General features: G+C 36.9%; 1 protein-coding gene and 2 long non-coding RNA genes across 4 annotated transcripts; 2 read left to right on the forward strand and 1 right to left on the reverse strand.

The window, feature by feature from the left end:
• Positions 1 to 1,073: 1,073 nt before the first annotated feature.
• LOC125267089 (sentrin-specific protease 1-like) lies at positions 1,074 to 14,153 on the forward strand. Of its 2 annotated transcripts, XM_048188392.1 has the most exons (14): positions 1,074 to 1,833; positions 10,948 to 11,019; positions 11,115 to 11,348; positions 11,467 to 11,573; positions 11,674 to 11,842; positions 11,925 to 12,553; positions 12,659 to 12,774; positions 12,861 to 12,983; positions 13,142 to 13,207; positions 13,305 to 13,393; positions 13,468 to 13,573; positions 13,655 to 13,760; positions 13,834 to 13,961; positions 14,046 to 14,153. In XM_048188392.1, the coding sequence occupies exons 6-14, from the start codon at positions 12,196 to 12,198 to the stop codon at positions 14,139 to 14,141; spliced, it is 1,188 nt and encodes a 395-aa protein (XP_048044349.1). In that variant the 5' UTR covers positions 1,074 to 1,833; positions 10,948 to 11,019; positions 11,115 to 11,348; positions 11,467 to 11,573; positions 11,674 to 11,842; positions 11,925 to 12,195; the 3' UTR covers positions 14,142 to 14,153. The 2 variants fall into 2 exon arrangements, with proteins under 2 accessions (XP_048044349.1, XP_048044350.1); XM_048188393.1 differs by having other exon boundaries at positions 10,948 to 11,348.
• A 4,071-nt stretch (positions 14,154 to 18,224) lies between these two features.
• On the reverse strand, positions 18,225 to 24,367 carry LOC125267093. Its single transcript, XR_007184608.1, has 2 exons — positions 24,172 to 24,367; positions 18,225 to 20,460 (listed from the first exon to the last, which is right to left on the reverse strand). It is a non-coding gene; the product is annotated as an uncharacterized LOC125267093 (long non-coding RNA).
• A 13,416-nt stretch (positions 24,368 to 37,783) lies between these two features.
• Positions 37,784 to 51,146, forward strand: LOC125267097. Its single transcript, XR_007184613.1, has 3 exons — positions 37,784 to 37,927; positions 46,000 to 46,029; positions 46,404 to 51,146. It is a non-coding gene; the product is annotated as an uncharacterized LOC125267097 (long non-coding RNA).
• Positions 51,147 to 72,089: the final 20,943 nt, after the last annotated feature.

Here is a 72,089-nt window from a genome sequence, read left to right on the forward strand (position 1 = left end):
AAACACAGTGGGTTATGTGTAAAGAAAAACCATACACACTTGAGAAAGAAAACATATGTAGCAGTATATTGGATCCATGCATTAGCTCTTAAAGTGACAGCAGATTAATATACCTGCTGCAGTCTGTCATTAATGATAATCAAACAACAAATGACAAAGGAAAATCACTCACTAATCTTGAATGAACAACTTAAGTAGCTTTAATAAGGATTAATCTATATTTAATGTGTACAGTAAGACTATGCAGTGTTATTTTACATTTGATTATTACATTTTTGTTGTAGGCTATTACTTATCTGTTTTATTAAAGGTGAATAGGTTCTGTTTTATTAAAGCTGTTTTAATATCATGAAATATGACTTTAATCATATTGTGTTAAATAACTGTGATTTCAATATTCACCAAGAATAATCATGATTATGATTTTTGCCATAATCAAGCAGCCCTACATTACATTAATCTTGATTTTGGACAAACTAACTATACAACATATAGTGAGAGTAAAACCTGTTGAATGAGTACAGAGAAGACTTTCAGAATATAGTCAGCTGTTATGAGAAAATCCATTTAGGTTCAAAGAGGATGTGAAAAAAGCCTTTCACCTGCCTTATCTAAAAGACAGGTGCAGAGTCAGTGGCTGCGTATGAAATCTTAAAAGTTCTCCTTTCAGAATATGCATTCCAAGGTAGGAAGGCATCAAGCCACGTCTGATTCCAATATTAGCTTCACTTCCTGTCTTCTGAGATACTGTCATGATTACCAGACTCAAGAGATGAGAACTCGGTTTCAGGTAGGGATGTACTAGCCGAGTAGTTGATTAAACTATACTGCTGCTGCTAGTCAACTTGGAAAACACAAGTTGTTTACTTTTTTGCACATTCAATGTTTTGCTTTATATTTTTACAAAGGCTACATTTAAATTACTGTCATGTTAATGTTATACATTGAAATCAATAGATTATTTTGAAAAGTGTATATCTGCAGCGGAAAACAAAATAATTTAATTTTACGTCAGATTCAGGGTCAGCAATTTTACTGTTTTTACTATTTTATACATTTACACTCTTTATTTAATTCAGAATGAAATCATTGTGATTGATGAATCTGAACACAGTTGATGTGTACATTTATTTAGAAATCGGATTTGATATTTTAAAATGCACTGTCTGTCCAAAATTACAGACTTTCCCACTGTTGGTGCATATTAACCATCATCCTGTCATTGCTTCTTTTATGTTTCAAAAAGTAGACTTTATATTTATCATTCCAGGTCCTGATTAGGAGACGCAGAGAACATGAAGCTAACTAGTTTTTTGACTAGTCGGCAGGGCCGGATTAACATAAGGGCTAGGTGGGGCTTAAGCCCCAGGGCCCGCGGGAAGAGGGGGCCCGTGATTGGCTGGAGGAAATGAGATTGACAAGTCAAAGGTGGTTGATTTGTGTGTAATAAAATAATAAGAAAAAATGATTGGAAAATGTGCCTGACTGATAAATCACCATCCAATCAAAATCACTTTACAATTCGCGCCATGACATCGGGAAACGCCTCTTTGCGTTATGCAGAAAATGGGAAATTGGCCTTTATTGCTTGTTCAGCCTCGCTGGTGTTCAAAATAATAAACAAAAGTGATAGTGGTGCGCAAAAAAGGAAAAATAAGCTTGAAAGGGAGAAAAGGGGTGCTAATCTTACAGCAAAAATTCCCAAACTAACTAACTACTTCGGTTCACATAAAACATCCAAGCCAGCGGAAGACCCCGCGTGAAGCGGCAGCTCACAATTATCTTCACCCACCGACACCGTCGCCGATCTGCGTGCTTTACACGCTGAAGAAGGTGAGATAGCAGCTGCAGCAAGTTATTATTCTTATAACGAGTTAAGCCCTATTCTGATGGTAATTGTTTCTCATGAAAAGTAAGGTGTTTTCAGCATTTACAGGGACGAGTCGAATGATTTTATTGCCGTTTGAATTCAGAATGTCAGTGTTTTTCTCTCTTCATCATCACCCGTGTAAATATCCCGAATTAACTTTCCTACTGTTTTTTGACGAACACCAATGTCGTGTGACTTGTCTCCACTATCTGCGTTTGAAGCACATTCTAACAGTTGCAGTTCTGGTGCCTCCATCCATACAACTCGACCTCGACACATTCACATCACATGTTAACACAGCGGTAGAGTTACTCATGGGACACTGCACTTATTCGCAATCACAAAAGTTCTTTATTTGCATGTGCTTTAAAGCCCTGCCAGTTAAACATGTCATTCGTGTGCTGTTCTGAGATGCGCTTTTTCTGACCCCATACACCCGAAGCGTGCACACACACTTAGCCTGTCAAACAGCACCTGACTACTGGACTTCATCTTTCGCGTCTGATTGCGCTATAATACTGTCAAATACACAAAAGGTTTAGATAAACACAGTTGGTTATGTCTGAAATGAGTTGAGAAAATCGGACGCGTGCAGGTCTTAAAGTGACAGCATCCTAATAGTTAGCATGTGGACCCTTGTCCTTAAAGGGATAGTTCACCCAAAAATTAAAATTCTGTCATCACATACTCCCTTTCAAGTTGTTTTAAACCTGAATGAGTTTCTTTCTTTTGAACACAAAAGAAAATATTTTGAAGAATGCTGGTCCCCATTAATTTTCATAGTAGGAAAAAAATATAATGTGGAAATCACTGGGGACCATCAACTGTTTGGTTACCCACATTCTTCAAAATAGTTTATTTTGTGTTAATTAGAGGAAAGAATTATTGTGTCAGCAATATATGCAATACAATTTTAAAATATGTTAAATATTTTATATGTTAAATATATTTTAAAATATGTTAAATAGCATGGAATATTTAGTGTGCTTGTGCTTATATAAAATGATTTGATAAAATGAAATTTGTAAAAATATAAAAATAATAACAATAAAAAAAAATTCTTGTGGTACAAGACACTGTGGCATGGCAATCAGATGAAAGGGGGCCCTTGGTGTTGCTATAGCCCCAGGGCCCAACGTGTTCTTAATCCGGGCCTGCTAGTCGGTTGAAAAAAATTCAGTTTAAACGGTTATGAAATTAGTAGTTGCGCACATCCCTAGTTTCAGGTAATTTATTGAACAGTATGTGCAGAAACAGACAAGGCAAAGCAATAATATAGCACATTTCATACACAATGGTAATTCAAAGTGCTTTACATAAAGAGGAAACAAATACATAAGAATAAAAATGGAATGCATAAGAAATAAAAATAACAGTAAAAACAGAGTTCTTTCAGCCAGACAGCAAGATTTAAAATGCATTAAAACAGTCAGAAATTAAAATATGATGCATAAAAGATTGATATAAAATGAATTAAAAAAAATAAAAACAAGAAAAAGAATTAAAAGAATAAAAAGATATAAATGAAAGTGCAATCACTTCAGACATAGCACAGTGCTCAATCCGTAAATACATAGCTAAATAGATGTGTTTTGAGTCTGGATTTGAATGGGACTACTGTTGGAGCACATCTGTTCTCTTCAGGAAGCTGGCTCCAGCTGCGGCTGCTTGCTTTGAATGAACCCTTGGTATTTCTAAGTGACTTGATCCTGATGATTTTAGTGATCTGTAAGGCTTATATTCTAAGAGCATATCTGCAGTGTATTTAGGTCCAAGGCCATTGAGTGATTTATAAACAAGTAACAGTACTTTAAAATCAATTCTAAATGTAACTGGAAGCCAGAGTAAGGACCTGAGGACTGGTGTGATATGTTCATATTTTCTGGCAGCAGCATTTGACAAAGTATTTTATCTATCCTAATGAAAACAATTAGTTTTGCTTACTATAAAAGCCAGAAGTGTTTAGAGGCCTCTTGGTGTACGTGACTGTAAGGGTCAGAAGCTTGGCCACTAAGCATATTTTGCTGGTAGTTTTCCACCAGACAACAGGAGGATGTGAAATGAATAAGATCATTGTTAAGGGTGTCAAGTGAAGGCTTCTTGCCTCCGGGGAGTGTTGATTGTCTTTGATACGATGTTTCATTTTGCCTATGAGAAAGGGTTGACCATCAACTGGCAGAATTCCACCACAAGAGATTGTGCATTCAGTACATGGAAATGACATACAGTGAGTCTCAAACACCATTGTTTTTTCCTTTTTATGTAAATTTGATTTGTGCAAAAGACCTCTGAAGAACAGGCAAATCTCAACATAACACCAACTATGACGCAACAGTTGGGATCATTAATATGTACGCCCCCAACTTTTGCATATGCAAGCCCATGTTCAAGGCATTAGACAAACAGTATTAACGTCTGGAGCTGTGCACAGTGAATCAACAGACTTTACGCAGGTAAGCAAGCAAGGACAATAGCGAAAAATGGCAGATGGGGCAATAATAACTGACATGATCCATGATATCATGATATTTTTAGTGATATTTGTAAATTGTCTTTCTAAATGTTTCGTTAGCATGTTGCTAATGTACTGTTAAATGTGGTTAAAGTTACCATTGTTTCTTACTGTATTCACAGAGATCAGAGTCATGTCATTTTTTTCATTATTAAACACCTGCAGTCTGTATAATTCATAAACAACTTCATTTTTTATAAGTATTCATATCAGACACACATAATGGGCCTAAGTAACTATAAAGTTTACTCTATTATTCTTCCAGTTCACCAGCCACTTACTTGCATATATTTCAGGAGAAACTGATTAATTCCCTTGCTGTAAATCTGACTATTGGGACTCTGCGAACTGTGGGGCAAACTAAGATGGCGGCGCACATTCTCGCATTATAGATCAAGATAAAGATAATTTATAAATGTTTTTAAACAACAAAACACACTCACCCATATTTGAGAATCGGAATATCAGATAGTTGATGACATGGTAAGCAAGTTTGTGAATATTTTAAATAAAAAAGGAAAACAAAATAATGGCGATCCATCTGTCATACATTGTTATTGAGGCTGCGTTCAGGGTACATGACACGCAAGACGTGTCGCCATGGATACAATAAGGGCAAGCATTCTAAAATAATGGTCACCTTAAAAAAACTCACTCTGGGGGGTCAGTTAGAATATTTTAAGCTCACGATTGAAAGGGTTAACTGTAGGAAGTTTTGGCACATCCAATTTTTAATTTCCTCAATGCATTGACACAGGGAGTCAATGGGGCTGTAATTGTTAGGTGATAGGGCAAGGTAAATGGGTGTCATCTGCATAGCTCTGATATGCAATTTGGTTAATTTTCATTATTTGGCTCAGTGGCAGCATATATAGGTTGAACAGGAGCGGTGCAATTATTGAGCCTTGAGGGACACCGCATGTCATGGATGTCCACTTAGACGTATGGTTACCGTATGACCTGAACCATTTAAGGACCATCCCAGAAAGCCCGACCCTGTTTTCCAGCCTGTCAAGAATTATCTTGCGATTGACTGTGTCAAATGCAGCACTGAGGTCGAGTAGTATTAGCAGTGATAGTTTACCTGTATCGGTGTTTAGGCGAATATCAATTATCATTTTTATGAGCACTGTTTCTGTGTCCATTCAAGCTTAAGAATTTGTTCAGGTGAATGAAAACTACTTTTTCAACTTTTCCTTGCCTATGAAAGTAAGATTTGAGATTGGTCTGTAGTTGCTCAAAATGGTGTTATCCAGATCTTTTTCATCAGGGAACAACTAACAACTGCAGTTTTCAGGGAGTGTGGAAAGTTCCCAGAACAAAATGAGGCATTTGCCACTCCTAGGAGATTTGCTTTTAAACAGTTAAACACATTTTTGAAAAAAGATGTGGGAAGTGTGTCAAGGGTGCAGGTTGATGTTTTAAGGTGCTGTACAGTTTCTTCCAAAATTTTACCATCAGTTGCTTCGAAATCAGACATAATTGCTACTTTCTGAGATTGATCTGTTTTACCCCAGTGCAGCTCAAGGATGTGCTGATTGCATTTCTGATATTATTGATTTTCTCAGAGAAGAAGAAAGCAAACTCACAGCATTTGCTGTCTGAGAGCATTTCACCGGGAATCTGACTTGGAGGGTTTGTTAGTCTCTCTGCAGTAGCAAAAAGAGTGTGGTTGTTGTTTAAGTTGCTGTTTATAATATTTTAGAAAAAGGTCTGTCTAGCTTTGTCTTGTTCCACAATGAAAGCATAAAGGTTATTTTTATAGATGTTATAATGGATTTCAAGTTTTGTGTTTTGCCATGTGCTCGGCTTTTCTGCATTGTCTTTTCATATTTTGCACTGCTGTTGAGTTTCTCCAAGGTGCTTTTTGTCTGCCACTCTTCTTCCTGACTTTCACAGGAGCAATGTCATCAATAACATTCTTGACTTTTGAGTTAAAAGAATCATGGAGAAAATCTAGATATGCTTGGTGTTAAAGATATAGCCTTCATAAACAGCACACTAGTGTTCTCATTTAAGTATTTAAGTATAGCTTTTTGACTGAGATAGATCTAGCTTCAACAGTAGGAGAGATCAATATATCAAAGAAAATATAGAAATGATCAGATAGCGTTACATCCTTAATAACAATGAATGAAATGTTTAGACCCTTACTGATAAATCTAGAGTGTGTCCACGATTGTGTGTGGGTCCATGTACATGCTGAGTCAGATCACAAGTGTTCAAAACAGTTATGATTTCTTTTGCCATATTGAATTCTGCATTATCTATGTGGATATTAATTAAAGTCCCCAGTAATGGCAAAACAGTCAAACTCTGAGGAAATTGTTGATAACAGTTCTGTAAAGTCCTCAACAAAGGATGGAGAGTATTTTGGAGGCCTATAATGACAAGTAGAATGCGTGAGCTTCTTTTAACACAATGCCCATATATTTGAAAGACAAGTGTAACGGAGATATTTTTCTCTGAGGGACTTTTATTTTGATGGGTTGCTCTGTCTCCGGTATGTCAGTGGGAGATGCAAAGACGTCTGGGAAGAAGAAGAGAAAAAACGTGATGATCAGACACGCCATGTTCGCTGTGTGAGGAGATGTCTATTTTTCCGCCTGTGGTTTAACATAAGACAGTGATATACATTCAGTTTAAGTTTTGTGCACACTGACTTTACCGTGCAAAGCTGGAGACGTCGTTGTAGCATAAGTTTGGTTGAGTGCGTCATCGGGTGGAGAGCGGTGTTGGAGACTGGCTGAGAGCACGAGAGAGAGTTGCTGGAGCCGCGAGTTTCATCAAAAACACTTGTTTGTTTTGCATCATTCGACTGGGCATTTTGAGAGTTCTGCTTGCTGCGTCCCAATTCACATACTATCCGTCCTAAATAGTATTAGAAATAAGAATTAGTATGTCCCAAATCCTATGTTGAAATGAGTATTCCAAAGATACCCGGATGGTTTCCTTTTTACGGTTAGAATTCGAAGTGCAGATCCGTGCACACTTCTAACCGCTAATATTGCCCATAACACATTGCGCTGTGATTTGATTAGAACTACAAAGACGAATAAAAAGTGTTAAAAACTACAAACATGACGGATGTGCGAGACCGACGGTTAAGATAAAGGAGCTTGAATGATTAATAATCAGTATCTAACCTGACGAAAAGATATTAAATGTTATCCACATTATATTTCATCTGCAACAGCATTGTGAACTTTTATAAATATGCGTTCGGTCATTAACTTTTAAATGCATCAGATGCATCATTAAATGCAAAGATGAGGCAAGTTCTCTGCATGAAAGACCAGATCAATGTACGACTACATTTCTCTCAGAAACGGTAGGAAATTAAATTTAATTCAATGTGGAGGATTTTAACTGACAAGATGATTGACAGGACAGTTTAAATGGTTACAGGTTGCGTAACAGAACATCCGTTAAAGATGCAGTTATGATGAGGAAGTTTGTCCCAAAGCTTGCATACTTTTCTGCAACACACTCAGAAGTGTGTACTTTTTCTTTACAAAAACAGTACACACTTTTAAGACGTAGTATAAGTAGGCGAATTGGGACGCAGCAGCTGTTTTTTTTTTTCTGAGTCATCCGTGAACTGTTTTGGAACGAGAGATTGATTTCTTCCTGCGAGTAACTTGAGTGTGATTGTTAAGGCTGATTTCTACTTAAGCGTCGGACCTGCGCCGTAGGCTATGCGTCTGTTTTCATTTATAGAGTGCCTCAGGGATGATGCATTATTGTAGGCAAAACCGGGAAGCGAATTAGCATTTTTGGACTAACGGTTCCAACGCCGTAAAGTCTATGGGTTTTTTGAATGGGTTTTTGCTAAATCGCCTGAAATAAGGTCTGTGGTAAACAAAGCCTCTAAATACTTTCACGTTTTGATTTATGATATAAAATACACCAGTTATAACCCACTTGTGATTTTTTTTTTAAACTTTTACTGTGTCAAAATCGGCGGTTGCTAACAAATTAATAAAAGGGACTACTTCCTTTGGCGGGGACTTTAGACGTCATCATTAAAAACGGGACATTTGGACTAGGGATGCACCGATCCGATATTCAGATCGGTATCGGCTCCGATACTGCCATTTTTGCCGGATCGGGTATCGGCCGGAGTGGACCGATCCAAATCCGATACTGTGCGTGTACTATTCTGTTATTGTTCCACAAAAGGCAAAAAAAAACATTAAAAAGCACCATAAAGTTTCAGTGCACTATATTCCAAGTGTTCTGAAGCCATTTCGTAGTTTAATTTGAGGTACAGATAAATATTTAAGTCGTTAAATGAAAGTTCACGTAAATGCCCCCCTCCGCTGTGGCAGTCAGTCATTCTCCATTCAGCATTCAGACTGCGTGTCGCGTTCGGTTACAGTCAACACAATGAAACACTCTCCAAGATGAATCAGTGTTTCTATTATTATACTTCATCAAAATAACGGTAATACAATACCCATCAATTATCTTCTCTTTGTGCTTTGAACTTTTCAATGCGGAGCGCTGTGATAATGCTTCAAGCGCATCATTCTGCACACGGGATGCGCATAAGCGCTTTGTGCCGCTCTGTATGGGAGCCGGTGTTGCAGTCGATTCTCCCTGCGTTCCATTCGGAAGGGCTCATCCCTATGCCCTAATCCCTTCAAAGGGTTTACCCTCCGGAGTGAGAGCTTCGAAGGGATGAAGGGTGTAGGGGTCAAAAAAACTCTTTTTTTTGGAACGCACTTCTGCGTCATTTTAACGACACAATCAAGGAGGAGCAGATTGTGCAAGCTGCGCCCTTTATTTAACGTTAGTTTATTTATTTATTTTAGGTTTATCGCATGTAGGCTATATTGTATATATGTAGCTATTTTAAACATTTGAATGGACTGATAAAGGGAGCTGTAAAGTTTTTTTGTTGAAGTACAATGTCGTTTTGACCATAATAATGTACCAAATCTAACTCGTATAAATATTACAGTAGTACATAAAAATATTATACATACCTTTATAGTTAAAATCGAGCTCCAAGCCTCCTGTACCCATTCTGTGACGTCAAACTTCCCTGTGCAAAAGATCATGGGGGCCCGAAGTGTCCATCAGTTGTTCCCTTCGAAATCCTTCATTCCGAAGGGCCCTTTGAAGTGGCCAGTTTTGAGCACTTCGGTTTGGAACGACCCTTCAATATGGCGGCCATGATTATTTTCACTCCGAAGTGCCCTTTGGAGGGCGATATATCCCGTTTGGAACGCACCGTATGTTCCCTTTGGAATGTGTGTTCCCCCTGCTGAGTGCGCATGCGCCATGAAACACCGCTGGATGGACGGAAAGCGAAGGAGGACAAAAATATTGGCGCTACGTTTAAATGTCTTGCACTGTAGCATAATAAAATGATTCAGTCCAGTTTTATTTCTGTGAATTAAATTAATCTTGGACTTGTTCATAGTTTATGTATTATGCCTGAATATATAAAGTTGAATTGTGCCAACACAAATTAGCTTATGTCCAAACTTTATGCCTCATATTACTGCATTTTTATTTTTATTTTAATTTCCAAAGTAGCCTACACATGATAAAATTTGAGTTCCTCAAATTATTGTCACAAGGGAAACAGATACTATGTTATATTTTGTTCCTTATATAAAATAAAAATGAATAAATATATATGGATACAATTATATGTTGTCATTATTGCCTTCTTTAATATTTTTCACATGCAAGATGCAAGGGTGCAATATAACATTCTTAACAAAATTAATGTGTAATTTCAAAGGGCACTAATGAAATAAATCTATCAATCAGTCAATTAGGTTAATAAAGGGTGTTATAAATTGGGAAGATAACAATGGCACATTGTCACCAGAATTTCTATTCTTACTGACACCTTTCAACAATGGATCCGAAAATGTTTGAAGAGATAATGAGTTATAAAACTCAGGGCTCATACCCATTGGTATAAAAAAGAGGCGAAATATATAATTCGCAGACGTTGCTCCAAGTTCCAAGTTGATGGTAAGAAATTTAACACACTTTCAAACACACATTTCATTCAAAATTATTATTTAGACTGTGGAGATAACTTTACATAACTCCAGACAGGAGTGAGTTATAGTGATACACCAAGAAAAAGAACTATATGAACTAGTCAGTGAATTATTATGATTGACTTACCAGCAACTACAACATTAAAAATAACCTGTTGTCCAATTTCAGTTTAAATTTCACTGGGCCTTCAGAACATTCTTGCAGGTTATTTAGATTCTACTAATAAAGCTATTTCAATAGATGGCAAACTTTACCACATCTCCACAAGAAATGGTATGGTTTTGAGAAGAAAAGTGGTTGTTGGACAAAAGGAGGCCAACCAAGTATTCTTAGAGTTTCATGCCAGCTCCTACGGAGCCCACTGTGGAACGGAAAAAACAAAGCTTGCCATTTCAGCTAGGTTCTACTGGCCTGGAATGGGAGTGGACATTGACAAATGGATAAACATTAAATCATTCTTCTTGAACATTGCTGTGAAACATTCAAATGGATTGTTTTTGAATGTATTACTCATGTGATTATTTCTGAACATCAGGTTTTGCAGTGTGCCCAGTGTCAATATAGCAGACTGTCCATCAAGCAGGAGCCCAAGTACATCCCAATATGTGTATGTATGCTTGTCCACAAATGTGCATGAGTTTTGAGATGGGTAATTCATGAGTTCACAGAATTGTATGTATTTGTTGTGCTATTTTAATTAAGGTGGACAAGCCTCTGGAATTACTGGGCATGGATTTAGTGGGAAAAGTCTCGAGGACCAACCAGGGAAATGAGTACATTTGTGTCCTCGTTGACTATTACACCAAATGGTCCGAGGCCTATGCAATTCCTAATAAATCTGCAGCAGTTGTCTCGCGCTGCATTATTAACTTTTTCTACAGGTTTGGGGCACCAAAGAGGATACTCACTGACCAAGGCACTGAGTTTGTGAACCAGGTTTGTAGTTTGAATTAATCAAATACAGTATGCATGAGACTTAATGTGAGCAAAGGATTTGTTGGATTCTGCAACATTTGATTCTTTGTAGATTCATTTTAATGTGTTTTGCAAACAGATCAATGAGGAACTCTGTGCATTCCTCAATGTGGAGAGAAGCCTCTGTGCACCGTACCATCCACAGACGAATGGGCTTGTGGAGAAACTTAATGTAACCATTCAGAGGTGAACCATTTATAGGCTGCTTTTGGGAGTGCAATATTCAAAGAAATATTGGTGTTTGTAATGGGTTACTCATAACTTTCAACATTGATTATGACTCTAGAGCCTTGTGCAAGCTTGTGGATACAAGACCTGAAAAATGGGATGAGTACCTAGATGCAGTAATGTTTGGTCTTAGAACCAAGACGCAACTGACTACTAGGTACTCCCCATTTTTCTTAATGTTTGGCATGGAGGCCCGATATCCTTGTGAGGTTCCAGAGACGTATGAGGTATGCTATCCTTTACATTGTTTCATATAAATATCATGTATCATTTAAGTTAATAATTTTAATCTTCAATGTTTCTGAAAAGGTCAACAGCACTGTGGAATCTGTGTTAGCAGAGGACACTATATCAAATGCCATTTCTCTGAAGGAGAAAATGGACAGCATTGTAAAAAAAAATGTAAAAACGAAACAGGACAGGACACAGAGGGTGGCAAATCAGGCTCCATTTTTTGTAGGCCAGAAGGTCCTGCGAAAAAACATAAGGGCCCAGCAGAGGAAAGGGGGCAAGCTTGAACGCAGCTGGTTGGGACCTTATGAAATTGTCCACTTACAAGAGAAAAGTGCAGATTTAAGGGATGAAATGGGGAATTTTTTTTCCCAAAATCAACACTGACCATCTCAAACAATTCAAAGAAGACACACCCCGGATACCCCATAGAATAACTCAAGAACCACAATGTAAAAGACCACATAAAGAAACTGGACCATGCCCTTCTGTCACACCTGTTGATCTCACCATCACTACGTCACATGAAAAGCCCCCACCATCACCTCCATCCTCACCAATTGACTTGTCTATTGGACCAAAGCATTCACCAGCTACCAGATCCTCTCCCCTCTCTTCAATGAAAATGCCTCCTTACTCTCCTGTGTCCCACACCACTACAATGGTGACAGAAGTACCGACTCATACCACAGATGCAGCGCATAGCTGTAAGTGTTGATGTAAAGTCAGATCTTATAACAGATTAATATTGGTCTGAATCCATATATTTGTGTGGCAATTAGTGCAATGCTGTTTTTGGTCATCCTCTGTAGATATCAAAAGTGCCTGGGATGGAAACGACAGTTATGTACTGCTGTCCAGAGTGGGACCCTACAAATTATTTTTCAAAGATCTGCAGATTGGCCCTGGGAAGGAGTTGGAGAGTGAGGTACTCATTTCATTGATTTTTGAAAAATAAGACTTTCAACAGCTTTATTAATAATCTGTATTTATAATGCTGTTATATTTGTCAAGGTTATAAATGCATACCTGTCACTGAAGGTGAGGCAGCACAATATCACCTCTCCGGGCAAAGCATACCACATGGACACATTTGCCATGACAGACATGTGGAAGGGAAAACATGAGAAGCTCAAGGTGTCCTGCAAATTTTAATGCTGTTATTTTGTATTTTATTACTTGTGCCTATTTTGTTCTGGCTGTATGTAAATTTGTGTTGTTGGTACATACTCAAGGTTTTCATTAGCAAGGTATAGATCATAACTTTTATATATAAATTTGTTTTTCTTCCCCAGTTGGACCCAGCAAACTATGAGCTAATAGTGGGCGTTGTAAATGAGCGCAACCACTGGTTCCTGGTTGTAAGTATTTGTGGTAGGCCTATAGAACATTTAACATTGCCTTAATGTTGATTTGCTCTAAAATCGTGTTGTCTGGATATTTTTCCACACAACCTAGGCCATTTACCCATCCCAACAAAAAAACATTCTACTTGACTCACTTGGAGAGTCATGCATCAAGAAGAAAAAGTGTTTGGAGGCAACAAGGTATTTTTCATGCAACACAATCAGATAGTGTTATTGTGAAACATGTATGCTTGAAAGAAAACTCTTGTTTGTAGAGCCCTGATGATGGCAAAAGGTGTCTCAGTTTCACACTGGGTTTGTGAAAGCCTGCCTCACCCACTTCAGAGGGACACTATTTCATGTGGCGTGTTTGCTTTGAAGGTGTGATAGCATTATATAAAAATATTAAATGTCCATTGAAATGGTACAATACTTTAAAGTTAATTTGTCTTATTACTTCAGTTTGCAGAACACATTCTGCAAAATTCTACAATAAACTTCTCCAGTGAGCCACAAGACATAACACGGTTCAGAATGGAGATTGCTTTAACACTGCTACACCAATCTGGTATGGCTTTAAACTTATGAATACCATTGATGTGCTTTTTGTGTGCACCTTCACTAGTGTTGTACCTCCATAGATGACCTAAGTGAACTGTGCCACTTTTGTGGAGAGGCAGAAACATTTGAAGACTCTGAAGAAGAGGCAGAAACATTAAAAGACACTGGAGGAGAGACTGAAACATTTGAAGACTCTGAAGTTCTTTGGGTAAGAGCATTTTTGGTTTGTAGTGCAAGTCAAGTAATATGAATGGACCATTGCTTTAAAACTGTTTGTTTCTTATGTTGACAGATTGCTTGTGACTACTGCGGGCGGTGGTTCCACTTAAAATGTGTGGGCAATCCATCTACAGAGAAAGAATACAAATGTGTTTCTTGCAATAAATGACTCAGTTATGAAGCCTTTGTTTTTGGAGGGTTTTTTTTCTCAATTTTCACTTTGGGTAAACTCTTTTCTTTTATAAAATTTGCCATTTAAAATCACCTGTGAACTCCTTGTGGTTCAAATAGGCCTGCAATGGAGGCTTCTGTACTAACAAAGCCTTAATAAACATGGCATTAAAATCTGTAGTGCATTTTAAATTGGAAAAGGAATAAAGATTTGAAGAAAAAAAAAAAAAAAAAAAAAAACTTAAAAAAAATTACCACCTTCGAGGGGAAAAATAGTTTTTGAACCTTTTGGGTTCCCATGCTTGTGAAAAGGGGAACACAGATTCTGAAGGGAACAATCAAATTTGCAATGCTAAATGGTAATATGAGGCATAAAGTTTGGACATAAGCTAATTTGTGTTGGCACAATTCAACTTTATAAATTCAGGCATAATACATAAACTATGAACAAGTCCAAGATTAATTTAATTCACAGAAATAAAACTGGACTGAATCATTTTATTATGCTACAGTGCAAGACATTTAAACGTAGCGCCAATATTTTTGTCCTCCGCTTTCCGTCCATCCAGCGGTGTTTCAAAGCGCATGCGCAGTCAGCAGGGGGAACACACATTCCAAAGGGAACAGAATCGACTGCAACACCGTTCATATTATAATACTTTTGCGCAATGAACGATTGTTAATAGCATTTTTTTTTTCGTTCTGTCGTATCTTTCATATGTTGCTGCATCATTTATTTTTTATATTTTAATGTTAAGACATTTATAGCTTCGCATTTTCATATTTATTCACAAACTTATAGGATAAACAAACAGGCCTAAGCTATGCATTTATTTATATCATGAAAAGAAGTTAAAGACTGCGTCACTTCTCAGTTTTCATCTTGAACACTTTTTGAGGATCGTGAGTGAACGCGATCATCTCTTCCTCTTTACTACTTTACAGAAGGAAATAAATATGAATGAAAATCAAAGAATATGTTGAAAGTTGCAGTAGCTTACCGAAATCTTTATCACGTCAGTTCAATCAGTGTTGTAAACAATGTCACGTATACCTCAGAAAAGCCATTAGTTGACCATATAGACAGCAGCAAGAAAAATAAAACAAACTATTTTAAACAAAACGAATTAGAAACTTAATTATGCAAGCATAAGTATTATAATATATAATAAAATGGACAAACTGGGTGTGTAATCAAACGCATCGTTTTCATTTTATTCTGGAGACTGAACTCGCGCTCTGCTGCCACACTGGAGCGCACTCACCACCAACTGGACAGGGGTGGGAATTACAGTTACAAGCAACATCAGCCTCAGTAATCAGTCAAAATGACGGACAGGCTGCAGATTTTTTCCGTCACTTCTATAAAAATTCCATCAATGACGGAAAATTTTCGGTTAACGCGACCTTTGAGATTATATATTATATACACGCCACACTACGGGGCCGTTCACACAGAACGCGTTTTTCTATTCTAATGCGCTACTTTCCCATTGTTTTTCTATGTAAACGCGCTTGACGGACGTGCATGACCGTTACGCTCGCGTCTCGCGTCTTTTGCAGCGCCTCACACATGAGCGCCGCGTTTTTAAGACGCCGTGTCAAGTTAAAAGTATTTCAACTTTTACACGCAGCGCAGCTCATCAATGTCAGTTCCAAAACAGTGGACCAATCAGAAGAACTTGGAGGTGGGGCAAGCGTTGCGAGTTGGCATGACAACTGTTTTACTGTTGCATCACGTCTCAAAGGCGCGTCTCGAGACTCTCGCGTTCTATGCTGCGCTTTTTTTAAAACCACTCCTGAGCGCTGCGTCTCGCGTTTTTAGACGCAAAGACGAGTTCTGTGTGAACGGCCCCTACCGCCGGTGACACTCCACGACCGCGGTGGCGCGGTTGTCATGCCGACCGTCACAGCCCTATGTGAGGCATACAGTTTATTAGGTCATTTAGCACTTTTCTTATTACTTGAAGATCGGATCGGATCGGTATCGGCCGATACTGAATCCCAGGTATCGGAATCGGTATCGGAAGCGAAAAAGGCTCGGTACATCCCATTTTGGACAGCATTTCTCATGAAAAAGTGGATAAGTATTCATACACATCGCATATCATAATCAGTGAGCATGTTTGTAAATAAAGTTGTTTTTTAAATACAGTTCGAGGAAGCTTGGTGGTGACGACGTTGATCCGCGACCATGGTGTGCTGTAGTCCGTTTATAGCCTACTGTTAGCCTTTTATATCTGACGACTTTATTTAGGCTTCAAAATCTATAAATGGTGTGTTCACTTGTAAAGATTATCTTGATAGACAAAACGTGTAAGTGTCATAACCCTTTGTTAAACACAGAGCTTATTTTCTGTGATTTTCCAAAAGTCTATGGGAAAAATGCATAGGCTTTCAATCGAGGGAACCCGTGCGCCGCTAACTTCCGGGTTGGCCTACAAAAACGCGTCATCCCTGGGGCACTCTATACTTCTGCGTCGTTGTCCGTATCGACGTGCATGCAGACCACTAGTAGGCAGTGTCCGCGGTCATGTTGAGGATCAAGGCAAAAGCCGAAGAAGAAGCAGATCGTCATGTACGTTGTCAGAGAAGCTTACAAACAGAAACGGCAGAGAAGTGGCAAATAGGTAACTACTTTTGTTGCAGTTTGACTGTATGTGTCCAAATGAGTGTTTTTTCATTCATATGGAAGTTGAAAGTGCTCACTCTTCTCCTATTGCCCAGCGCCAGTTTTTTGACCTGAGGGAGGGGTTCTAGCAGACCAATCAGAGCGCTTGCGCAGAGCTGTCCGCATAGAATTGACGCGTTGTTACATTATTGAAGAGGTGCATGTCAGGCTACGTCGTATGCTATGCACAGCCTACGCCGTAGCTACAGCGTACACTCGACGCAGAAGTATAAATCAGCCTTTAGTGTGCGAGAATGTGTTTTTGAACTGCACTAATTTTCTACGAAGTGATTTCTACTCTACACAGTATTTTTACACTTTTCTGTAGACTGAATCTACAAGTCACCCACCCGGTCTTACAGAGAGAGAGACATTGATTTCTACCTGCGAATTACTTAAGTGCACTTGTTAGTGCACAAGTGTTTCTGAACTTAAATACAGTTTTCCTACGGAGTGATTTATTTTATTTTATTTTTTTCCCTTTTGAGTATTTTTGCACTTTTGGAGAAACTGAAATTGTTACGATCAAGTTTTACTTATGAAATCCCCAAGAAGCACTATAAGCCAGATGCTGTTTAGTGAGTCGCGTGCGCCCCGTGACTGAGCGCCATGTTGTTCCAGAGAGTTCGAGTTTTTTTGGGGCTGTGCTGAAACTTTTCTCTTTTTTGTTTATTACCCTGCCATCCTTACAACATCTCCCTGTTTTATCTCACTGGTCTCATTGTTGCAAGTCATCTCATCTCAAGTCGCCACATTACAGTCATTGTCGCTACAAACTGGTACAAGAGTTCTTTACACACACTCACACACACAAACACTTTATGGATATTGATTGAACCGAACTGAGAGTATCAATTTGAACCGTGTCTGTGAGAACTGAATCAAAAGGAAATTGAATCATTAACTGATTCATAACAGTCGTTTGAGTGAAGTCACAAGTGTTTTCTATGTGAAATGAGTTGAGTGAAAAGAGTTATGAGTTAAGTGAAACGAGTTATTTGAAGTGAGTCATCAAGTTAAACTACAAGAGTTTGTGCCCTATCAAACCTATTATCAAACTTTGATAATCAGTTTGGAAACTGGTTTTGAAAATAATTTTGTGAAATTTATATTTGAAGTGTTTTACAGAAACTGTTTGAGATTGTTAACCTTTTGGAACGTTTACCACTATTGAAAAGAAATTCCAGGAAACTTGTTTTTTTGTTTTTTTTTTCATTTTATTATTTTATTCTATTGAGACAAAACACAAAGACAAAAATACAGGTTCCTAAGGAAAGGAGGAATAAATTAATTCTTGTTAAAAGTAATACAGTTGAAGATTGTTTTTTTTTTTTTTTTTTTTTTTTTGTACTAACCTTGGAGTAGGGGCATCTCACTTAGACTGTTAGGTTTAGGAGGGTGGGAATGTGATTGTTTTTTTTTTGTTTGTTTGTTTGTTTGTTTTTTTTACTAACCTTGGAGTAGGGGCATCTCACTTAGACTGTTAGGATTAGGAGGGTGGGAACGTGAATTTGAGTTGTCACTTTATATCACATATCTATACTTCAGGAAGCCACCGGGTTGACACTTACTGACCTGAAGCCCACACTATCTATTCCTGTATTATATATTACAATAGTCTAAGATAAAACATATTCACACATTGTGCATAATCGAGACTCAAAGCACCAGACCAAGATCCTTTCACTCTTAAGTCATCCATGGTAACGTTTTCATTTCCATTACAGAGTGAGACTTAGTTTCATTACACAAGTAATCACCAAATGACATTTGCTTGCATTGATAGACATTTTTAAATAGAGCAGCTACACCTCCACCTCTCCTAACAGCTCTGCAGACACTCATAAAAGTACAGTTAGGGGGGGCTGTTTTATTGAGGACTGTTGAGCTGCAGCTGTCTTCTAGCCACATTTCATTTAGAAGCATAAAATCTAGGTTGTTTGTCATTATTAATTCATTGACTAGAAGTGATTTATTTTTAAGTGAGTGGATGTTTAAAAGTGCTAACAGTCTTACTTCCTGTCTCCACAGTAATCTTAGTTTGTGTAATAGGCAGCAGATTTGATGGGTTTGCCAAATGGCTTGAGAAGGCCTTAGGCTTTCTATCACATAATAAAACAGAAATAGAGAAAGCAACAAGCACATTGTGTTACCAGAACCCAGAAACAGGTGAAACGTATCAAATCAGGTGACAGGTGAAACATGTATAAATTTACGTTCAATGTAATATGCAGATGAATAACTTGGAATGTCCTACTAGGTCCCAAGCAGATCACTGGAGAACATACACAGTAGATAAAGTTTGCAGGTAAGGGGGTCTGAGACCTTGATGTGGCTAGAACTAAGACTGAGCGAATGTGTGTGCCTTTTGAAGGGGAACTGACTGGTGTGGTGATGAGGACCAGGAGTAGGTGATTAGTAACCATGGCAACATGACATTTACAGGAGAAAGTACAGGAGGGAGTTAAGGAATGGATTTCAGATATAGCAGATTCCACTATCTCAGTGACCTTCACGCTCTTCTCGTTGCTGTTCATGTGGGAAAAGAGTGTAGATGTCTGGTCCAACAGCAACACCATGGGACCTCACTTTGGGACTCCGCAATGCTGCAGGACTCCTCACAGCAGGGCCTCAATACATCAAGCCATTTTGTAACTTTCCACCTGGGAGAGGTCTCTGCCGACATCTTCTCCACCATGGAACCATGGAACCATCAAGACTTTCCTCTGAGACTTCATCTGGATGCTCATCCAACGGCTAAGGCATTGCAAGTATTGCACATATAACTAACTAAACAGAGGTTTAGTCCAAACTGTAGGCCCCTTGCTACCAGGGTGCTTTAAATTAAGAAACTGATGGTGTTTTTTTTTCAGGTGGTTAACAGACAATTACAATTCCATGGCCTCATTCCCCTGTTTCTATTTCGGTTTCATTTGTTTGCTTTCACCATTTTACCCATGTATGTGATTGTGTGTATGCGTTTGTTTAGACTAGTTATATGTTCGTGATTTAGTTAAATAAAACTTTTGTGAACATTCACATTTGTATTGATTCTGTGATCACTGCTTGCAAAACAGTTTCTTTAACAATGCGATCACAGCTACTTTACCTTTTACTGAGTAGTACTGTACCTAGTAAGAAAGAGTTATTTTTCTGAGAGTTGGTAGCCACCTTGGGAGGAGCAGTAGCGTTCTCTGACACTTTGTAAGAAGCAGGAGAAGTGTATGAGGCCCAAACACACAAAACGGCAGTTGCATCACAGGAAACACAGCTGACGGTGGAAGTACCTCTGTGACCACTGGACGCAGAAGTGCTGGGACCAGCGGACTTGGGACCAATGGATTTGAGAGCTCTGGGATCACTGGACTGGGGAGCTCTGGAACTGCCGGTAATATTTTTAGAGATGAACGGACTGACTTCATGGGAAGATCCGCCACCTTGGTTGCCAGCACCAAACGTCTCCCTCTCTGTGCTGGGGTCAATTTGGTGTCCAGACTGGAGGATGAAGAGGATTCTGGAATGAGCTCTGGGGCTGGAGAACTCTCTGGAGACTCAGGGGCAGGCGTGAGGTGGAGTAAGATACACTTAGCAGGAGGGCATAGAGGATATACTGATCCAGTGTGCAGATGTTTGTCTTCCTGGGTACCTGTGAAAACAAGGAAAAGAGCCATTAATGCCACATTATTAAAATACAAGACTTCTACTGCATACTCCTCTATCAGGTGGCCATTTTGGGAGAGGGAGAATAACAGTCATAACTGTTCCTGCAAGGTTCTTGTTGTATGAGTTCTGGCATTCTGTCAGGATTTACTCGAGACGAAAAGTGTTGTAAATCAGTTTCAGGAAATGTATTTTTAATAAATGGGAAATAGACGCTCTGCGCCTCATTACACTCCAGTTGAAAACAATTGGAAAAATATGCTTGCCTCGGGAAAAAAGCTTTGGTGGACACATGACCTAAGACTGAGTGAGTGTGTAGCTGATTAGTGTGATGACTGTGCCAGGTGCAGGTGAATATAACCTTCCAAAAACCTAATGTAAAATTATTTTGGATTCACTAGATCTTGTGCTGCTCTTGCAATGTATACGGTAAAACCCAGTATACACTAAATGAATAGAAAGACAAAACTTTTACCATCTCCATTTTAAATAACAAGGAATAGGCATGATGTAAATAACTCTGACTTCCGTGAGTTTGCTCTGAACTGCAAGGCCCAGACTAACATAAAATGGTACCCACACAAAATAAGTATTTTAATGTCAATTCTAAGTTATTGATCATAAATTACAATATCAAGGGTCATGTAAATATTTCTTTTGATTGCTAAATCAACAAGCAGCAAGTGCATGTCTGGACATGTATGACTGAGAAAGCAAATGTAATCAGTAGGACTAGGTAGGTAACAAGTCATTGCATTTTAGAGTTTTAGCCATAGAAGAAACTATAAAGATTTCTCTATAGTTCATTCCCATTTAGCCAGCTGTTGAAAACGTAGAGTTTTATGATCTATTCTATGGGATACATGCTTGGGAAGGTAAAATCATTTTAGTTCATCATCTACTCAGGCAAAATCATGTGCTTGGAAATGTTATGTTAGTTTACACACATACAAGAATATACTCATGTTGGTGTTTCCTTTTCTTATACACTGTTTTTACCTGTTGTTTTATAAGGCAAAATAATGCATTTGGATTCCATGTATACTGTTGAAAAAACTTATACAACCAATTGATATACATTGTGAACAAGATCTGGAGGAATGAATTAGCAAAAGTTTATTTATGATTTGCATTGAATGACACAATGATCACTTGTAATCAGTTTATTATGTTATGTATTTTTGTGAAGATTTAAAATAAAACACAACAGAATCTTCAAACAGGTTAAAACAGACATTCTTTGCACGGCCCCTTTTCTGATCTGACTAGGTCCTCTTCAGTGAACTTTCTGTCTGTCTGCCAGGTACAGTATATAAATAGAGCTTGAATATATCTACATCTGTTATAATGGTGAAGTTACACATAATTATATTAATTTGAAACACTTTCTTTGGAAGTGTAAGTGAGTGTAAGTCACCTTTATTCATCTCTGTGGGTGGAAAAATTTAAATGTTGTAGCAGCAAAACAATTCACAAAACAACAAGGTCAAAAATGTTTTGCATGCATGCCTGGAAAATGTACACTAGGTCAGAAGTATCCATATACATCCATATACATGTAATATCCTCTTCTAAATAATGAGTTTGGCTATTTCAGCCATAAAAAAATACAAGTAATAATAAAGTAATGAAAAAAATGCAAATCTAAATACTACAGTATACAATAACATTCCAGAGAATTTTGGGCTTTCAACATTGAAGCAACTGTTCTGGCTTTTCTGTTTCAGCATGAAGGGTTCACATAGCCTACTGTCCATTCTTCTGGCTTCTTTTGGCTATCATAACAATAATTGCTTTTACTTAAACAATGGAAGAGACACACATACTCAAAAAATTGTGCATTTCTACCCAGATTACCAACAAACTCATCATCTGCAGGGAAAAACTGCCACTTAATTATACTAAAATAATGATGGATGTAAACTTTATAAAGACATCATTGAGGATTTTGAAGATATTTCACTTGGCCTTCATTACATCTGTTTTGAGTTTCTATTTCACGAGTATTTCACACTTACAAATAAGTCAGGTAAATAAACTGGTAAACGTATTTGGCGTGCTGTCCGAGGAGAGGGCTCCGAGCTCGGTAATCGGCCCGAACACAGAGTACCCCCCCCCCTCCCCTGCACTGAAACTGTAATTTTGAACTTCAATCTGTTGGTAGCCATTGAAATCCACTGTAAGGAGAAAAATCCTGGAATGTTTTCCTCAAAAACCTTCATTTCTTTTCGACTGACGAAAGAAAGACATGAACATCTTGGATGACAGGGGGGTGAGTAAATTTATCAGGAAAAGTGTATTTAAAAGTGGACTAATCCTTTAAACACTTGTTAAAAATATATATATTTAATCGCAAAGAGATGTTTGAATGTGGCAAAAAGGTGTTTGAATACAACATAGATAATCATTGCTAAAAGCAATTATGCGGTAGGCCTACGTATCCTACGATCCATGACTCATTATTCAAATTATTCCGTTAAACTGTAAACAATCAGCAAAAGCTTTGCTTTTGCTTTGATCTTTACATAATGTTGACGTTTGGAGTTACTTTGATGAAAACGATCTTACAAAATGAAATTACTTTTGAGCAAATTAATTAATGAAACCGAGTTATCATAATATCACCACCACAATGAGAAAGCACATGAAATCCAAACACCCATCGAATGAGGAAAGACAGCTGTCCATCACGCATTCACGTCAGGTAAACGCAGCTGTCGACTAACGTGAGTGAGCCGAGAAGATGAATTGTTTTATCTTTTAGCAAAATTATCTCGATACATGCTTCCTTAAAGTTTCGTCGAGGGAGACTTATTTACAAACAGAAAACATATTGTTTATACATATTGTTTAATGCTTTGAACTAAAAGAAAACATTAACATGTAAGATTGTTCTGTATATTGCCTAATCTTGATGAATCATAAAAAAAAAAACTATTTCTCGTTAAACTTCATTTAAATATTCGAATATTAGTTTTTTTATGAGTCCAAATATTTGAATACAATATTTTGGCAAAATGCCCATCCCTTCCTTGGACATGCACCACTGACATTTTATTCCTGAAATTCTAGTTGTATGTTACTTTTTCCATTTTTGAGCTTTTACAAAATGTATTTTCATGACATTTACTGGCTTAAAATATTGCTAAAACATTTAATAAATAAAACACATTAAAATGTTTCCTGTGTCAACATTCCCCATATACTTAAAGGCATTAATAACAAATGGCCACTGTGTGTTAAACTAACTCTATCTTTATTCGTGGGCATTAATGATAAAAAGTTTGTATTCAATACATGGTATGTTTCTATAAAGAAATTGAAAAAAAGGAGAAATATTCACTAGGTTAAAAACTGTGATATATATCACTTTCCACAGTCATATTATATATATATATATATATATATATATATATATATATATATATATATTAGGTAGCCTACAATTACTTTCCACAGTCATATTATATATATATATATATATATATATATATATATATATATATATATATATATATATATTAGGTAGCCTACAATTAGATAAATGCTCAACATTTACTGCCAGTTAGTAGTCAAAAAAATGTTCCGTAATTAAATAAATACTAATTGGCTTTGAGTAATTAATTACTTTTGTCATTCCATGCAAAAGTTGGATGTTATTGAAAAAATTTAATATACTATGCTTCAAGCTCCTTACCACATTCAAAGCCATTTCCTTGATGTTTCAAAACTTGCTTGGCATCCTATTTGCACGTTCCTGCAAATGTTGCCAAATGTCAACTGTGACGACTGCCCTGTTGTGCCCTGCAGCTTAGACTTGTCCGAGCCAAACAGTCTACAGAAACATGCACTATATATACATATATATATATATATATATATATACACTTGCTCTCTTGGCCATATCTCTTGTAGGACACATTATATTTGCCTCTGTAATACAAGTGGCTCAAAAAAAATTTGGAGGGTGGGGTCAATCCTTGTTCAATTATTTTGATTAATCCTATAGAAAAATATACATTTAAAAATCAACCGCTATTCTGAATTTTGTCAATGTCTATGATGGTAACAACCCTGCATGAAACAACTTTTTGAGACAAAAAGTGGGTAAAAAAAATATGCAAGACATTTTCAATGCATGGTATTGACAAGATGTTTGTAAGGGACAGTAGTGTGAATGACCTGTACATAGGTGAACTGTACATTCAGGCCTGAATTTCAATGCCCTCAGAGTGTGTTCACAGTCCACTGTAATGAACTCTGTGTATGAAAGTACTGTCAGTAACGTGGCAAAACTTATTGGAGAAGAATGCAGTCAGGCAGCTTGGCTTCATAGACTCTTAACATTTAAAAGGCATTAAGATGAGAGGTTGACAACTTCACACCTGCTGTGTTTTTACTGTTTTGAAATAGCTCTCATTGTGTAAATAGTCTGAGTTCAGCAGCTCATCAAGGCTTCTCTACAGCAATAATTGATAGCTACAAACAAGCCAACAACTATCAAGCTTCTCATCACTCACAGCCTTAAATACCTTCAGGAGATATAGTGTTTAGCCCAGACATTAACAGCTAAAGCAGAACATGATTTACAAATAGCAGTTTTAAGTTCTAAAAAAACATTTTACAAATTTTATTTTAAAAAAGCATATTAAATGTTTTAACATTTTAAATATTAAAACTCATGGAACCGCCTTCATTTAGAGTAGATAAATAAATAATTTTGCTTTATTATCATTTCTAACTTTTTAAATCAAAGTTAACATTTTAAATTATCATTCACCAATTGAATAATTCAGCTGCATAAGGTTTCAGTAGAAAGAACAATCTTTTCGAACTACATTTTCTTTAAGTCTTAAATGTTTGATTATTTTGTTTATCATGTTTGAAGGAAAAGTGTTTAATACCTTTTTATCAAGACATCCAGAGTTTGTTTTTATTGGTCGTGTTCCATATAAGGTCCTCAATTATGATACTTGGGTACAGTGACCCCAATTGAATGACTCCTGTCCTGACATATGAAAAGTGTCTGAACTGGACACCCACCTTTCCCTATCTAGTTTCCGCTGTCAAAGCTACATTTATTTCTGACCATGCCAACTGCTAGCCATAAGGAGTTTGAACAAACAGCTGCAAGCTTAACTCAGCACCAGCTGATTACCTAGAATAATTTAGTTAACTGCAGTTCTGAGCTTTGTATATTTGTATATTAAATAATTTCAAATAAATTATCAATAGCAACACATTATGACATAATTAGCTCTGAGGCCCTTCACAAAGTCAATTTCTTGATAACCAACCTAAAGGTACCATATAGTTTAATTTAATGGTAGCATATTTTTTGTAAGTATTGAATTAATCAGAATCATTTGTTGCAGAATTGCTTAAAAGTAAAACTCTCTAGTGGAGGAGTTCAAAGATTGCTCTTTTAATACTTTCTATGGTGGTCTGATGCAGTGTAAATGAGATTAATTTATAATGACTCATGGATCATTTGATATTTTATATAACAAGGGTGTATGAATTCCTAACAAGAGTCAGTCTATATTTTAGACTGTTATTCTATATTTTCTAAATATTCTATATTTTGAATGTCATTTTTATTTCATCACTTTAACGAAAATGTTAAAGAAATTAAAATGCAGACTCCAAGTGGAAACAAAACATAGTCATCCTGTTGACTGATACTATAGACCACATTTTAGAATAATAGTGAAGACAAAAAAGAAGTAGTTTTAATATGCAGTGTTTTAAAATCACAAAACTAGATTATTTAAAGTAATGGGTCCATTATGGATGCTTCTCCTTCACTCTTGTACAGTTAAGCCTTTAACGGAGTGTAATGTTTTAGAAACTTTCAGTCGAGTGCATCAGAACCTTTGGCTGGAACTGTAAAAAGAAATGATCAAATATAACTTCTGTTAGTTAGAAAAATTAGTGTGCTCCCTCTTGTGGTCAACAAGTGTAACTGAGGAAGAGAACAATGAATTACTCGCTAGCTACTGGCAAGACAGACAAAGTTGTCTTCTGCCAAGGGGAGTAATGGGAGCTCAAATAGCCACATACTCGATCCAGTTATTGCAGGAGGTTGTTTGTCTCATTGGTCACATTACTACACTAAACTGTAATACTTTAAATCCTATAATAATTATTATACAATACAACCAGCCTAAGGACTGGCACATGACATATTATTACAGTATGTTGATTAGTCTAATCTGACCAGCCATGAGAAATGTAACGTTAGAAGCAGCAACCACATGCCGTTTGCAGCTGAACTACAGGTTAATATTCACTAGAATAATTGCGTTGAGGAGCTTCAATAACCCATGAAGGGATAAAAAGTTTAATTTTAACACATCGTACCTGATTCATTTGTAACAACTTCCAGACCGCTAAACTTCTGCGCTAAGCTTAGCTCTCTGTTAATAATAAGTTTCATTAATGTTTTCTTTAGAAAAAGGATAGAATATTTCTAAGTAGAATATTTCGGTGTTTCTGTGTAAGGAATGTCACCATCTTGTGGTCAGTGGAGGGACTGCATATTAGAACTGATTGTTTTCACCAACATAGAATAATAGACTGCTCCCAAAATACGGAGCCCCTAAAGGGACCTTTGCAAAACTAAAAAAATGACGGAGTTTCGCGTGCTCACAAGATACTTTCGCATGCGCACGAGATACTTTCGTGTGCTCACGAGAAACTTTCGCGTGCGCACGAGAAATGTATTGCGTGCGCACGAGATACTTTCGTGCGCACGCGTTACAATTTCCGGTTTGTGTATACTACAACCTACTTCATTTGTGCGTCACTGCCTATGAAGAATGCCAGAATATGGATGCACATAAACTAATAAAGATCATGAAAATTAAAGAGAAAATGAGAGTGGATGCACATGAACTAATACAGCTGTATTTGCTCAAAATCTGGCTTTCTTAGACCAGATCGTCTAGGATGAATCCAGCTAATTATTCGTTTTAATTAAACACGTGCCTTCCTTATATCTAAAGTGCTTTATGTCAATGGCTCTGCTCGCAATAAGCGCTGTTAGAACTGAATGGAGAAAATAAGCATGTCTCTGCCACCTGTAGGATGCGTTAAATCCGACAAAGTGGTTTAATAAAGGGCCGTTTCATCTTGTGAAATATGAAATTTTAGTACGCCTACATTTTACAGTTCCAGTACTTTTACATGGGAAAATATAAATATGGCCTACTGCCCTAACGAAATACAAAGTTTCATCATTTTTACTGTACCAATGTTTTTTTTCATGAACCATTAAACGTGGCATTATGACACTGCACACTGAGCCCATTTCCCAGCGCGATTCTTGGATGCCACAAATGGACATAAGTCCTTGAAAAATGATGCACTTCCCTAACGAAAGCCACATTTTGAGCACTTTTTACTGTATCAGCCTTATTTATTTATTTTTTTAACTTGGCAAAAAGAACAATGCACACAACTATTCATATCCTGGCCGTCACAGAGAATGCTTTAAAGCAGACAGACATAAGACCGCGATATAAACTGCCCTACGAAAGCCACATTTCAGCAAATAGATCATTATTAATTTATGCACATCCATACTCGCATTTTCTGCATAATTTGAGCAAATAGATCTTTATTAATTCATACTCGCATTTTCTTTATAATTTTGAGCAAATAGATCTTTATTAATTCATCCATACTCGCATTTTCTTTATAATTTTGAGCAAATAGATCTTTATTAGTTTATGCATATCCATACTCGCATTTTCTGCATATTTTTGAGCAAATAGATCGTTAATAATTCATGCGCGTCCATACCATCTTCTTCTTTATAATTTTGAGCAAATAGATCTTTATTTAGCCTATTCATGCATACTCGCATTTTCTGCATAATTTTGAGCAAATAGATCGTTATTAATTTATGCACATCCATAGTCGCATTTTCTTCATAATTTTGAGCAAATAGATCATTATTAATTCATTCATAGGCTATACTCGCATTTTCAATTTTGAGCAAATATATTTTTATTAATGTATGCATATCCATTCTAGCATTTTCTGCATAATTTTGAGCAAATAGATCTTTAATAATTCATGCGCATCCATACTATCTTCTTCTTTATAATTTTGAGCAAAAAGATCATTATTAAAGAAGAAAATAGTATGGACACGCATTAATTATTAAAGATCCATCAAAAATATGTAGAAAATGCGAGTAGCCTATATGGATGTGCATAAATTAATAACGATCTATTTGCTGAAATGTGGCTTTCGTAGGGCAGTTTATATCACGGCCTTAAGTCTGTCTGCTTTAAAGCATTCTCTGTGACGGCCGGGATATGAATAGTTGTGTGCATTGTTCTTTTTGCCAAGTTAAAAATAAATAAATAAATAAGGCTGATACAGTAAAAAGTGCTCAAAATGTGGCTTTCGTTAGGGAAGTGCGTCATTTTTCAAGGACTTATGTCCATTTGTGGCATCCAAGAATCGCGCTGGGAAATGGGCTCAGTGTGCACTGTCATAATGCCACGTTTAATGGTTCATGAAAAAAACATTGGTACAGTAAAAATGATGAACCTTTATATTTCGTTAGGGCAGTAGGCCATATTTATATTTTCCCATGTAAAAGTACTGGAACTGTAAAATGTAGGCGTACTAAAATTTCATATTTCACAAGATCAAACGGCCCTTTATTAAACCACTTTGTCGGATTTAACGCATCCTTACAGGTGGCAGAGACATGCTTATTTTCTCTATTCAATTCTAACAGCGCTTATTGCGAGCAGAGCCATTGGCATAAAGCACTTTAGATATAAGGAAGGCACGTGTTTAATTAAAACGTATAATTAGCTGGATTCATCCTAGACGATCTGGTCTAAGAAAGCCAGATTTTGAGCAAATACAGCTGTATTAGTTCATTTGCATCCACTCTCATTTTCTCTTTAATTTTCATGATCTTTATTAGTTTATGTGCGTCCATACTCTGGCATTCTTCATAGGCAGTGACGTACGGAGCCCCTAAAGGGACATGGTGGTAGAAAAAAAAAATGGGAAGGAAGGAAATTTTACGTGGTGGTGGAAAAAAATTGGGGATGGGAGGAATTTTTTTTTTTTCCAAATCTTTTGCGTTCCCTCGCAAAGATTGTGTTCCCTCGCAAAGATTGTGTTTTAGATTTGTGTGTAATAACTCGTGGGCTAAACGTTGTTAAAACACAAATGCAGCTACTTCCAATCATAGTAACCTAGACAACAAGCTACAACAACCCAATTTTCCTCAAATGTGTTTTACAGTATTTCACAATTGCTAAAACACTAAATCCCATTCTCTGAACCCACTGCTCAGTGGCCTAAACCCATTTGTTGAATCAGTCACTTTGTAGGCAAAACCTTAAACAAGTTCAGGTAGTTAAGACACTGTTTGCAAATCTCATCCACTCTTTTTGCAAAACTCTAAACACATTCTTACTCACTAAAACACATTTTGCACTGTGTTGCAAAATGGTAAATACATGTGGCAAAAGTTAAACACAACTACAACACAGTTGTCATCCTTTAAACACAATGACTCAAAATTATTCACACTTATTTCTAATGATGTGATCAAATCAACTGTAAAATATAGGTCAGTTCAGAGTGCACAGGTGACACAGGTGCTGAATGATGATACCAACAATAGATGGAAACAATCTGAAAAGGAGAGGAGGAAGAGTATGTGTAAGAGGATGATGAGGAGAAAGAGCAAGGAGTGTGGAGACAAGGCTGTCAAGGCTGGATCCGGCACAGGTTTTTCCCTTTGCCTGGCAAGAGACGACATTGCTTGTGATGTGGAAAATGTCCTCAACAATATTCAACAATATTCAATAATATTCAACAATATTATTGATCTGACAGTACTGACATTATAGGATGAGAACTGAACTGAGCTAGCCTAGATGATGACATCACTGTTTTCTGCAGAACTGCTTTATAGAGGAAAATAATTACAGTAATTTACATAATAATTGATGGTCTTTACAATGTAAGTGAATCAACACTGAACTGACTTCAGCTGAACAATGACACTATTTTCTTTTAGAGTTGTACAGCCAAAATGAAACCTCTTTGCATTACTGATCATCATGTACCTGTTATCACTGTAAAGCTGCTTTGACTATACTATACTATACTAGACTAGACTAGACTAGTATCTGTGTAGTATAAATTGCAATTGAAATAAAGGTGACTTGACTTGATTTAGGCTGGACCCAACATGAAGACGTGATGCTGAAGCAGAATGAATCTCTCACTGATTCTGAACTTTGTTTTTTTTGTGTGTGTGTGTGTGTGTGTGTGTACTGTATCATGCTTTTTATTTAGAGTTTTCTTTGACCTTTTAGTCATTTGCATTTAGACTGCTGTATGTTTGCATTATGTAAGTACTGTATATACAGACATTCAATACTATATAATATTGAATATAATACTGTATTTACAGTATACTTTAAATTCACATTACTTGTGATTTCTGTACATTTTATGTAATGGCAAAATGTGTTTACTGTGTTACAATATACTTTTTCTTCTGTAACCTCATGTTCTGGATGTTGTGTTTTCCATTTTTTAATGTAGTGTCTAATGAATGATCTGTATGTGTTTATATTTTGCTTACAGTTTTTGCCTGTTGCTTGAACACTATAGACCCATGCTTAGACTAAAGTAACACAACTTGAAGCTTTTGTTACCATACCTCAAACACATGTACCCATACCTTAAACAAAAGCGCAGATTTGCACTCTTGTTGCAATTCTGCAACACACTTACTCCTTAATGCAACACACTTGGTCCTGCATACTACACACTACTTCATACATAAGACACTTTGTTCAAAAATGAAATCTCAGGGTACCATTGGGAAAACACATCTATTCAAAATATAACACACATTGTTTAATTGAAAAGACGTTGACACACACCTCAAAACATTTACTTACAAAACTGATCACCAATCAGCCAGCTACAAAAAGGCCTCAGTTAAGCCATTTTGAGAACTTTGCAAGCATGGAGAGCAAGAGGTGGAGGCAGAGGAAGAGGAAGAGGAAGACAAAGAGAGAGGAGTAGGACATGGTCAAAGAGGCTATGCACGGAACAATATTTCAGATGATATTAGAGCAACGGTGGTGGCTCATGTGGCCAGACCCAAACAGACGGCAGGATCTATAATCCCACCCATGCACAATTGGCCTGTTTTTCTGTTTTTACAGTAGTGTATTTTGTTTTATTTTTGTATTATTTTTGTGTTACTGCATTTACTGTACTGTAAAGTATAGTACTGTGATGTGCAGTATTGAGTTGATGTCATTTGTAAACTTTCAGTACTTTCATTATTGGTTGTTGTGAAAACCTTTGTGGGAAAAAAAAAGAAAAAAAGTGTTGCATTGAGCTTCACAGAATGCTAACTGATGAACTGAATAAAAACAGTGAAAATTAAAGACTGCAGTGTTTTATATAAAGTAGACTAGTGTGTTGCTGCTGATCTGAAAGTGTATTCATATGATGCAAGTGTGTATCATTTTGTCATCAGAGTGACATTTTGACAAAGGATTGTTAGGTTTTGATAGCAGGGTTTAGGTTTTGATAGTAGAGTTTCAATTTGACACAGATGTGAATGGTATATTTCCCAGTGTTGTGTCATGTTTACTTGAGTGTAGAGTTTTGGCACAATGAGCGAAATTTTGCAAAATGTGTTCAAGCAACAGGCAAAAACTGTAATGTGTGTATGATCTGAAAGCTTTGTTTGATTTTGCCATAAGAGTCAGAAGTTTTGTGAAATTAGTTTGAAGATTGGATTTGTGTTTAATGTTTTGAGAAAATGAGTGATGGTTTCAAGAAATGTGTTTTAGCAATTGTGAAATACTGTATAATAAATTGGTCTCTATGAGCAGGCGGCGCAGATACACGCCTGAAGGGACTGTCTGAAAAGTGCAAAACCCAACACTTAGTTTGATAAAAAAAAAAAAAAAAAAATGCATAACGTTTATGATTATTAATTATTAAATAAAATAATATAATAATAACTTCACTGTTATTAGTAAAAATATTAAATAAATTGTAATGCCACCAAATCCAGTAAGCAATTATCATGCAAAAGCTGATGTTAGTATGTAAGCTGTGTACCAACATCATTTGTGTAAAGAAGGCCTTGTGCTACTTGCCAAACTAAGTGTTGTAGTACCTATAACCAGCAGGAGAGCAGTGATGTATGAACTGAATTTGGTGACAGTACAGTGTGTTACAGTGAAGTTATTGAGTAATTTTCGTAATATAAAATGAGCAAAAGGGTTCCGTGCTCCTGTTAATGATTTGATAGTATTTTAAAATAATTGCCTTTTCTGTTTTTTCCCTCATTATTGTTCTTAAGATATGAAGGTGATGGGTCTGCCCCAACGATGGACTGAAGAATTTTCAATGCTCTTATCCTGTTTTATTGTACTTTTATTTTTCTTCTTATGATCAATAAAAAGGTGGTTTACAAATTCTGAGTTGAAAGTCATTTTCTTCACAGTACAAATATTTTCTCATGTAATTTAAATTATATTAAGTCAGGTACAGGTTTACTAAAACATAACTTTCTTTTGCAAATGAGCACATTAAAGCACATTAAAGTCACCTACAGGAATAAAAAAGAAATATAAATGGGGCCCAGTTCTCACCCACTGTGGTCCCACAAAACCCTATAGAGGGGCCATTTGTGGGTCCAGTGTTATCACCCTTTTGGGACCCATAAAGGTTCTGTATGTGGCCCCATTTATTAGAACCCATATGTGACCCATGTGGGCCCCTATAATGAACACACAAATGAGCCCCACTTAGAGCCCACAATGGACCCATCATGTGCCCCTATGGGCTAACACACATATATATATATATATATATATATATATATATAGGCTATAAAACATGAAATACTAAAAATTGAATAAATGTAACCAGTTGTTAGGGTTAAGCTGTTACCCATAATTGTACAAAAACAACTATAAAAAACAAAATTTTTACAATTCTAAATAAAGCCGCCCAAATGTGGCCCATGTGGGACCCTCAAATTAACAATGTGGGCAACCTAACTGGGCCCCAAAATGTATTGAAAATGGGGCCCACATTCAGCCCATCAATGTGCCCACTCTGAACCCATGCCCAGATGATGCCCATATAGCCCATATAAAACCCACGTGGGGCCCACATGGACATGTTGGCTGGGTAATAGAAGGGGTTCAGTTGATTCTTAATTCACAAAAACATGTACTTTATAGGCAGATTTGTGGTGTGTAATAAAAGATTCTTTGGGCCTGACCAACTACTATCTTTTATAAACTCTGACCTTTCCCTTCATTATTCATGAGCATCTCATAATGTTTTACAGTTTTTTTCTGATGGCTTAAGCACATTTTTTGTAACTATTGGCTATTTTTGCAAAACTCTACACACAAATAAGAAAACCCTTCACCAAATCAGCAAAACATTGTAGTTCTCTTGCAAAAGCTTATAAACCTTGCTTAACTCTTCAAACCTTCGTAAAAATGGTATTTTCGTATCAAACAGTTAACACAAGCCATCACATTAATAAGCACACAATGCGCCAACTACACACTGATGGTATGAATAAAAAAAACATCTGGCTTTTGCTTTCTCTGTGCACAAGGTAGGCTATGTCAGTTTGAGGTCATACTTGTGTCATAGTTCTGTAAACATACAGGGATGCAAACTTCAAGTACTGGTGTTTATTTACACACATCAAAACAAACAAAACAAAGTGTTTTTTTTTCCCAAGTCAAAAAAAAAAAAAAAAAATCTGTCTACATTGTGTCGTCTCTCTGGGTCCGGCCACAAAATTTCATCTACATCACATGCAATGTCCTAGTCCAAGGCACTGGGGAAAATATCTTCAAGAATTGAGAGTATAGGGGAAGGTTGAGTACAGTGAAGAGTGGGTGATCTGTAAACCAGTTGCAGATCAAAGCAGCCCTATGGAAACTAACATTGTCCCATATGATGACATATCTGGTCTGCTCTGGTCTCTGAGCATTAGTGAACATGTCATGTAAGGTGTCCAGGAATGTAATAATGTGTACAGTGTTATATGGGCCTAGGGTTGCATGATGGTGAACAACACCATTTTGACTTAGCTGCACACATAGTTATGTTACCACCACGTTGCCCTGGGACATTGATTATGGCACGGTGTCCAATAATGTTCCTGCCACGTCTCCTTGTTTTAGTGAGGTTAAAACCTGCCTCATCCACAAAAAGCTGCTCATGACCCATGGCATCTGCCTCTAGCTCCATCACTCTCTGGTCAAGACAAAACAAATGCAGCACAGTAGGCCCATGCACAGTACTACAGTATGCATGTCCAGATTCAGTACCACTGATACTATTACCTGCACATAGTCATATCGCAGTTGTTTTACACGTTCACTGTTTCTTTCAAAAGGGACTCTGTATATTTGTTTCATTCGGATTCTGTTGCAGGCAAGTACACAACATAATACAGAAATGCTCACATTGTGTATGTTATGGAAGGTGTTGTCATCCTCAATTATGCGCTGCTGAATTTCTCGTAGCCTTATGGAATTATTTGCAATCACCATATTGACTATATGGGTCTCTGCAGTTCTGCAGTGAACATTCTTCCTCTGACCCCAGCATCTGGATGTCTAGCAATTCTGTAAAGTAACAATTTCAGTATTTTTACATGTATATTGTTGTGTTTCTCATTAGAGTATGGCAGTGCTACAAAACTATACTCCACACGGACAGCTTACCTGTGGCTTTTTTATAGTGCTTAGGCTGATTGCAAAGTGAACTAATAATCTAAAACAGTTTTCACATGTGACAGTGTGCCAGACAGTTGGCAAAATAGTGTAAATAATAGCCATACATGTGTATAGTTTTGCTAGGAGTGTGTTGATCATTTGGAAATTGAGTGTAAAGCAGTGAGTTGTGCTTGCAGTTCCACAAAAAGAGTGCTGTGCAGTGGATTGTACCTACAGTTTTGCAAAGTGTGTGTTACAAAATTGCAAACTGAGTGCAAAGCAGTGTTTGTGCTTTTAGTTTTGCAAACTCAGTGAGTGGTTTTGCTATAAGAATTAATAGTTTTAGAAATTGTACTATAAGAATCACGGATAGGGTTTAAGCATTCAGAAAAAACTGTATTAGTGATCACTGAGGTGTTTTTCTGCTACTGTCTTTTAGGGCTTCTCCAACAAAGCCATTGTTAAAACTGCCATTGCACAAATTAAGTGATGTTTTAACAAATAAACACAATGAAGTTTTGATTGGCTAATAGCATGCTGGGAAATATTGATCAGTTTCTTAAAAGTAATAGATTGCTGCCAAGGCTATTATATTAATTACAGTTTTTTACGATTGCTTACACACTAAAATTAAACTTTTCCCACAATTAGCAAAACCTTACACTCAAGGAGCAAAACACAAAGCTAGATCTGCACAACTATAAGCACATTCTCAGCCTCACACTTTTTGCAAAACACTACACACATTGTTTTGCACAACACTAAACACACTTCTCTACATTAGACACAGAAATCTAACATAATGTCACTTCTTTGCCATTTCAAGACACTGCTTTCCAAAATACCACACCTATAAACCAATTGCTCAAACACAGCCGTCAGGTGTGAAGACACTTGGGTGCTTAACTGTAAACTCAACAATCAGGTGCTATAGTACTATAAAAAGGCAAAATGTGAGTTTATGAGTCTTCAACAAAATGAAAGGCAATGTTGCAGTAAGAGGGAGAGGGAGAAACATAATTTTGAATCATTTTGAATGTCCCGGGCCAACGCGGTGGTAACATCCCAATGTATGTTGCAATCACACAGAATGTGGTCCTCCACCTGCATGCCAACTTAGGCTCTTACAACACGGCCCACATATTCACATTTTAGACAGACTGCACAAAATCGTCACAGCAGAAGACCAAATGGATGCAGAGCAGATGAGATACATTGTCATATGGGACAATGTATATTTCCACCTATCTGCCCTGGTCAAAAAACTGGTTTCATTAGCATCCACAATTTTCACTCCAATACATCCCACCATACGGTCCCTTCCTTAAACCCATTGAGGAGTTTTTTGTTTGTTTGTTTGTTTGTTGTTTTTTTTTGGCATGGAAGGTTTACAATCTCCAGCCCTGTGTCAGGATGTGCCTCATTCCAGCCATGGAGAAGGCCTGACCGAACTGATGCAGGATCTGTGCAAGGATGGATTCACCTTTCAAGAAGATTCTTCCCTCGCTTTGATGTATTGAATGGTTTTACAATGTGGTGAGAAATAAATATTTTCATCAATGTGCAGTACTGATCTTGTGTTTATATATATATATATATATATATATATATATATATATATATATATATACTGTATATATTCATGTGCTTTACTCTAACAATATCTCTGAAAAAATCAAACCCAGACTATATAATTAGAAAAGTATAAAAGTTACAAGAGTTTAAGATTGAGCACAGCAGTGTGTAAATGAATCAAACAGAATCAGAATGTATGAACCATGTGTGTTCCTTACGGTGTCAAAGTTGGGTTTTGTTAAATTAATGTAAAGTTTTGAATGAAGTGTTTCATTTTGCAAATGATCTGAAGTGTTGTGCTACTTTGGTGTAGGGTTGTGTTAATTGTGTGTAGTGTTTTGACAAACCGGGCCCTGTTTTCAAAATTGTGCTTAAGCAATCGTAAAAAACTGTAATTCATTTATTTTGGTTGCTGATGTTAACACAACAAAAGATTGCATTTCTGTGCATCTTAAAGTCCATACTGTTCGGTATTTGACCTCATTATGCCCTTTTGTAAGTGTAAATATGATTTTAAAAAATGCGTAAATTGTGTAAATCTCCATCTCAGTTCTTGTTTGGCTTGGTCAGAAGACTAGCCTACCTATAAATTGTACTTAAATAATAATAATAATAATAATAATAATAATAATAATAAAGCAAATCGCACGTTATTTCATCCAATATAAAACAATTAATTCGCGCATTCACCATAGACTGTAAAAAAAAAAAAAAAAAAAAACCCAATATAAAACAATAAACTCTAATATGCAGTCCCTCTACTGACCACAAGATGGTGACATTCCTTACAGAAACACCGAATGCTCTACTTAACAATTTTCTACTTAGAAGTATTCTAACCTTTTTCTAAAGAAAACATTAATGAAACTTATTAACAAATAAACATGTAAATGTAATTATAAGGGTGTCGTATATTTGCTCTACACTACTCAAATCCAAATCGATATTGATGATGTTAACTTGAACATTTGGGACAACTCCATCTGGAGAAAGTCTGTTCTTCCACTGGGGGACGCAATAACGAATGGCAGTGTTTAACTCAAGGAGAGCTAAGCTTAGCGCAGAAGTTTAGCGGTTTGGAAGTTGTTACATATGAATCAGGTACGATGGGTTAAAATTGTCCTTTTCATTTCATGGGTTATTGAAGTTCCTCAACGTAATTATTCTAGTGAATATTAACCTGTAGTTCAGCTGCAGAAGGCGTGTGGTTGCTGCTTCTAACGTTACATTTCTCATGGCTGGTCAGATTGGACTAATCAACATACTGTAATAATATGTCATGTACCAGTCCTTAGGCTGGTTGTATTGTATAATAATTATTATAATTATTATAGGATTTAAAGTATTACAGTTTAGTGTAGTAATGTGACCAATGAGACAAACAACCTCCTGATAATTGGATCGAGTATGTAGCTATTTGAGCTCCCATTACTCCCCTTGTCTGTCTATCCAGTAGTAGAAATGGTTGCTAGCAAGTATTCAGCCAAATGTTCCCTTCCTCAGTTACACTTGTTGACCACAAGAGGGAGCACGCTAATTTTTCTAACTAACAGAAGTTATATTTGATCATTCCTTTTTACAGTTCCAGCCAAAGGTTCTGATACACTCGACTGAATGTTTCTAAAAAATTACACTTATTCACACTTAGTGTAAATAGACACTTAAAGGCTTAATTGTACAAGAGTGAAGGAGAAGCATCCATAATGGACCCATTACTTTAAAGAATCTAGTTTTGTGATTTTAAAACACTGCATGTTAAAACTTCTTTTTTGTCTTCACTATTATTCTAAAATGTGATCTATTGTATAAGTCAACAGGATGACTATTTTTTGTTTCCACTTGGAGTCTACCTTTAATTTTCTTTAACATTTTCATGTTAAAGTTACAAAATAAAAATGACATTCAAAATATAGAATATTTAGAAAAAATATAAAACTATGAACTTTATTCCTGGACTTTTCATCTGCCTTTGATACAATTCAAGTTGATATTCTTGTGTCGAAACGAATACAGCTATATGTAAACCCCCTGTATGATTAAATGGTATATTTCTTTTCTCACCAATAGAAAGCAAAGTGTCAAAGTAAAAAAGTAACTATCAACAGCAGTAAGAACAAGCATTGCTGTACCCCAAGGTTGTGTTAGTTCTGCAATACTTTTCACTTTATACACTGATGACTATCATTCAAGTATGTCTAATCAATATATTTTAAAGTACTCTGATGATACTGTGTTAGTATCTCTATTAAATAATTCAGAGAGTCCAGAACAGCACCTTCAGGGGGTTGATAAATTAGTTGAGTGGTGAAAAGATTGTTCTTTCTCCTGAAAACTTATGCAGCTGAATTATTCAGTTGGTGGATGATAACATAAAATATTAACTTTGATTTAAAAAGTTAGAAATGATAATAAAGCAAAATTATTTATATTTATCAACTCTAAGTGAGGGCCAGGGTTCCCATGGGTCCTTGAAATCCTTGAAAGTTTGTGAATCCTGAAAAAAATGTCAAGGCCCTGGGAAGTTTTTGAAAATTAACAAACATAGATACAGGTCCTTGAAAGTGCTTGAATTTATTTTGTGCAAGAAGTTTTCTGGAAAAAATTGCTTATTATTCCCTCCGGTCCGCTAATGTGTTATTTCGCCAACACTTCGTGGCCTGCTAGCTTGCTTGATTTACGTTATTTACGTTATTTATGCCTTACATTAAGTGCTTCCCGTGTGAGGTACTTTGTACATTACCATGACATTCCGGCATGCAGGAAACTACTACGATGGTACCTTATTGTTTCACAGATGTAAACCCATGAGGCAAGAAAAAATTATGGTGCGTTCAAGTCACGTCGGAAAGATCGTATTTACAAACTGAATGCACATAAACACCACCACAATGTCATATACGAGAAAAAAAATGCAGTTTTTTGCAAAGTTGTGTTTGACACATGAAAACTGTAACATATTTGTATCTTACAAGGTAACAAGATGTAACCTTGATCTCGATTGAAATGTGTCCCCACAATTAAGTCCCTGAATTTGAGGGTATATTGGACCTGGATAGTCCTTGAATGGTCCTTGAATTTGAAGTTAAACAAGGTGTGGGAACCCTGGAGGGCGGTTCTATGAGTTTTAATATATAAAATATTAAAACATTTAATGTACTTTTTTTTTATTAAATTTGTAAAACATATATATATATATATATATATATATATATATATATATATATATATATATATATAATTACTTGAAACACAATATATGCTATTTGTAAATCATGTTCTGCTTTAGCTGTTAATGTCTGGGCTAAACACTATATCTCCTGAATGTATTTAAGGCTGTGAGTGATGAGAAGCTTGATAGTTGTTGGTTTGTAGCTATCAATTATTTCTGTAGAGAAGCCTTGATGAGCTGCTGAACTATTTACACAATGAGAGCTATTCCAAAACAGTAAAAACACAGCAGGTGTGAAGTTGTCAACCTCTCATCTTAATGCCTTTTAAATGTTAAGAGTCTATGAAGCCAAGCTGCCTGACTGCATTCTTCTCCAATAAGTTTTGCCACATTACTGACAGTACTTTCATACACAGAGTTCATTACAGCGGACTGTGAACACACTCTGAGGGCATTGAAATTCAGGCCTGAATGTTCTACAGTACATACACATCTATACAGGTCATTCACACTACTGTCCCTTACAAACATCTTGTCACTACCATACATTGAAAATGTCTTGTATATTTCTTTACCCACTTTTTGCCGCAAAGAAAAAAATTTACTACATATTTTTTTAAATTTAGTTTCAGGCAGGGTTGTTACCATCATAGACATTGACAACATTCAGAAGAGCGGTTGATTTTTAAATGTAGCCTAAACTGTACTTGGCTACATGTCAAGATCCAACTTTTGCATTGAATGAAAAATGTAATTAATTACTCAAAGCCAATTTATATTGCATTCATGAGGAAAAATTTTTTTTTTAAATAATAATATTTTTTTGACTGTACTAATTAAATATTAAGCATTTATCTAACTGTACTTACTGGGGTGGACTTTCATTAATATGTCATGTACCAGTTCTTAGACTGGTTGTATACATTGTATAGGAATTATTAAAGTATTTAAAGTATTGCAGTTTAGTCTAGTAATGTTTCCATTGAGCCAAACAACCTCCTGATATTTGGATCGAGAATATTGCTATTTGAGCTCCCATTGCACCCCTTAGCAGATGAAAAGTCTTCCCATTACAAATGGCTGCTAGCGAGTAACATTTGCCATCCAATAATGTTCCCTTCCTCAGTTAGAGGACCACACGATGTACCACGCTAAGATGTCTAAATAAAGAAAGGTTATATTTGATTACTTTTTATAAGTTCAGCCAAAAGTTCTGAGACACTTGACATAATATATGTTACTAATAATCTCTAATAATACTAATAAAGACTCTTTGATCTAAAGATTTATACTTAAATGCTTGAAATGTACACTTATTACAAATATAAAATTAATTTTAAGAATTTAAGGATTAATTAAATAATTAATTGGACAAGAGTGAAGGAAAAGCATCCATGACAGACCCATTACTTTAAAGAGTGTAGTTTTGTGATTCTCAATACACTGCCTAATATCCATGCTTCTATTTATTTTGTCTTCATTATTATTCTAAAATGTGGTCTATCACAGTATAAGTCAACAAGATGACTGTTTTTAGTTTCCCCTTGGAGTCTACATTTAATTTTCAAGTTAAAGTGATAAATATGATTACAATAAAAATATAGAATATTTAGAAAAAAATATAGAATAACAGTCTAAAATATAGAGTTACATTTGTTAGGAATTCATACACCCTTGTTATATAAAATATCAATTGATCCATGAGTCATTATAAGTTAATCTCATTTACACTGCATCAGACCACTCAAGAAAGTAGCCTAATCTTTGAGCTCCTCCACTAGAGAGGTTTACTCCTATGCAATTCTGCAACAAATTAATCTGATTAATTCAATACTTAAAAAAAAAAAAAAAAACTACCATTAAATTAAACTATATGGTACCTTTAGGTTGGTTATCAATAAATTGAATTTGCAAAAGGGTTCCCTTTTGACCATTCATAAAGACCCGCCCCTCTTACTCTGTTGCTTTGTCCGACAAGCCATGGCGCTGTCACACCACACAGAGTGAAAAATACATCGAGGAGCAAAGAGGACACTGACAACACACCGACAGACAAGACAGATAATTTTTTTAAGAAATTCAAACAATAAAAACCGTTTTGTGGCTCTTTAATGTGTCGTGACAGATTGCTGTAGCACCTCAGCTCAAGCGGCTCATGAACCGATCATCTCTTCCCACTAGTTAATTTATAGCATCAAAAAAAACATGAATGAACATGAGAAGGAATGTTGTTTCAAACGCAGAAACACCATTTTTCAAGTTCAAGTCCACCGAGGTTAAAGCTGCTGTAGGGAGTTTTTAGAAAATGTTGACTTAGCCTGAAAATTTGAACAAGCACAACTCACAGGTCACTCCCCCTTGCTCTATGCTGCGCTACAGCCCTCCCTCCACAGCTCCTCCCCCATCACAACGGAGCCTGCCGTGAACGCGCAGGCTAGTAAGGGATAAACAGTTATGGCACATTCACTGGTACAGACGAAACATCAACAATATGATTTACACTGACTATGGCCTGCCCATACTTTGACTACAAACTTGGTCCTCAAAACATTACGTATTTTGCAATACATGTAATGTAACTATATGACGTTGCACTATTTCTATAAGTAATAAATAGCTAGTATGATAATATAATGGTAACTAACGTTACAGTATGCAAGTAATTATTCTATCGATATGTAATGCTAAATAAGGTTTGCTAGTACATTATTTCAGCAACATGACAAGCCAGTGAATTAGTAGGTTTCAATAGTTGCTTTGCACAGTGCGTGACATTTTATCTGTATGTTATGCGGCTAACGTAGAGTTTTGAGTCAACGGGCGGGGAGAAGATGAAGCATCAGGCAGGGGACGGGCAGGCCTGTTTTGAAATTATCTTAGTTGTGTAGTTCTTAAAAAATGAAACAAATCAAGCAGGGATACTTACTTGTCAAGCAGAAATGTGTCTGACTCTGCATCGGTTTGTAATCCTTTCAGGACACGTAGCTCCCTCCACCTCGGAAAAGCCGCTCCGATATTTACCCTCGTTTTATTTCGGGCTCTATCTAATTCTTTCTTTTTGGCTTTTTTATCATCGTCATCTGTCTTTTTCCGTTTACCCGTCTTTATTTTGTGAGCAGGTGCCACTCGAGGAATTGGCAGTTTGGATTGTTTTTCCGCCATAAGCAAAGCTGCAGCACACCGGTAATCTTGAATTTGAACGCTTGTATGCGCTGGCGCTGTGCATGAGAGGAGTGTGATCAGCGCGCACGCGAGCTTGATTGACACTGCTAAGACACTCCTCCTGGCTCTGATTGGTTTTTTCTTACCGGGAGCGGTGTATTTCTGCAAATAGCAATAGGACCACTGGGAGGAGCCAGAGGAGCTTGATTTTTTCACATATTATCTGTCTCATATTCTACTGTCAGGACATAATGACAGGTTTAACAAATATGTAAAAAATACATTTTTACAAAAGTTACCTACTGCAGCTTTAAATTATTGTTAATGTAATTCATTTTTCCAGGAGCTCATTGCTTCTACGTTCAGTTAAACTGCTAACAGTGATTGTAAAATTAATTGCCTAAATTATTACATTATTTGCTAACTGCATTCTTTAAATTGTGGTGTTGACATGCATTCTCTGAAAAAGCTGCTTTGAAATTATATGTATTGTGAAAAGCGCTATACAAATAAATGTTAATTGAATTGAATTAAAGGGATAGTTCACCGAAAAATGAAAATGACCATGATTTACTCACCCTCAAGCCATAGGTTTATATGACAATCTTCCTTCAGACGAACACAATCCGAGATAAAATATCCAAGGTTTATAATGGTTGTGAATGGTAGCCTAACCCACATTCTGAAGACAGAAAAAAATGTATCCATCCATAAAAAAAGTAATCCATACGGCTCTTAAGGTGGTTAATAAAGGCCTTTTGATGCGAAGGGATGTGTTTTTGTAAGAAAAATATATAAAACTTTGTAAATTCAAATATACGAGCTTTCGGCAGACGATCGCAAGAGCTTAGAACCCAAGAGGCGACACTTTGATACTTTTTGGGAAACAGCCACTAGATGGCGCTCCTGTTGCACGGCCGCCATTATGGGGTGAAAATACTAACTGGACCAGAGTCCTTCTAGCCTGGGTGCCAGCCCGAACCCCGCCCACAACATTTTTTGGACGGGAAGTTCGGTCTGGACTCGATCCATTGTGGAGTAATTATGCTCGGCTCCCAGAAGGCCGAGCCAATCAAATTGCCAGGGCGGGCTTTAATCGATGATGGACAGGCTATCTGCGGTTTTCACCAACGATGACTGCAGCTGGAGAAGTAAGATGTTTAGATTCCGCTATCACGTCTGTAATAAAAGAAATCGACAGCGCATTAATTTTAAAAGACGAACAAAGAACCGCAATCAAGGCATTTGTCGATGGGAAAGATGTGTTTGCCGTCCTTCCAACGTGATTCGGCAAAAGTTTAAGTACAAGTTCAACATACGTCACTTACTGTGTTGCTCTGATTGGTTGTAGGTCTATCCAATTGAGTGCAGAGTTTTTTTTTTTTTACTGGTTCGGTTAAGACACGCCCCATAATTCAAGTGCAATGGAGCAGTATCAGACTCACATTCTGCCTAGAATATGAGTATGATGAAGTCAGGCTAGAGTCCTTCACATCTTACGCACCCAAAATCGGCGAATTTCACTGCCAAATCAGAAGCGCAATAGAACAGCTTTTTTAAATTAAGTCACCAGTAAATTGTATAGCTCCTACAGTGAATGTTGTATTGTCTTATATGTTTTATTTTACCAGTTGTGGAATCCAACTATTCAACCATCTGAGGTAACGTTAGCCTACTTTATTATTTCCATTTTATGCAACTTTACACATGTATTAATAGTAAATTAATAATTAATAAATTTAAGATCATCATGTTTGCAGCAAACAATATATTTTAGACCTAGTGGAGTAGCATAATAGTAATAATATCTAGGTCTGAATTGAAACAGGCTATATTGTACGTTTTAATGGATCACGCTACAAACATAATGATCTTATAATACATGATGCATTGCTGTGTCCGTTATTGCATAATTCCCACTTTTGGACACTTTTGCTTCAATGGACATTAGAAAACACTGCAAAATCAAGCTGTTATATTCATATATTTATTGTCCAACATTCCCAATTTTTTTGATGCATGTCCTTAATTTAATTTCATATGTTGGTAATAATTCAGTGTTTATAAGCCTTTTAAAGAGTTTTAACCCAAACTGACTGGGTTTCTAGAGCAAAGGTTTTGTGAAAAAAGTGGAAGACTTAAACACAAAGTGTGTAAAATAAACTTTAAAAAGGATTTGATGATCACTAGTGATAGTATTTTATTCTGCGTTGTCATCATTCAGGTTGGATTTCAGCTTTAAAGTACGTTTTTTTTAGCAGCTGATATTAATGGACTGCCGACTCGCTTTCACCCCAAAATGGCGGAAACGCAGAGCTGCTGCTGGGCGCCAGTGTTTCAGTGGAACATTCTATTAAGTGTTGCTTATTGTTAGTGTAGCCTATTCTTTGCACATATTACGCATGTCAATTTTTTTATGGATGGATGCATTTTTTCTGTCTTCAGAATGTGGGTTACCATTCACAACCATTATAATCCTTGAAGGATATTTTATATATCGGATTGTGTTCGTCTGAAAGAAGAAAGTCATACACCTAGGATGGCTTGAGGGTGAGTAAATCATGGGATAATTTTCAGGGAGTGTATAGAACCCAAGAGGCGACACTTTGATACTTTTTGGGTAGCAGCCACAAGATGGCGCTCCGGTAGCGCGTCCGCCATTATGGGATGAAAGTACTAACTGGACCATATAATCCTTCACATCTTACGCACCCAAAATCGGCGAATTTCACTGCCAAATCACAAGCGCATTAGAATAGTTTTTTTTTTTTTTTAAATTAAGTCACCAGTAAATTGTATGGGTCTTACAGTAATGTTGTCTTATATATGCTTTATTTTACAGTTGTGGAATTCAACCATTCAACCATCTGAGGTAACGTATTAGCCTACTTTATTGAGTATTTCCATTTTATGCAACTTTACACATTTATTAACAGTAAATTAATAATTAATAAATTTAAGATCATGTTTGCAGCGAACACTATATTTCAGACCTAGTGGAGTAGTAGTAGTATCTAGGTCTGAATTGAAATATGTATATTGTACGTTTTAATGGATCACGATAAAAACATAGTGATCTTAGCTATAGCCTAATACATGATGCATTGCTGTGTCCGTTATCGCATAATTCCTTTTGGACACTTTTGCTTTAACAGACTAATATTAGACAACAGTATAATATATTAGACATGTCCTTAATATAATTTCATATGTTGGTATTAATTCAGTGTTTGTAATTCTAATCAGGCGCCGATCCCGTGGAGCACCCGAAATGGTCGAGCACCCACGGAAAAATACGAGATATTCTCCATTGATTTTAACCAACAGAAAATCAATCGGAGCTTTCAGACACTATTTTCACCCTTTTTGGTTTGGTTTATTTAAGGCCGTTTCTATGGCAATATTTTAATGGCAAACGTCGAGAGCGCATCCAAGTGATGCGCGAGCACAAATGGCTCTGCTCTCGATCAGATACATCAGCGCGCTCAAGCTCTCCTTGCATGACATATCAGCGAGAGCATGACTCGCGACAACACTCGTGAAAAGAATGTGCTTTTGGGTCGAAATTGTCATAAAATCATAAAATTTGTTGCTATTAATAATTTATTTTAATTATTCAATATAAAAATATACAAAGCTCAGAACTGCAGTTAACTAAATTATTCCAGGTAATCAGTTGGTGCTGAGTTAAGCTTGCAGCTGTTTGTTCAAACTCCTTATAGTTAGCAGTTGGCATGGTCGGAAATAAATGTAGCTTTGACAGCGGAAACTAGATAGGGTGTCCGGTTCAGATGTTTATCACATGTCTGGAGTCAATCGATTGGGGTCACTTTACCCAAGTATCATAATACAGGACCTTGTATGGAACATGTGGTTTTTTTTTATTTTTCTATAGGATTAATCCCCATAATTGAACAAGGATTGACCCCACCCTCCAAATTTTTTTTGAGCCACTTGCATCACAGGCATATATATAACGTGTCCTACAAGAGATATGGCCAAGAGAGCAAGTATATATATATATAGTGCATGTTTCTGTAGACTGTTTGGCTCGGACAAGACTGAGCTGCAGGGCACAACAGGGCAGTCATCATGGTTGACATTTTGGCAACATTTGCAGGAACGTGCAAATAGGATGCCAAGGAAGTTTTGAAACATTAAGGAAATGGCTTTGATTGCGGTAAAGAGCTTGAAGCATAGCAGATTTCATTTCTTCAATAACATCCAACCTGTGCATGGAATGACAAAATTAATTAATTACTCAAAGCCAATTAGTATTGATTGCATGATGGGAAAAAAACATTATTTAAAAAATCATATTTTTTGACTACTAACTTTCAGTCAATGTTGAGCATTTTCTAACTTTACTTAATATATATATTATATGACTGCGGAAAGTTTTTCAAGTTTTTAACCCAAAAAAAACTCCTTTTTTCTCCTTTTTTTTTTTTTTTTTATAGAAACATACTTTGTATTGAATACAAACATTTCTATCATTATTACACAGTTAGTTTAACACACAGTGACCATTTGTTATTAATGCCTTTAAGTATATGTGGAACATTTTTTAATGTGTTTTATTTATTAAATGTTTTAGCAATAATTTAAGCCAGTAAATCTCATGGAAATACATTTTGTAAAAGCTAAAAAAATGGAAAAAGTAACATACAACTAGAATTTCGGTAAGAAAATGTCAGTTGTGCATGTCCATGCGAACCTCACTGCCACAATGCTAGATTGTTCTGGGTGCTTGCCATAGTGTTACTATCCAGTTGCTAAGGTGTTTTCAGTGGTTGTTAGCATCTTGCTATGCTGTTGCTAGAGTGTGCTTGGTGATTGCTAAATGATTACTGGCCCAAATCAAATGAGACCCCAAAGTATCTATGAGATTCATTAGATCTGGCTTGGGCCCCTCATTGATTGCAAGTCTATGGGATATATTTTACTGTTTTATTTTTGAAAAGTTTGCAATGAGCCATTGCTTTGCTTTGGGCTACAAAAATTGTAGTTATTGATTTGTATAAAAGTACAACAGAAACAAATGAGAAAAGTGTGTTTATGTGTGAGTATAAGAAATCAATGTGATAACATGTAATAACAGTAATAACACTGTTCCAAATTTTTGGTTAAATAATATAGTTGTGCTTTGCCTTAAGTTCCCTTTACTCCATGGCTGATACAAAAAAAAAAAAAAAAAACAATCACAAAGAGATGTTTAACGTTAGTGCATCTTTATGGACATTTTTGTCTTTTTAATTTTTAAATTTATTTATTTTTTATGATTTTGCCTGTGTTAATGCCAATTGCATACATTTTGGCTCAGGTGTGTATTTTTATTGAAATTTTAATATTTCACCCCCATTTCCTTGGTACATACACTAGGTACACAAAATAGTTACACCCAGGACCTTAAGGACAAAAATGTCCCCATTGAAACACATTAAAACTGCAATTTTTAATTCCAAGGCCATTTAATTATAAAGTGTTGCAATCTTTGATAATAGGCTTTCATTCTGTAAGGCTTCAAAATTAAAATGTTTACTATTTTTTACCAAATGGTGTCATTTAAAGCAAATACTTGCTTTATTCCTATTTTCTGTTTCTGCATATTATAGAGCCCTTTGGATAAATTATGCAGCTATAAATGTGTGGATGTGTTGGTATGGATGTGAGAGTGTGGTTTAAAAAATTGTGTGTGTGTGTGTGTGCATGTAATAATTGAGAGAGAAAAACTCTACTGTACTGCAAATCCAACCCTTGTGTGTACTAGCAGAGTTTAGCTGGCATCTAATTTGGTACTGCGCCCAAACAAAATCTTTTTTCTTTTTTTTTTCTTTTTTTTTTTTTTTTTTTTACTTCACTTCAACAATGATCTGCCAAGGTTCTTCTTTAAATTTTTATGACAAATTTTGGACATTTTTTCCTCTTTGGACCTATGTGTAACTTTTTTTTAATTGACACACAAGGGTTAAATGTGGCAAAAAGGTGTTTGAAGCCAACATAGTTAATCATTGCTAGACAAAAAGCTTTTATGCAGCAGGGTTTGTGCTCAAGAATGTATCCACCATTTTCCTGCAACCCATGACTCTTTACTCAAATTATGGGAGTAACTTACGTTAAACTGTAAACAATCAGCAAAAGGTTTGCTCTGTGAATGCAATAATCAGCATGTACAAAAACTGGGTACAATGAGATGACATTATTCACCCTTCAACCATTAAACATTAAAAATAAATTTTAAAATATGTAGTAAAAAATATACTGTATACTGTGTCTGTATTGTGAAACGTTACCTTAATCAAAAATGTTCATAAACTGGAACATTGAGCGATAATATTTCAGTGATTTCCATCATTTTGACAGACAATATTGTGTTTACCTGCTTTAGAAACGTTCCAGTAAACACAGCTTCAGTCCTTATGATTTGAAATGATTTGTTTCAGTCTTTTTGAGTGGAACTTCCCCAAACCGGAAGTGTCTCCCATAATGGAAAACGCTGTAGGCTCATTAGGATTTAGGTGCATAGCCTTTGTGATGACTAGCCTCTGCCCATAGGAATACACACATGCCTCCACTATTAGTCTATATGGTCATTAGTATGTTTACTCTTAAGAAAAATTATTCTAAACATAACCTGATTAGGGTCCCTTGGCTTGTAACAATAGCAGAACCCTTTTTGGTGCCAAATAGAACTATTTTTTCAACTCTTTTTTCCATAAAGAACCATGCTTTGAACTGTGTTATAAAAGACCTTAATTGTGTTATAAGCAATATATTGTTCTAAGCAATAAGCCCCAAGAAGCCATGGTTTACAGTGAATTTAGAACAGCTAAGGGTCTTTGTTAAAACTCCCAAACCCCTCAGCTATTCTAAATTCACTGTATATTACAGCTTCACTGGGCTTATTGCCTTCATTTATTTTGTCAAAATTGTTTTTTTTATTTTTTTTTATTATTATTTATTGATATTATGTTTTACCCCTCTATCTGTCTGGTCTTGTAAGACCTTATAGTCTCTATTTTTGTTTTACATTTAAAAAACTGACCAGAAGTCATGTCAATTAGGTCCTTTTTTATTGACATTGGATATTGTATCAAAAATGACAGTACTCTAACAACAGTTAGTATCTGAATAGATTAATAATTTGATTAAAAAAATTAATAATTGAACATGAATAAATTCTTAAATAATTGAAAGACAAAATAGAAACTCAAAACAGATGTTATGAAGGCCAAGTGAAATATCTTATCCTCAATGACATCTTTACATCTTTTATTTTAGTAGTTTCTCCCTGCAGATGATGAGTTTGTTGGTAATCTGGGTAGAAATACACAATTCTTTGAGTCTGTGTGTCTCTTCCATTGTTTAAGTAAAAGCAATTATTGTTATGATAGCCAGAAGAAGATATTGTGAATGGACAGTATGTGAACCCTTCAAGCTGAAAGAGAAAAGCCCGAACAGTTGCCTCAATGTTGAAAGCCCAAAATTCTCTGGAATGTTATGCTGTAGTATTTAGATTTGCATTTTTTCATTACTTTTTATTATTACTTGTATATTTATAACTGAAATAGACCAATTATTTAGAAGAGGATGTTATATGGATGTAAAAGTATATGGATACTTCTGGCCTAGTGTACATTTTCCAGGCATATTCAAAACATTTTTGACCATGTTGTTTTGTGAATTGTTTTGCTGCTACAACATTGTAATTTTTTCCACACACAGAGATGAATAATGGTGAATCTACTCACTTACACTTCCAAAGAAAGTGTTTCAAATGAATATCATTATTTGTTACTTCACCATTATAACAGATGTAGATATATTCAAGCTCTATTTATATACTGTACCTGGCAGACAGACAGAAAGTTCACTGAAGAGGACCCAGTCAGATCAGAAAGGGGGCCGTGAAAAGAATGTCTGTTTTAACCTGTTTTAAGATTCTGTTATTTTTGTGAACATTTAAAATAATAAACTGATTGCAAATTATCATTGTGTCATTCAATGCAAATCATAACTTTTGCTAATTCATTCCTCCAGATCATGTTCACAGTGTATATCAATTGGTTGTATAAGGAAGGAAACACCAGCATGAGTGTATTCCTGTATGTCTGTTAAGTAACAAAAGTGTTGCACATGATTTTGCTAGAGTGGTAGATGATGAACTAAAATCATTTTACCTTCCCACGTCTAGCATGTATACTATAATCATAAAATGGTGTCAGTTTTCAACAGCTGGCTAAATGGGAATGAACTATAGACAAATCTTTATATTTTCTTTTATGGCTAAAACTTTAAAATGCAATGTCTTGTTACCTACCTAGTGCTACTGATTTTTTTTTTTTCACCACATTCATACATGTCCATGCATTTGCTACTGTGTGGGTACCATTATATGTTGGGAAGTGAAGGCCTGTATGCAGAGTTATTTACACCATGCCTATTCCTTGTTGTTTAAAATGGAGCTTTAAAGTTTTGTCTTTCTATTCATTTAGTGTATACTGGGTTTTACCATATACATTGCAAGAGTACAGCACAAGATCTAGTGAATCCAAAATAAATCTACATTAGTCCTGATGCTTTTCACTGTGGTTCTGAAGCTTTGAGCATCATGTGATTTTTGCCACACCCAAAATAAGTGAAACCTGTTTGTGGACCAGATTGCTTAAAAAACTAATGGTTGTTTTTTGGTCTGCTATTTTATTATACAATGTTTTGTGGGGTTTTTTTATATAACTTTTTTTATACTTTACATTATTGTTAGATCTCTGGTCATTGAGGATATCTCAAGCTGCCCTATCAGGCAATGGCTTTGAATGCAGCGTTTGAGCACAAAGGTACCTCACAAAATTGATTTCATGGCTGCTGAGGTATCATAATGGTTTAGTGAAATGACAACAAGTGGAAAAAGTTGGTCAAAACAAGTTGGCAAGTTTTGCATGTGATCTGCTGACAATGCAAATTAAAGAACACAGACACGGTCAGATAATTTACATAATGACTAACGCAATCTACCAAGAGCAGTGCAAATTAGAGTTGGGTGTCGCAAATAAACAGAGCTGAATCCTGATGCTGATGTTCACATCAGGTGCGGGTCGACACAGGCGCAACTTAACATGTAATCTGACAAACACATACACATATACTGTATAATATAGTTTGCCAAACTATGTTGGCCTATAGATATAGATATAGGCAAACGATATGTTCAGATAAAGTCTTACTCTGGCATTTCAAAGAAATTAATAATCCTTCTACCACGCGCTCTCTGTTCTTTGAGGTGTCTCCTCCTAGCAGCAACAATTGCATCCATGTCACAAAATGGGTTCAGACATGCTTTTTTAAGGCTTTAAATAATGGTGTAAATACCACTAAATTGACAAGCGCAACCATTAGTTAATCGCATTGTGTGATTCATTTAAATACTCTCCTTCCATAAATTTTGCATCTGAAAGGGAAACTCCTAAAAATGCATATGCAATAAGGTCAGCCACAAACACAACTCAGTCCACGCGTTTTCATTGCTAATATACTGCGTGTCTTTAGTAAATCCGATAGTAGTTTTTTAATGGCAAAAGAGGGTTTGCGCTGGCACAAGCTGTTAATCTGGCCCTAAGTCTTTTTTTATTTGAATCTCGTTTTCTTGATTTATCACGAGTACCATGTTTTACCATGACTAATATTGATCTAGCTTACTGCAGTGTGCAACAAGTGTCTCATAGTAGCCGCTAAGCGAACGCACAGAGTAGCACTATACCAACTTTCAACACACAAATGTATCTAATGTGATAAACAGTGCTGCTTTACCCTATGTGCACATGACTGAAAGAAGCGGCTGTGGCATAATAAAAGATCTGCTTCTTCCGGTTTCGATATGAGAGAGTAGCACGCACTTCACGACGGCTCTGTAAAAAATCTAATATAACTTCGCCAGAACATCTTTTCAGTTATTGTGAGTTCTGATAAAATTATAGTCTCACATTCTAGAAACTACTAGCCGACTTCAGGATTTAACTTGTCCAGTTTTCTAAACATGCCGGCCAAATCTCTGAAAACCCCAGACCAGGCCGTGATAGCCTCCGGCTCTAGTGTGGAAGAAACACCTGAGGAAGATGCTCCAGAGGCGGGTAGTTCAGCCATCCTCAATGCGATCTCTTCCCTTCGCGTGGAACTTATTTCAATCAAATCAGACATTGGGGAAATCATAGACTCAAAGATCGAACAGCTCGCTGTCGCTATCAGAGGAGAACTGTCAGCATTTAAAAATGAGGCCAGCGCAGCAATTTCGGAGATTAAGGTTACGATGGATGACCATGCTGCGAAATTAACAAGCCTGGAAAATTACGCTTCCACTTCTTCTGACACAGTGGTCAAGATAGAACAAGATTTGGGAAACCTAAAGCGTACCGTGGAGCAACTTACTGAAAAATGCATAGATCTCGAAAGCCGCAGCAGAAGACAAAATATCCGCATACTGAACATTAAAGAGGGCACTGAATCCGGAGTGAAGCCTAGAGATTTCGTTGCCCAACTCCTCACAGAGGCCTTGTCGTTAGAGAAACCTCCGCACGTGGACCGAGCCCACAGAGCTCTACGCGCCCGTCTTGGAAGTGATGAACCACCTCGTGCCTTCATTCTGCGCTTGCATTATGTCCACGAGATGGAAGAAATAATGCAAAAGGCAGCCAGGATGTAGCAGATTGTCTTCAGGGGCCAAAGAATCAACATCTTTCCGGACTATCCGCCTGCTGTGGTAAAGCAACGCGCACTTTTCAAACGCGCGAGGGGGTTGCTGAAGGATAAACCCGGAGTCAAATACGGATTGCAATACCCTGCTAAACTGAGGGTCTTGTACAACAGCAAAGAGTTCTACTTTACCGATCCAGATAAAGTGGTCAGGTTTGCTGAAAGCAACTTTGAAGTTTCAGGACCAGTGTAAAGGATGTCGTTGGACTGAGTCAAGTAAGATAAGAATAATGTGACTGCTGAACTTTAATCTTAAACACTGACTCTTTACATGACTCTTTAAGTGACTCTTGTTGTGTTATGTTATATTGAGATGCTCCCCTTGAACTCCTTATTACGGAGCTGTGCTGTTACGAGTTTTTGGAAGTTTAAGGTTTGACACTTTTTGAAGGTATCTGTTAGGTTTTATTTGACTGTATCTTTTATATCATTTGTTATTATATTTTTCTTTTTGTGTAATTTCGTATTGCGCCGCAAGTTCTAGTTGGTCGGTTAGATGGCGGGATTAATGTTTACGTTTTGGGGAATGTGGGTTGGAGGCCTGTTTAAAAAACCTCAAAGTAATATACATGCAGTGAAGATGATTGGCCTGATTTCTATTCAAGCAAAAAATAACAACTCAAAGTAACAGAAAAGGTCTCAAATTCATCTCGTGGAATGTTAAAGGATTAAACCATCCGGTTAAGAGAAGCAAGACATTATCACATCTAAAATCTCTTTCCTCAGATATAATCTTTCTGCAGGAAACTCATCTCAAAGAGGACTCTAAAGATAAACTAAAGGGTAGTTGGATAGGACAGATCTATCAATCTAATTTTTCAGTTAAATCTAGGGGTGTTGCTATTTTATTTCGAAAAGGGGTTCCATTTAAACAAAACACTCTGAAAACGGATAGGGAGGGTCGTTATATTATTCTATCTGGTGAGATTTATGGTTTCCCGATTACGTTAATAAATGTGTACGGTCCAAATTATGACGAACCAGAATTTTTTAGAAAGGTCTTTTCTCTCATTCCTAAATTGTCTCAAACAAATCTTGTTATAGGTGGGGACTTTAATTGCGTCCTTGACGCATATCTTGATAGATCATTGCTCAAAATTTCTCCGCAATCTAATCCAAGAAATTGTTTGAATGCTTTTATTAATAATTCTAATTTGGTAGACATATGGAGACTTATGTACCCAACTGAAAGAGATTATACATTTCACTCACATGTACATAATGTATACACCCGTATTGATTTTTTTTTAGTGGACAGCAACCTTATTTCCAATATCCTAAACTCTAAAATTCATGATATACTGATTTAAGACCACGCCCCAGTTTCATTTGAAGTTGTTTTCGATCAAACATCTCTTATCCGCCCTTTATGGAGGATGGATCCTCAATTAATCGATGATCCTAAGTTCATTGATTTCATGAGTTCGCAATTGGAAATTTGTTTCGATAGCAACGATAAGCCAGAGACATCATCAGGACTGCTCTGGGAAACGTTAAAAGCATTTATAAGAGGTTGTGTTTTATCATATCAAGGGTATCGGAATAAATTATACAAAACAAAATTAATTGATTTAGAGAAACAAATTCATCAGCTAGATATTGAAAATGCACTAAACCCCTCATTAGATACTTGTAAGAAAATTTTACAGTTAAGGTACGAATACAATAATATAGTCTCTACTAAAATTAATAGAACTTTTCATTTCATTAAACAGAAATACTTTGAATTTGGAGAGAAGCCCCATAAATTACTAGCCAGACAATTGCGTAAAATAGATAAATAGATAAAAACCAAAGGTGGGACACACTGTATCGCAACTAAAGAGATAAACCAGTGTTTTAAGGAATTTTATTTAAAGTTATACTCTTCAGACTCTGAGTTGGACCCACAAGTAATGGACACATTTTTACATAATTGTAAACTCCCCACATTATCTCCAGAAGATCGGGCATCTCTTAATAAAGACATTACTTTAGAGGAATTAAAGAACACAATAAATACTTTGAAGAGCGGGAAAACTCCCGGTCCTGACGGGCTGCCAGTTGAACTATATAAAAAATTCAGCGATATCCTTACTCCATATTTGCTTAAAATGTTTCAGCAAGCATTAACAATTGGACTACCACCGACTTTTTCTGAGGCTATTATCACGATAATTCCAAAAAAAGGTAAAAATCCTGAAGAAGTTGAGGCATACAGACCTATCTCCCTTCTAAACGTTGATCAAAAAGTATTATCCAAGACACTTGCTAATAGACTCTGTAAATTAATTAATAAATTGGTTAACACAGATCAGAATGGATTCATTCCAGGAAGAAGCACTATGCATAATATTAGATGACTATTTAACATAATTTATCACCATAAGGCAAGCCGAGACAATTTGATTGTAATCTTGTTGGATGCCGAAAAGGCGTTCGACCGAGTGGAGTGCCGTTATTTGTTTGCTGTCCTTGAGAAATTTGATATGGGAGATGAGTTTATAACTTGGATTAAAATTTTATACAGTAGTCCATCAGCACGGGTTTTAACAAATAAAACAATTTCAGACTCTTTCTTTCTTAAAAGAGGAACTAGACAGGGTTGTCCCCTCTCACCTCTTTTGTTTGCGTTAACTGTAGAGCCCCTTGCAGAAACCATTCGATTTAACTCTTGCATACACGGCTTCAATACTTCAAATACCATTAATAAAATATCACTATATGCGAACGATATTTTGCTTTATATTACTCAACCACAGGTGAGCCTTCCTGTGGTACTCAAGATTATCACTACCTTTGGGAAATTTTCTGGCTTTAAAGTTAATTTTGAAAAAAGTGAACTCATGCCCATTGGTTTAAAGGATTTGTCCGTAATACATTCTTCCCCATTTAAGGTTTCCACAGAAACCATTGTATACTTGGGAATTGTGGTTACATGTAAATACTCTCTGCTCTTCAAAGCTAATTTTAACCCCTTATTGTCTAAGTTACAGAATTGTATACAGTATTGGAGGACTCTCCCAATCTCTCTAATTGGCAGAATAAATGCGATAAAAATGATATTTCTCCCTCAAATATTATATTTATTTCATAATATTCCAATACTTTTGCCCAAGTCCTTCTTTAAACATTTAGACTCGATCATTCTTTCATTTCTATGGAATTATAAGAGTCACAGAATCAAAAAAATTAATCTTTGTAAACCCAAACTATCGCCTTTACTATTGGGCTACTCACAAGTTTTTGCACTATGGTTGGAACAGTCGGCTATTGCCCCAGATTGGCTTCAGATAGAGTGAGATTACTGCCATCCTTATGATACTGGTGCAGTGTTACTCTCCCCAGTGATACTAGATCAAGCAGCAGTTAATAGTATTGTCATTAAGGATTAATTACGTGTTTGGAGACAGATAAGAGAATACCTTAAGATAAAATCACCCTCTCTCTTAATTCCAATTGCAAATAACCCGTCATTTCCCCCTTCAAGGTTGGATACAACCTTTAATCAATGGAAGGAATTGGGTATCTGCACAGTCAAGGATCTTTATCTGGACGGGGCGTTAGCTTCCTTTATGCAATTACAACAGAAATATAACCTCCCAAAACAAAATTTTTTCAGATTTTTACAAATAAGGAATTACTTGCGTACACACAATGTTTCCCTAGACGAGATCCCACCTTCAGTCATTGATGATTGTCTCACACAGTTCAGGGGAAACAAATGTCAGCTATCTTTAATTTATGAAAGGTTACTAACAGTTATTTCCCCCACTACAAAGTTGATCAGAGAGGAATGGGAGCGAGAGATTGGAATTGGAATCTCAGAAGAGATTTGGCAGAGGGGATTGGAGGATATTGATAAACAATCGATCAACACTAGATTATGCCTCATTCAGTTTAAGGTCCTACATAGATTACACTTCTCTAAAAAGAAATTACATAGGATTTTCCCCAATGTCTCTCCTATTTGTGATAAGTGCAAAGCAGAGGATGCCGATTTAGCTCATAGTTTTATTTTCTGTCATAAAATACAGGGATTCTGGTGTGAGGTTTTTAAAGTGCTTTCAGATGTCCTTGATGTATACTTGGACCCAAACCCAGTGCTCATTATATTAGGGCATTCTGATTATACATATTCATTAAACAGTGCTCAACAGAAATTCCTTACATATTGTTTGATAATAGCCAAGAAGCTGATATTACTGTTCTGGAAAAAGGTTAATCCTCCTACTGCTAAACTATGGCTTGAGGAACTGATATCTACTCTGCACCTGGAACGAACCAGATACCTTTTAAAAGGCAACATTGGACAGTTTCACAAGATCTGGGACCCTTTCTTCTGTTACCTCGAGAGGAATTCTATCCCTTAACGCAATGTATTGTAACTTAAAGCTGTTTTGATTGTCACTGTATTGTAAATTTACAGGCTGGGGAAGGGGTGTTACATTTAATGTGTTGTTTTTTTTTGTTTTTTTGTTTTATATATATATATATATATATATATATATATATATATATATATATATATATATATATATATATATATATATTTTGTAAGTTTTTGTGCATATCAGAAAATTAATCCTAGAATTTGTGATAATTACAAAGTTATTCTATGACTGAATAAAAAACTCATTTGACAAAAATAAAAGATCTGCTGCTGTCGAGCTGTATGTCGCACTCGTCTCTCATTAGTAATCGCGCGTGGGCTCGTTACTGCTCTCACAGCATTCGGTCCTGCTCTGCTTCATACTACAGTAACGTTAATAATCTCTCCATGAACATGATTTCTGCCCGAGTCCTGTCCCGATTCTTTTCCACTGGCTGTAGACGTGAAGACAATACATCCCATGATTTTGTGAAATCAATGTGTCATCGAGCTTCGCCTTTGTTTTGAATTAGCGATTTTTAGAGGCGAAAATTTACATATTGTGGCTTTAACAGATCAAATATTCACATATGCCTGTGATCTCCCAGATGAAGGTTAGTTTTAAAGTAACCAACAGTATAATGTTTGCAAATGACTCCTAATTTATGTATTCTAATTTAATGTATTGTAATTTAGTTAAATAATTAAATATACAAACCCGATTCCAAAAAAGTTGGGACACTGTACAAATTGTGAATAAAAAAGGAATGCAATAATTTACAAATCTCATAAACTTATATTTTATTCACAATAGAATATAGATAACATATCAAATGTTGAATGTGAGACATTTTGAAATGTCATGCCAAATATTGGCTCATTTTGGATTTCATGAGAGCTACACGTTCCAAAAAAGTTGGGACAGATAGCAATAAGAGGCTGGAAAAGTTAAATGTACATATAAGGAACAGCTGGAGGACCAATTTGCAACTACTTAGGTCAATTGACAACATGATTGGGTATAAAAAGAGGCTCTCAGAGTGGCAGTGTCTCTCAGTGTCTCTACCCAAGATGGACAGAAGAAGGATCCGGGTACTGAAATGGCCAGCCTGCAGTCCAGATCTTTCACCCATAGAAAACATTAGGCGCATCATGATATGATGATATGATATGATATGATATGATATGATATGATATGATATGATATGATATAATACTTTATTGTCAGAACATGTCTGAAATTTTTCTTGCATCACAGTATATTTTCCATGTTTGCAACAATCATTTATTACACAACATCACTTGATCCACACACACACAAAAAACCTACCCTTACTACATCCCACTACACAACACAGCACATTTACAATACTCTTGATTTACGATTAAGTGTCTTATTTAGCTCAAGGATCGCCTGATGCACAAACGAGTGTTTCAGTTTCAGTTTTTTGAATCTTGGGATTCTGTACCTCCGATTTGATGATAATAATTCAAACTCATTATGCAGGACATGATTAGGATCAGAAATGATATTATTAGCCAGTCTCAACAAATTATTATAAGTTGAGTCATATAGCTTCTCTAGAGGCAGGCCAACAATCCTTGAGCAGATTTTTAATTGATTAAACAACTGTGTTTTTAGCTTAACAGACAGACTTTTATACCAAATAGAGTTGCAATATTGCAGTACACTCATTACACTCATATAAAGAACAAAAGAAGAATTTGTTTGCTTATGCCGAAAGACCTAAGACGATGAAGAAAATAGATTCTCTGCCTTGTTCTTTTACAGAGAGCATCAATGTGATCTTTCATGTTAACATATCATCAATCATTACACCTAAATACTTATAAGTTTTAACTTGCCTGATTTTACTATTATGAATAAAAACAGGCATTGTATGAGTATCAGATGTAGACCAAAATATAATCTCTTCTCTTTTACTTGTTTTAATGACAAGATCATTATTCTCACACCACTCAAACAAACTAGTGCCACCCTGTTGATGAAACCCAGCACTGTCCAAATCATTCAACACAGATATTAACACAGTGTCATCAGAATACTTTAAAATTGTCATATGTTGTTCTAAACAATACCGTTGCTATGCATACTTGACCTGTAGTGCTGAACCGGAAATAAAGTAGTTGAGTTCCTCCCCAGTGCTATGATTGTTGTGTATATGACATGGTGTCAGAACAGAAGTAAGTCTATCGTTAATACAAAAGGATTATGACATTGAACAACGGATGAATATTACTATACAATGGATGTTCTACACTATAAGCCACCTGAGCCATTTGATTTTGACTGTCCTAATGTGAGCGCCACGTGGAAAAAGTGGCAGCAACGTTTCGCCCTGTTCCTCACAGCATCGGGAAACAGTGACGCATCTTCAGCGAAAAAGGTTGCTATTTTGCTCACGATACTGGGAGAGAGAGGATATGATATATACAGTAACTTTGGATGGGCACCAGCTGAAGGTGATAGAGGCGCAGAAGATCGCAATGACTTTGATACGGTTCTCAGAAAATTCGAGCAGTATTCCAACACGAGGAATCCAGTGATGGCTCTCCGTGCACAGTTTTGGGCATAACAGAGGCCTGAAGGACAGGGTCTAGAAGCATTTGTGAATGATCTCAGGACGATGGCAAGTAATTGTCAGTTTACCGATTTAGAGACTACGCTACGAGACAAATTATTTTTCTCCATAAAAGATCCGGCAATGAAAATGAAAGTAATGGGTGATGATGGCAATGCATCCCTTGAAGTAGTGACACAGCGAATGCGCACGTTTGAGAGCGCTAAGAGGGAACTGGATATGATACAAGGCAAGTCGCCGCAAACCCCGGACCAGTCAGTTCACACTCTAAACTCCTACACGCGAGGCAGAGGCCATAGACGTTATCAAGGACGAGGAAAACAGCGCGCTCAGTCTGCGCGAGCTAGTAACCACCTGCAGAGTGGAGCTACCAGGGGCGGACTGGCCATCTGTGTGATCTGGAGAATCACAGAACGGCCGGTACTCCAGGACGGCCGGCGGGCCGGCCCACCACCCGCCACGCATGCAGTCATCACCTGTTTTTTTCCCCCCACTAATCTGTTTCACACTCCAGTACTGTAGGTGGCAGCAATGCACCTTTAAGTTGGATGCCAGCTGCACTGGCCGTGGCCGCCAAGTAAGGAGAAGAAGAAGTGGAAGAGTAGGAAGAAACCAACAGCAAAGACGTTAGATCAGTGGTCTCAAACTGCCGGCCCGCGGGCCATTTACGGCCCGCCCACCCCCTCTACCCGGCCCGCAACTGATCTCAAAAATAAAACATAATCCGGCCCGCTAAATTATTATTATTATTATTATTATTATTATTATTCTCTAGTTGCTACTTGTCTGATATGCAAAGAAAAAGTCGCCGTTCTAAGGGGCATTCATATCGCGTCACATAAGCGGCCGCGCCGCATTCTTCTTTCCAATGCGCTTTCGCTCCAGTGGCGTCTGTCGTTGCTATCCAACCATAAGCCGCGCTCTCAATCGCTTCTATTATGAGCGCGCTTGCCTAAATTACAGTAAAAGCACTCGACTTTAAGTCACAAGCGCCGATTTAAACCACCGAAACGCGTCCGATGCAGCCATTAAACGTTACCGATGCTCAAACGGCATCTTGGACAAATGTGGCTCAGCTGTGTGAGCACAAACGCTGCAGGTGTCTGTCAAGAAACAGAAGAGTGTACAAATGCATTCAGGGATTGTATTTGTTCAGTACAGTGTTGTTCAGTGCAAGATTTTAATGTTATTTAAACTAACATAAAGTAAGGGAAAATACTTCCACTAGATGTTAAAAACTAATAATGTATGCAACAATGAAAGATTTTTATTTTTTTGGCAAAATAAAGTTGATATATAGCTCCAGTTTTTTTGTTTAGGCTATTTCTGACCCCTCCACGCCACAAGTGTTGCTGGTTTTGTTTCTAAATTACTGATTTTTTATTCCATGCATCTTGTTGGATGTGAGAAGTTGTACCAGACTATTTCAATTAATAGTATTATATTAGTAATATTATATTAGTTTATTAGTAGTATTATATTAGTAATAGTATTATATAATTATATTACACTCTGTAACAATGAGAGAGACACTGCTGTTTACGTTTAGTATGGTAAATAAGATATTTATAGTATAGCCTAGGTATAAAAATATTTTAGTAGGCCTAATGAAATTTGAAGTAAATGAGAAATAATGCAAAGGAAAGTAAATTTTCTGAAATGTTGCGCTTTCTTGCGCTTGAATGTTTATATGGCCCTCCTATGAGGTGTCAATCATAGAAACGGCCCCCTGCCAATTTGATTTTGAGACACCTGCTATATGAGTATTCAAGTTAATCTAGAATAATATGCTTTTAACACAACATCTAGTCAACATCAGTGCTATTGCTATAATTTGGATGGTATAGTATCATGAGCCACAATTAAAGTCTTGTGACACTCATGCCAGGCGTTATGTTGTTGTTGTCGAGTTTCCGCACGGCGATTGCTTTGGGCCGAGCCTAGTCAAAGTCCAGGGCCGTTTTTTAGTCCCAGTCCGTCCCTGGGAGCTACTGCTCAAGCAACACAGCACACGTCCAATGCATGTAGCAGATGTGACACAACGCATCAACCTCGCAACTGCCCTGCATATGGTAAGGAGTGTCGTCGCTGTAAGAAATTAAACCACTTTGCAGATCAATGTCGAGGTCAAAGCAGAGGTCGTGGTCGTGGAGCATCAACTGTACACACAGTGGAGTCTGATTTTGAACATTTGTTTATTGACTCAATGACACATGATATCAGTGACTCCTGCTGGTATGAAGAGGTAATGGTTAATGAGGACAAGATTGAAATGAAGCTAGATACAGGAGCAGATACAAACTGTATGCCACTGTCACAGTTTAAACAGCTAACAGGATACACCAGCATCCCTGTTTACAAGTCTACAGCCAGACTGTCAGGATATGGAAAGCACAGCATAGAGCATATAGGAAAAGTTCATTTAAAATGTGTGACGCGCAAGGGTGCTCAAGCAAGCTATGACTTTTTCCTCACTACTGAAGACGGACCAACCATCTTAGGTCGTCAAGCATGCTCTGGTCTACGACTCATTCAAAGAATGGACAACATTGAAAAATCACTAACTCAAGAAGATCTGATTGCTCAGTACCCTGATGTGTTTAGTGGTCTAGGAAAATTCAGAGAACCATATGACATTAAGTTGAAGCCCAATGTGACGCCAGTAATTTACCCGCCGCGCAGAGTGCCTTTGAGTCTTCATACTCGTCTTAAAGAAAAGCTTGATGATATGGAAGCAGCTGGCGTTATCCGTAAAACGTCAAAACCCACAGACTGGGTCAATAGTCTTGTAGTAGTGGAAAAGAAAGATGGCTCACTTCGTTTATGCCTTGACCCTAAAGATCTGAATCGAGCCATTAGAAGAGAACATTTCATGATCCCAACCAGCTCTGATGTGATCTTCCAGATGTCAGGGAAAACAGTGTTCACTGTGCTTGATCAGACAAGTTCGTACTGGCAAGTTCCACTCACTGAAGCCAGTGCTGACCTGTCCACATTCAATACTCCCTTTGGGAGATATTCCTTTCAGCGGATGCCATTTGGAATATCAAGTGCCAGCGAAGTCTTGCAGCGGAGAAACCAGATGGTTTTCGGGGACATCCCAGATGTGCATATTATAGCAGATGATTTGATTGTCGCCTCATTAGATGAGAAACAACATGACAAGACATTACATGAGGTGATGCAGCGAGCTAAATACATGGGCTGTAAGTTCAACAAAGAAAAGATCAAATTCAAGAGGTCTGAACTCATGTACATGGGTCATGTGATCAGCAAGGAAGGTCTGAAGCCTGACGAGTCAAAAGTGACAGCTATAACTGACATGCCAGACCCAACATCAAGAGAGGATCTTCTAAGGATCATGGGCATGATCAATTACTTGTCACAGTTCATACCTAATCTGTCCACAACGACAACGCCATTACGGAGCCTACTCAAAAAAGACACAGCATGGACATGGGAACCGCAGCATGCAGCAGCCCTCAAGACGTTGAAGACACTTATCAGCAGCAAGCCAGTGCTTAAGTTTTTTGACATAACCAAAGACACTGTGATACAATGTGACGCGTCATCGACCGGTTTAGGAGCCTGTTTGCTGCAGGATAATCATCCCATTGCATATGCATCTCATTCTCTGACCACAGCAGAACAAAATTACTCTCAAATTGAAAAGGAGTTGCTGGCGATCTGTTTCGCAACTGAAAAGTTCAACCAGTACGTGTATGGCAGACCTGTGACAGTACAGTCCGACCACCGCCCGATCGAGATGATCACCAAAAAGCCACTGCACAAGGCTTCACCAAGGCTCCAGCAAATGTTGTTACGTCTGTTAAAATTCAACATAGATGTGAAGTACCACCCTGGAAAACATATGTACATTGCGGATACCTTAAGCCGAGCGTATCAGACCTGCGATGTTCCATCTGACAACATAGAGGACGCACAACAGCTACGGGTACACAGCGTCACTGAAGTACTTCCAATGAGTAGCCAAAGAATTGAGAAGATTCAGCAAGCATCAGCCAGTGATCCGACTCTCCAGGCAGTAAGATCAGTGAGTCAGAGAGGTTGGCCGTCTCACAAGGCAAGTGTAACTCCCCTAGCACAACAGTTTTGGCAGGTGAGAGATGAAATATATAGTGAGCATGGACTTGTTTTTGTAGGAGATAGAGTAGTAATTCCAGAATCTTTGCGACAGGAGATCATTTCTGCCTTACATGACACTCATATAGGCATTGAGAAGTGCAAAAACAGAGCCAGAGCTATCATGTATTGGCCAGGGATGTCTAGGGACATTCAAGATGCAATTGCTCGTTGCAGTGTATGTGCAAAATTTCAAAGAAGCAACACCCAGGAGCCAATGTTGCCACATGAAGTGCCAGACCGTCCATGGGCTAAGCTGGGCTCTGACATATTTACTTTTAATGGAACAGATCACCTACTTGTCGTTGATTACTTCTCTAAGTACCCTGAAGTGGTGAGTCTGAAAACCAAGACGGCACAAGAAATCATCAACAAGCTGAAGTCCCTTTTTGTCAGGCATGGAGTGCCAGACACGCTGGTGAGTGACAATATGCCATATGCCAGTCATGTTTTTCGTCAGTTTGCCGCAGATTGGAACTTTAACCTGGTGACGTCTAGTCCCACATATCCGCAGTCCAATGGACAAAGTGAGAGGTTTGTGCAAACAATAAAACAACTAATGAGAAAAGCAGCAGAGGATGGCAAGGACATTTACAAGTGCCTGCTTGATTTCCGAGACAGCCCTATCAGCGGACTCCAAGTCACTCCAGCACAATTGCTTATGGGTCGCCGTCTCAAGTCTATCTTGCCTGTATCCTCACGTAAACTGATGCCTCAACCCGCAGTGCAGGGTAGAGATGAGTTAGTGGCTCGACAACAACAGATGGCACGCTACTATAACTGGGGGAAAAGAGAACTGCCTTCCCTCCAACATGGTGAAAGCTGCCGTATTAGACAAGGCCGCGTATGGAACCGAGCAGTTGTGGTACAACCTCATACCACCCCTCGATCATACACAGTCATGACAGAAAATGGAGCCACTTACCGTCGCAACAGAATTCACTTGTCTGTGGATCCTGACAAATCAGCATTTCAAGTGACATCGGACATTGCTGACCCAGACTGCACACCTACAGAGCAGAAGGAGACACTAGAGTCCCCTACAAATATTGGGTTCCCCAAGGCATCATCACAGCCACCAGTGTCAGTTTGTGAGCGCCCAGCCAGGGCAAGATGTTTGCCAAAGAGACTTGATGACTACGTTATGTACAAGTAAAGTTTAAATGTTGTACATGTGTTAGTAGTTATATGTTCAAGTCTTAGCACTGTGATTAATACTCAAGTTAGTGACTTTAGACCAGTTGAGCTACTTTTATACCTAACTGTTGTCTGAAAGATATTATGACTTCACGCAAGATCTGAGGTTAGGATTTTGCTAAGAGATATTTTGGTTTATTATGTTTATTGGACAGGTTTGATGGATAGTATTAATACTGTAAGTACAGTGAGAATGCAATTGCGAATAAGCATATGCAAGTTAGTAATGTTGACAAATAATACTTGCTGTGTGATATGTTGAAAACGTTATAAGTTGTGTTATGTCTTTAAAAGGGGAGATGTCATATGTTGTTCTAAACAATACCGTTGCTATGCATACTTGACCTGTAGTGCTGAACTGGAAATAAAGTAGTTGAGTTCCTCCCCAGTGCTATGATTGTTGTGTATATGACAAAAATATACTGATTTAACTTGTCAGTTCGACAGTCATCTGTATACAAGGTGAAAAGTATGGCAGAGCTGACGCAACCTTGGGGTACTCCGACATTTGTTATAATAGCAGATGACAACGTTTTATTCACTTTAACTCTCTGAACTCTATTAGTGAGGAATGAGATGAATCAGATGAATCAGATGGGGATTTACACCCAACTGTACAAGTTTTGACACCAATATGTCAACCTTTATAGTATTGAACGCAGAAAAGAAATCTAAAAACAGGGTTCTTATAGTTGTATTGGATTTATCTAAATGTTTAGAGACGATATGCACCAGAGCAGCAACTGCATCTTCAGTACTACAACCTTTCTTATAGGCAAACTGCCAAGGGTCAAGTTTATCTTTTACCATCTGAACTAAGTGCGGAAGTATCAATCTTTCAAGACATTTCACAATTACTGAAGTAAGGGATATTGGTCTAAAATCTTTATATTCTCTTGGACATGGGACTTTATGTAATGGTTTTATATATGAGGTCTTCCATAACACAGGGACAGTATGTGTGTCAACTGAAGCTTGATATACTGATTGCCACACCGGAGCCAATTCATATGCAAAATTCTTTAAAAGACCCGCACTACATCCATCTGGACCAACAGATTTTTTTTGTGTTTATAGACTGAAACATTTTCCTAACATCTTCAACCTCTATAAAAATTCTATTCAATGATGATGGAACCACAGTATCTGTTATTTCATTGCGTTTAACATGTTTATCTGTTGATTCAAATCTTGTAAAAAAGGTGTTTAATTCATTCCCAAAACAAAGTTCATTATCAATTCTAATCGATTTATTTGGAGATGCCAATTCAATCATTGTTTTCATAATGTCCCAGACCTTTTTAGTATTATTAGACTTAAAGGCTTCCTCTAGACACCTCTTGTGAACTTCTTTTGTTTCTTTTAATTTGATTCTTAACTCTGTTTCTGTTTAAGTACCCTAATATCTTTATTCCTAAATGCTACTTTCCTCAGATTTATAACTTCTTTAATATCTTTAGTCACATATGGTTTGTTATTTGGATAAACTTTAATTTCCTTTGTAGGTATGACCAACTCTACACAGAAATTGATATAGTCATTTAACACTGTAGTTCTTTCATCAAGTGAACCTTCCTGAAAAATGTCCCAATTTGTCCAGTCAAAACAGGCTTTCAGTTGTTGTATACTTTCGTTTGACCACAGTCTAATCTATTTTTTTTCTGGTTTGCTTTTTTTAAGTTTAGTCCTGTACACAGGAATCATATGTACTACATTATGGTCAGAGTTTAGAATTGGAGACATAATCTTTGACACATAAGAGTCTTTGACATTCACATAACACTTATCAAGAATAGTATTATTTCTTGTTTGAGTCTTTACACACTGTTCGAATCCTGGCAACAAAGTCTCCAGTTTGCACTGGTTTAAATCACCTAGCACAATCACAGGCGCATCTGAGTGCCTGAACTGTAGTTCATGAACATAGTCCGCAATCAGGCTGGCTGCCTGAGATGGTTTACCACTGGGCGGAACATAAACCATGAACAGCAAAATACAACCGAATTCTCTAGGCAGATAAAATGGTCTTAAAGTCATGCCGATAATTTCCACATTGGGATCACAGATCTTGTATTTTACTGAATAAGCTCGACACCATTTCTCGTTTATATATACAAATCATAAAGAGGAAGATGCGACAAAGAAGGCCTAAGAGAGTTAAGCAACTAGAAGCCTGTATTAGACAAGAATGGGACAACATTCCTATTCCTAAACTTGAGCAACTTGTCTCCTCAGTCCCCAGACGTATGCAGACTGTTATAAAAAGAAGAGGGGATGCCACACAGTGGTAAACATGGCCTTGTCCCAACTTTTTTGAGATGTGTTGATGCCATGAAATTTAAAATCAACTCATTTTCCCCTTAAAATGATACATTTTCTTAGTTTAAACTTTTGATATGTCATCTATGTTGTATTCTGAATAAAATATTGAAATTTGAAACTTCCACATCATTGTATTCTGTTGTTATTCACAATTTGTACGGTGTCCCAACTTTTTTGGAATCGGGTTTGTAGATTAATCCTGATTAAAGCAACTTAAGTTATCCATTCAAGATCAGTGAGTGATTTTCCTTTGTCATTTGTTGTTTAATTATCATTAATGACAGACTGCAGCAGGTATATTATGCTGCTGTCACTTTAAGAGCTAATGCACAGATCCAATGGACTGTTACACATTTTTACTTAAGATATAACTTTCTGTTTACATGAATACTTTTCCAAAAAAGCATTTTGTGCTTTTTTGGAAATCATTTATGCGTTTAGGAACATACCTGAAGCAGGGGTCTGCTACCTGACCCGAGCCTGAAGGGTCCCAAAGAACTCGCAGGTTTCGGGTTGGTTTCGGGTCGGGTTCGAGTTGATGTTTCATGAATATTTTCGGGTTCGGGTCGGGTTTGGGTTTGTAACTAAGAAAAACTATATAGCCTATGTAGTAAAGGTTTGAGTGCTATCAGCTGTGTTGTGGCCGAAAGAGCGCACAAGAGTGGGAGGACATTTATATCTCATTTATATATTATGTGCTCTTTCGGTCACAACGCAGCAGACGGCACTCAAAACTTAAAACCATGAGTGCGATAAGGCAAGCAATTACTGAGGAAATACTTGTTACAGTGCCAAAGAATTACAGAATAATAGGAAAAATAGTTGTAATGTAAATGCAGCTACTGTCTCCACCTTGGAAGGGATGATTATAAACCCATGACTAGACACACATGAAAGACAATACTCATTACACTCAAGAGAACTGCCAAAGAGAAAATGTAAACAAAAACTCCTTTGTAACAATCTTTCCCTAGCTAGCTGACTACTTGTTCAATAGGTTGTCTTGATGACACCCAGATTATCCCTCATCTTTGCATATAAATACTTTCTGTATACACAGTTACACAATATTAAACTTCAGATTAAATGATGAGATTTAGGTGTAAAATAAACAAACTACAGTATATGAGGCACACATGTGTATGGGGCAAACAGCTGATAACACATGTTAAATCAGAGATAATCCCTCTTGATTTTTTGATAGGCTAGAGGGCATACCGTGGTTTAAAGCAGCATGATTGTGGCTGGAATGGAAATGGGATATTCCAGCATTTATACTCATGGTGTCATTTAAGAAAGTGCTAACAGATAATAATTAAAAAGATATGATATGAATCTTGAGATGCGGAAAAGCATATTGAGGAGGCTGAAATTACAACTTGGCTAACTGAAAGGTCAGGCTAAGGGGAATGTCTCTGAGTATTTAGATGAGGTAAGCTTGCCAGCAGGATCAGAAGGAGGTACTGTAGCTGCAGAAAACAGCAGTTTAAATCAGTCCATCAAATGAAAACAAACTTAAGTGATTGGAAAATCTGGTAACACTTTATTTTACAGTATTATTGTTACACTCATAGTAATAACTATAAATTATGTATAATTACACGCAACTAACCCTAAACTAAACCCAAACCTAACCCAAAGTACATGTAGTTAATTAATTTCTCTGTACATAAATGTATAATTATACTGTAAGGACACAAAATAAAGTGTAACTGAAAATCCTCTTCCTGTAGGCTTTTAGCTGTGGCCAGAAATGACAGTTACTCATAGTTAGTAGTCACAGGAAGGCAAAGAGTGTTGCTAGTGAAAGGATGGTTGTGGTCAGCCTCTAACGTCTAATCCTTGGTACTTTTAAATGTAAAAGAATAAACACACCCATAGTGAAAACGCAAAGTTTGAAGCAGTTATGTTCATTTTTGAAAACATTTTTTTTTTTATAAATAACTAGATAAGACAGTTTGGGGTCTGAGTGTGTTCAGTTTACATTGTAGAACAAAACGTCAAAGTATCGTCAAGTTATTTTTACCAAAGGCTTTATTTTACTCATAAATTGAAAAAACCCATTATAAAACCCCACAGGAAAATCTCGAAGGAACAAGCAGCAAATTAGTCTTCCGGGTTCTGACGTTATACCTGCACCACTCTATTGAGCAGGCCTGAGGATTTGCTTTTGTTTGTTTCTTCTGTGGAAAAATGGGAAAGTTGATTGCTAAACAGTATACTACCTACTACTGTTCTGTTGATTCTACTGTATCATATTTGAAACACAAACTTCTATGGCCTTAAAATTATCGACACAATCAAAAAACACTTTGCTGAAAAATCTTTGTACACAATCTACTACATACCTTCTGTTGTCTGACAGATAGTTCATACTTTTATAGCAAGTAGGGATGCACTGATACCAGTATTGGGCCCGTTACTCCGCTTGTGTACTCGTACTCATTAAAATGCTCTGATACCAACAACTGACGAGCACTGTACTGTACACGCTGCGTGGTATCGGTTGTTGGTATCAGAGCATTTTATTCTGAGCGGCTGGTAGGGTACTCAGAGTGGTTTCTAGGGTGTTGCTATGTGGTTGCTAGGGTACTCAGGGTGGTTCCAAGGGTCTTGCTATGTGGTTGCTAGGGTATTCTAAGTGGTTGCTAGGGTTTTGTAGCATATATGAAGGGTGTTCTGGGTGGTTGCTAGGGTTCTCTGAGTGGTTCAAAGGTGTTGTTACACGGTTGCTAGGGTGTTGCTATGAAGTTGCTAGGGTACTCTGGGTGGTTACAAGTCTAGTAGTGTATGGAACCAAACTGAACAACTAGTTGTTAATGACTTACAATGAGAGATATGAGAGGTGACAGATGGGATATTCTGTTTACAGCATTGTAATTAGCATTGTTTGCTGGCTTTGACCACCCAGTGGTGAACATATTGTGATTTTGAATCTCACACTCATTTTTGTCTCCATGTGGCTGAAGCTTAGACTGTGGCTGTTGAAGACCAAGACATGTAACCTTTGAACATTTGCAGAAATAGTAACAAAGGGATTTTTGCAGTATGGGAATGTGCCAATTTTTAGCACCACTGGCTTTCTTTTACAAAGAAACTTGCCATTTATTATGTGTTTTCTATATTCTTGTGCATTCTTAAACTATATATGCTGACACAATAGCCTGCTACAAGAATTGTCATGGGTGAAAAGTTTTCTGATTTAAAAAAAAAGGAAGAAACAAATACTGTTTAAGAATACTTTTAATTTTTGATTTTTTTTTTTTTTTTTTTTAATCATCACTGTTTTTAATAAATAGTGAGAAAATCACACTACAACTCTTGCTTTAACTCTGTGGAACTAACTTTATTGTGATGTGGTTGTATTAAGCACTTTTTTAAAAAAACAAAATGTGCCTATACAGTACATAACAGCCAAGGGTCATTCATAAAGCTAAGGGTCATTCATATACCAACTCTCATGAGTTCCAAATGTACCCTCTTCCCAAAAAAGGATTTATTTACTTCAGTGTGTGTCATATGTCAATGTAAGATATTAATAGACTAAAAATAAATAATAACACATGAACT

The sequence above is a fragment of the Megalobrama amblycephala genome, linkage group LG4 (assembly GCF_018812025.1).
Source record: "Megalobrama amblycephala isolate DHTTF-2021 linkage group LG4, ASM1881202v1, whole genome shotgun sequence".
Classification (NCBI taxonomy): Eukaryota; Metazoa; Chordata; class Actinopteri; order Cypriniformes; family Xenocyprididae; genus Megalobrama; species Megalobrama amblycephala.

Coding starts and splice junctions, on each gene's coding strand:
- LOC125267089 (XM_048188393.1), top strand. CDS start 12,196: ATGAAATGGGGAATTTTTTTTCCCAAAATCAACACTGACCATCTCAAA. Junction 12,775..12,860: donor GGAAGGAGTTGGAGAGTGAG/GTACTCATTTCA, acceptor ATATTTGTCAAG/GTTATAAATGCATACCTGTC. Junction 13,761..13,833: donor AACACTGCTACACCAATCTG/GTATGGCTTTAA, acceptor GTACCTCCATAG/ATGACCTAAGTGAACTGTGC.